Source organism: Arachis ipaensis, chromosome B5 (genome assembly GCF_059453495.1).
Source record: "Arachis ipaensis isolate K30076 ecotype BB chromosome B5, ASM5945349v1, whole genome shotgun sequence".
NCBI lineage: Eukaryota > Viridiplantae > Streptophyta > Magnoliopsida > Fabales > Fabaceae > Arachis > Arachis ipaensis.
Window position 1 is genome coordinate 20,226,143 of NC_142440.1, and position 71,546 is coordinate 20,297,688.

The 71,546-nt window shown below is 35.7% G+C and overlaps 5 protein-coding genes and 1 pseudogene across 11 annotated transcripts; 3 read left to right on the top strand and 3 right to left on the bottom strand.

The window, feature by feature from the left end:
* Positions 1-7,199: 7,199 nt before the first annotated feature.
* On the top strand, positions 7,200-12,421 carry LOC107643254 (sugar transport protein 13). The gene is made up of 5 exons (XM_016346848.3): positions 7,200-7,435; positions 8,905-9,230; positions 10,413-10,537; positions 11,037-11,328; positions 11,436-12,421. Exons 1-5 carry the CDS (start codon positions 7,300-7,302, stop codon positions 12,129-12,131), a joined length of 1,575 nt encoding a protein of 524 aa, XP_016202334.1. The 5' UTR covers positions 7,200-7,299; the 3' UTR covers positions 12,132-12,421.
* A 2,656-nt stretch (positions 12,422-15,077) lies between these two features.
* On the top strand, positions 15,078-16,304 carry LOC107643255 (mavicyanin). Its single transcript, XM_016346850.3, has 2 exons — positions 15,078-15,336; positions 15,419-16,304. Exons 1-2 carry the CDS (start codon positions 15,162-15,164, stop codon positions 15,820-15,822), a joined length of 579 nt encoding a protein of 192 aa, XP_016202336.1. The 5' UTR covers positions 15,078-15,161; the 3' UTR covers positions 15,823-16,304.
* Positions 16,305-16,770: 466 nt separating this feature from the next.
* CLC-D (chloride channel D) lies at positions 16,771-24,455 on the bottom strand. Of its 4 annotated transcripts, none has more exons than XM_088488468.1 (22): positions 23,860-24,455; positions 23,637-23,709; positions 22,642-22,863; positions 22,488-22,534; positions 22,301-22,399; positions 21,793-21,956; positions 21,547-21,687; positions 21,387-21,457; positions 21,208-21,287; positions 20,864-21,013; positions 20,119-20,178; positions 19,965-20,039; positions 19,595-19,746; positions 19,188-19,323; positions 18,988-19,119; positions 18,701-18,778; positions 18,558-18,613; positions 18,348-18,434; positions 18,106-18,262; positions 17,903-18,004; positions 17,774-17,815; positions 16,771-17,197 (listed from the first exon to the last, which is right to left on the bottom strand). In XM_088488468.1, the coding sequence occupies exons 1-22, from the start codon at positions 24,040-24,042 to the stop codon at positions 17,183-17,185; spliced, it is 2,322 nt and encodes a 773-aa protein (XP_088344594.1). In that variant the 5' UTR covers positions 24,043-24,455; the 3' UTR covers positions 16,771-17,182. The 4 variants fall into 4 exon arrangements, with proteins under 4 accessions (XP_088344594.1, XP_088344592.1, XP_016202337.1 ...); XM_088488466.1 differs by having other exon boundaries at positions 16,771-17,320; positions 23,860-24,428; XM_016346851.3 differs by having other exon boundaries at positions 17,769-17,815; positions 23,860-24,428.
* Positions 24,456-25,601: 1,146 nt separating this feature from the next.
* Positions 25,602-32,950, bottom strand: LOC107643257 (long chain acyl-CoA synthetase 6, peroxisomal). Of its 4 annotated transcripts, none has more exons than XM_088488619.1 (23): positions 32,353-32,950; positions 31,461-31,521; positions 31,278-31,355; positions 31,058-31,129; positions 30,868-30,949; positions 30,675-30,780; positions 30,503-30,579; positions 30,340-30,388; positions 30,180-30,262; positions 29,735-29,824; positions 29,524-29,603; positions 29,323-29,416; positions 28,755-28,843; positions 28,573-28,661; positions 28,200-28,329; positions 27,966-28,084; positions 27,675-27,798; positions 27,499-27,585; positions 27,162-27,265; positions 26,974-27,059; positions 26,357-26,443; positions 26,172-26,258; positions 25,602-26,062 (listed from the first exon to the last, which is right to left on the bottom strand). In XM_088488619.1, exons 1-23 carry the CDS (start codon positions 32,468-32,470, stop codon positions 25,967-25,969), a joined length of 2,088 nt encoding a protein of 695 aa, XP_088344745.1. In that variant the 5' UTR covers positions 32,471-32,950; the 3' UTR covers positions 25,602-25,966. The 4 variants fall into 4 exon arrangements, with proteins under 4 accessions (XP_088344745.1, XP_088344746.1, XP_088344748.1 ...); XM_088488620.1 differs by having other exon boundaries at positions 30,180-30,266; positions 30,344-30,388; positions 32,353-32,745; XM_088488622.1 differs by having other exon boundaries at positions 31,058-31,121; positions 32,353-32,739.
* A 5,631-nt stretch (positions 32,951-38,581) lies between these two features.
* LOC148563546 (uncharacterized) lies at positions 38,582-39,764 on the top strand. Its single transcript, XM_088486455.1, has 2 exons — positions 38,582-39,226; positions 39,321-39,764. The coding sequence occupies exons 1-2, from the start codon at positions 38,582-38,584 to the stop codon at positions 39,762-39,764; spliced, it is 1,089 nt and encodes a 362-aa protein (XP_088342581.1).
* Positions 39,765-45,060: 5,296 nt separating this feature from the next.
* Positions 45,061-52,106, bottom strand: LOC107640318 (uncharacterized; annotated as a pseudogene).
* Positions 52,107-71,546: the final 19,440 nt, after the last annotated feature.

Sequence of the window (71,546 nt, forward strand, 5' to 3'; positions counted from 1 at the left end):
GGCAAATTTAAAATAATCCAAACGAGCATGATCAGTGAGTATTATGACAAATTTATAGCTTATGCAAATTGTGTTTATATGCATGATTATGAAATATTGCTACTTCATCAATGGATTATAAATTTAGATTTACAGATAAATTTTTATATAAAAATGCAAAATCTCTTTTTAGCACTTTGTATTTGGCAAAATTTTATAAAAAAATATTTGCAGATCAAGCTTCAAATTCAAAAGAAAATTCAATGACAAATTCAACAACTACAAGAAGTCAAAAACTAACAAATTATGAATTAATTTTAACAAAATTATTTACAAAAAATTTAGATTTATTTCTAACAGAAAATGTGTAATAAAAAAATCCACAGAAATTCAAAATTTAAATTCATAAATCCAGTCAAAAATAGCTCTTACCATGGGATCTTTAGTAGCGGCATTTGGCGGTCGTGACATCGACAACGAAGCCAAAAGCAAGCTAAGGCCGAGACTCCCACGAAAGAAAAGGGAGAAGCATGTGGTGCTTCAATAGCAACTATCAGCGGTGGAGAACTCCAAATTTGTGTCTCCCTAATCGCGGCTAAGTCACCACCATTTATAGCGGCTGTCTTTCCTTGGATTGTCACGGAAAACAGAACAATGATGATATGTGCTTCAAATATTTGTGATATGAATAGTTCAAGTATTATTTAAAAGTTATTAGTTTATATTTTTAGAATGTTCAATTTAATTTGATGTATTTTGATTTTATTCATTTAATTACCAAGTTGGATTTTATATTTGTGGGCTTAGGGTTTCTTTATTTTAACCTAGTAAAAAATTATAAATACCTTTTAAATTATTGCAGTCGTCATATAGAGGAATTAGAGGAGTGTCAAAATACTTTTTGGTTTCGTGATGAAACTATGGTATGAACAAGCAGTGAGGTTGAGTGGGTTTCTCTCTTGTTACATCGGAGAATTAGGTAAAAAATTGAGTGAGTCCCTTCAGTTCAATTCCCAAATTATGGTGTGGACAAGTTAGGTTGAGGAGTCATTTCTTATTGGATCAAAAAATTGGATAAAAAATAAAGTAATTCTCTTTGTATTCAATTTTAAGCTTTTTTTTTTTCTATTTCAATTTTAATTCATGTCTTTTTGTTTATCTTCTTTTCTTCTTTATCATTTGATATCAGGTATTAAGTGAATCCTTATTAATCTATGTTTCTTCTTCTTGTGTCCTAAAAAAAAGTCAAATGTCTCTTGCGTTTTTTTTTTATATTCTTTTCTTCTTGTTAGTATTTTCTTATTATTTTGTTGTTCTGGTTGATTTTATATTTAGAAGAAAAATAAAAAAAGTATACGGTGCAAAAAAATAAAAAAAAAAGAAATTATCTTCTTTATATTTGTCCTTTTCATACACTATTTTTTTAATTATAAAATTCGAGGACGAATCTTTTTTGAAGAGGAGGAGAATGATACATGTTTCAAATGCTCGTGATATGAAAAGTTCAAGTATTATTTAGAAGTTATTAGTTTACAATTTTAAAATTTTCAATTTAATTGGATGTATTTTAATTTTGTCAATTTAATTACTAAATTGGACTTTATATTTATGGGATTAGGATTTCTTTATTTTAACCTAATAAGAGGTTATAAATACATCCTAAACTATTGTAGTCATCATATAGAGTAATTTAAATATTTGAAAAATTCTTTTTAGTTTCATGATGAAACCATGATATGCACAAGTGAGGTTGAGTGAATACCTCTCTTGTTGTATCACGGAATTGGATAGAAGATTGAGTGAGTCTCTTCGATTCAATTCCGAAATTATAGTGTGGGCAAGTTAGATTGAGGAGACTCTTTTCTTGTTGTATCAAGAAATTGGATAAAAAGTATAATGATTTTCTATTCAATTTCAACCTATCTTTTTTGTTTTCTATTTTTTATTTTTAAGTTCAATTCATCTTTTTCTATTTCAATTTTTATCTTCCTGTTTATCATTAGTTGTCATTTCGTATCATTTGGTATCAGATTTTAAGTATTAGATTAATATTTATTAATCTATATTTGTTCTTCTTGTGTCCCAAAAAAAGAGTTCTAGTATTTCTCATGTCCTTCTTTATGTTTTTGTCATCTTTGTCTTTTTTTTGTTTCATTATTATTTTTATCGTTCTTGTTGATTTCATTATTTTTGAAAAAAAATAAAAAAAGTATACAATGCAAAAAGAAAAGAAAAAGAAAAATAGAAATTATCTTTCTTGTATTTGTTCTTTTCATCTATTATTTTTTTCAACTACAAGATTCGAAGATGAATATTTTTTGAAGAGGAGAATGATGCATGCTTCAAATGTTCGTAATATGAAGAGTTCAAGTATTATTTGTTTATTTAGTTACTAAATTGAGTTTTATATTTGTGAGCTTATGATTTTGTTTGTTTTAAACTAATAAGAGGTTATATAAATACCTCCTAAACTATTATAGTCATCATATAAAGTAATTAGAGTAGTGTCAAAGTGTTTTTAGTTTCGTGATGAAACCATGGTGTTGACAAATGAGGTTGAATAAGTCTCTCTCTTGTTATATCAGAAAATTTGGTAGAAGAAGGTTAAGTGAGTTCCTTCGATTCAATTTCTAAATTATGGTGTAAACAAGTTAGGTTAAAGAGTCACTTTCTTGTTGTATCAAGAAATTGGATAAAAAGTAGAGTAATTCTCTTTGTATTCAATTTCAACCTATCTTTTTTTTTTTTTTCAATTTCAATTCATGTCTTAATTGATACGTGTATTAATTGTAATTAAGATTTAAAAAAATTTTCACAACCTAAAAGACAAAACTATTGTTAAAGAGAAGGTAATATAATAAGCAAACACAGACACAATGGCATTAAGGCTGCTCTAGAGGCAATTGATAGTGGTTGACTACCTTCCCATGCATATTAAGCATTCTGCATTCGTCATGTCGCGGCTAATTTTTCCCTCAGTTTTAAGGGACAGAATGTGAAAAGGCTACTTGTGAATGCTGCATATGCGAAGATAGAGGCAGAGTTTGACTATTGGTTTGATATTGTGGACCCAGTTCGCACCCTTATCACCAAACGGCTGGGTGGATAGCACATGATGTATGCACGTGCGTAAATGCGAATAGTGTCATCACTCGCATCGGCTGGCAGCATTCTAAACCTCTCATGAAACCATGTGCATTGGACTGTCATCTGCTTAACTTTATTTGGCGGCGGCAGCTCACCGAATAATTCTTGAAGCCACTCTCAAGCTAGTCTGTCATCTTTCATATATTGTTTGAAGTCAATGAGGTACCCACTAATAGCCTTCCTATCAACACGTAACTCCAGATGGTACACCACATCTTACAGCATGATAGTACACTCTCTGAATGGCATGTGAAACGTGTACATCTTCAGACAAACCAGAACCAACGATTGTTCATCCTAGCCAGGTGAACAAACCAATTCTTTTTAAATAAGGTATAATCTGTTCATACAGAGACATATTCTATTGTCTCTAAATACTGTACATATACCTACTTAGCTATAACATATTATAAAAATAACCACACCCTAATTAAATTCTAATACATACAAGACTGGAATATAAATTATTATTAAAAATATCCTAATTCGATGCAAAAATTATATAATTATAATGTAACTAATCTTTAAGTCGTGACAACAAAAAAATAATTAAAAAAAATCTAATTAATAAATAGTTAACTTACTTATCCAACTAATGTATAAAAACAATTTATCAACAAAATTTTATCTCAATAATTTAATAAAAAATAGTTCAATAAAAATAATTGATAAACAAATTTATGAAAATTATTTATCTAACTAGTACATTAAACCCTAATTCAATAAATTATGTATGAAAATAATTTAATCAAAGTACACATATACAGATGTGTGTTATCACTCCAATCTTTTAAATATACAAAAACTTCAATAAACATTACCTAATAAAAATGTTTACTTTCATCTATATATTTAAATAGCAAGAGCTTTTACAGTTAAAAGGAAAAAAAAAACTAATTTTTTTATTGATGTTTCTAACAATTCAGACAATACTATTGAGCCGATACAATTGATTATCGTCCGCCATGGTCTCACTTAAATATAATCTCAAATATGCCCAATTCTCTCCCAACCTCTTCCTCCCTCTCTCATACCAAATGAAACTCTCTCAAACTCAATGAGGGTGGTTCTACCAAATGAAAAATTTGCTCTTGGCTATCGTGATTTTATAGTCCATCTGCACATAAATTGCTACACCTCTCTAGCAGATTAGCTGGCACGTCGTTTATGCATAAACCACTACATTCTTTTAAGGTAGCGTTTGTTTTGAGATACTGAGACAGAGATTGGGAGACTGAAACTTAGTATCATGTTTGTTGGTTCAGAGACTGGTACTAAAATTTCTGTTTTTATTCCCAAAATTTAAGTATTTCAGTACCTCCAAAAAATAGGAACACAGGGGACTAAAATTTTTAGAGATGGAAACTGAAACTTTAATAACATTTTATATCTAAATTACCTTCATTTCAATTAATTAATTTCAATTTTACCCTTTGTATAAATTACATTAGAATTTCATTCTTATTTCAATTTCTGTCTCCCACTTTGCACCAAACAGAATACTAAAATTTATTTCAATCTCTGTCTTTTAGTCTCTGTCTCTCAATTTCAATCTTTTTGTTTCTATCTCTCCACCAAACACTACCTTAGCAATTTTTGGTCTTTACGCTCTCTATTGTAAATCGCACTACCCTCCTGTAGTTTACATAAAAATGCTAAATCGCTACCATCTATAACGATTTACATAAAAATACAAAAAAAAAAACACATACGTATAATAGTTTGATAAAGTTATAATTGTATAATTTCAAAATTCATTTGTTTTAGTTATGTAACTTCCCCTAACTTTTACGTACGAACTAGTATCAGTTCAATAAATTACTATCACTTATATAAATTATAATTGAGTTCTACTTCTGCGTAGGTAAGATTCACATGTTCACACCGATTTAATACTAATTAATTTATTCTGAGGTGATATACGTATGCTATAGCAACAGAACAGCACATATCATAGTGATATCATCGGTTTGTAATAAGAGTCAAACTTATTGAATTGAGAGTTTTATTCAAACATAACTTCCACGAAACCAATTTTTCAGTATACTTCCGGTATAAAGATTCAGTTTTAATTTCTTCGTTAGTTATTCAAAAATCGAAAACGACTATAATGATAATATATAGGTTTAATTAAACTATTAAATAAACTAAAAGCACAAATCATTAAAAAAGATATTTGTATGACTCGATAACTTTGTAATTTATTTATCTTTTATTACTCAATAATTAATTCGTCATAAATCTAACTCTATTAACTAAAACGAAAATATTTGGTAACCAAAGAAAATCAGCAAAAAACAACCATAATTTATCTTATTAGCATTTATTAATTGTTACGATAATTAATTAATGCTAAATAAGACAAATTTTGGCTATTTTTTTTGTCAACCTAGCAAAAATATTTGCTAACAAAAATTTTTTAACCAAAATCAACCAGAATTTTTCTTATTTAATATTTATTAATTGTTACAACAATTAATGAATATTAAACAAAACAAGTTTTAGTTATTTTTATTATTGATCAATAGATTATTACACACATAAAATAAAATAATTTTAATTTTATAATACACTTATAGAAATTGTAATACTATAAAAATGTTTCATTATGTTTAATTATTTTATTGTAGAAGTTTAATTATTTTAGTAGGTAATTAATTTGCTAAAAAATATAAATAATAAGTATAAACATACATAAATATTTGGTGATAATTTTTTTTTCTTACCTTTCATGTTTGGTTATATTTTTATTAGTTATTCTATACAATTTTTTTACCATTTTTTACTTTTTATTTATCCTGTATTTTTACTGTTTTTCAAGCCAATCAGTATATATTTGAATACTTTGCTTATTTAATTGCCCAAGATGCTCTAAGCTAACTAAATCTTTCAAATTTTGGTCGTTTCGGTCTAGGCTTTTAATAAATCATTATTTTGATTGTAAACACGAAACTAAAAACGGCTTAAGTCACGCAGAAAATTTCATATCAACTATTAAGATTTGGTAACCAACTTGAATTTGTTGAGTAGTCAGTTTAGGAATTTCCTTATATATGCCTATTAAGTTGGGAAATATCGTGAACAATAAAAAAAATTATTTAAACTTGGTTTGATAAAATTGTTTAAAGAAATACTTATATTTTTTAAAAACACAATTTTCCCTATACTTCCACTTTTCATTTTACATTTAATAAATAAAAAAATCAAGTACTTATACTTGTAGCTTTATTAAAAGATAGAAATACTTTTAAAAATATCTAAAATAGAGCTTTTCAAAATAGTTTGTACTTATTAAAATTAAAAAGTTCAATATAACTTTATACATTAATTAATATCTAAATTTAATTCTTACATTAATATTTATTATAGTATTTTTAAATGTTAAAAACTATTTTATCAAAAGCACTTTATTATTATTTGTATTTATTAAAAATTATTTTTAATTTAATTTATTAATTATAAATACTATAATTTTTTTAAAATTAACTTTTATAAACTATTTTTAAAAATAAAAATTTTACCAAACTAAATCTAAAACTAATAAAAAAACACATAAGCTATATCAATTTGGTGAATGATTTATCCATTTTAAAAGAAATATGTATTCGGGGTTCAATTCAATAGTACAGAATCTAAAATCTATTATGTGTTAGGTTTGTATGACAAGAGAAAAGAAACAAATAAAGAGAAAATAGTAACTAACTTTAGATAAACCATTAATTACCAAAAATAAAAGATAGCTTAAGATATTATATCTCAATTTGATTTATTAACAAATTGCAATAGGTAGTCAAAATAAAGTGGATTTTTTAACAAAAATAAAATAAAATAAAATACTGTTATAAATGACTCAGACGATTATCTCTTAAAAAGATTTTTGCCGAAAAAAATGAGATTTACCGCGTTTCGAAGCACTTGATACTGTTAATTTTGGCAATTGGCATTGACTTAGCTGCCGTCAAGAAAGATAAAATAAAAGAAGGAAGCCACGTGGGTCGATAAGAGAGGTTGCCATGGCCCACATGACTATAATACATATCCTCACCACTTCGCTTATAAATACATCTTCTCCTCCTTCACTTCACTCGCTCACATTTATTTTGTTTTCCATTTCCCTAATCTCTCTCTCATCATACAATCAAGTATTACTAGTTTTTGCTAGCTTCTTCAACCATGGCCGGTGGAGGTTTCACCACCAACGGCGGAGGCGCCGTCGACTTCGAGGCCAAGATCACTCCAATAGTCATCATCTCATGCATAATGGCTGCCACCGGAGGCCTTATGTTTGGATATGATGTCGGTGTTTCAGGTAATAATAACTGATCTCCCTCTCTCTCTCGCATACATCACATTCAACTCCTTTTTAAGTGTGTTCCAATCCTATATATACATAACATCTTAACCTCATTTGTTCAACCCATCTTACACGCACCTAATATTATATTTTCCTTCTCAATATATGTATGTGTATTAACTTTTTATGAACAATGTTATAGAACGAAAAGGAACCTTTCATAAACTTTACGTCTTGGTTTACGTGTCTTTCATCATATTTTTATGTGATGAATAAGGAACCGGAAAAACGTGTCTTAGTCGTTGCAAGTGGTTAAAATGCTATTCTCGATCTCGGATGAATTTACGCGCACAATTAGTGGCGTAATATCCTTCTTTCCAAGAAAACGTTTTTTTTTTTTTAAATATGTATGTGTTACTCGGAATCAAATAATTTTATAACGAAATAATATCGTTGATTATATCAATCAAAGATAAGGAGAATACGGTTTAACAGAGCTAGCTTATGAGATTTATGTATAAAAACCAATTTATAATATCATTTTAAATTTCTTCCAAAAACTAATAATTATTTGACCAAAAAGAGGTTGAACTGATTTTGTCATTTTGATTTATGTTGATGAGTAGTGATTAACATTTACATGTTAATATAAGGTAGCTATAAGTTCCCAAAATTTCTCAACTACCTAACCTCCGGATCACCAAACAATTTCGACAAGGATATTTTTGGAATTTCACTTCACTTGTCCTGTGGGCTGTGACCTGTGAGATCAAAACGGCTTACCTTGACCAAATTCACTTTCTAATTATAATGCCTCATATCTCCATTTTCTCTTGTGCTAATAACATGCCTGCCACTGTGCCACCTAAAAGTTTGGTTTGTTTGCTTTTGTACACATTTAATTTCCACAGTCAAACACAATTAAATTACTATGAATTCAATAATTGATGATACTTTATCATTGATTTAACTTTTGTATAATGTAACTTGTGTTTTAGAGCACATTAAATTAAATTATAAATTAAAAATCTTTTTATAAAAATTTTAAAATTTTAATATATTTATTTTATATTCATTAAAAATAATATTAAAAACTTTTTTATCATATATATATTTTTGAGAACATGTTAACTAAATCCTTACATAATTAATCAACCATATATTACTAATAATCATTGAGAGCAACTATATCAAATATTATTACATGTATATATAATTAGAATTTAATTTACATGTGTATCTGATTATTTTTATATTAATCAACAAATTTAAATTGGTCTAATATTACATAAATAAATAGTAAAAATTTAAATATTATCTTATAAATAGAATAAATTAATCTTTAATCTATTAAATTGAAAAATACTATAAAAATTTTTTTATATTAACAGTAGAAATAGTCCTTCAAACAAAACTTTTTATGCATGAAATTAAATTAGTATAATTAATATGGGATTCAAATTAATAAATAATGTAATGATCAGGTGGAGTGACGTCTATGCCCCCATTCTTGAAAAAATTCTTTCCGGCGGTATACAGAAGGACAGTGTTAGAGCAAGGGTTGGACAGTAATTACTGCAAATATGACAACCAGGGCCTACAGCTCTTCACCTCCTCCCTATACCTTGCTGGCCTCACCGCCACCTTCTTTGCCTCTTACACCACTCGTCAGTTGGGAAGAAGGCTCACCATGTTGATGGCTGGTTTCTTCTTCATCGCCGGCGTTGCCTTCAACGCCGCCGCTCAAAACCTTGCCATGCTCATCGTTGGCAGGCTCCTCCTTGGTTGCGGTGTTGGTTTTGCTAACCAGGTAATCTCATTTTATTATCATTGCTTGTTTATTTATTTCAAAAAGTAACATTGTTGACATTTAATTCCCACGATAACTACTCTTCACGTGATTTGCTACTCATTGGTTACTATGCATAGTTTTTATATATTCTTTCAAAATAGAAAATAATTAAACGATGAATCATTGCTGGTACGTATCTGTTTTGCTCAATAAGTGCCGTTCTATAATTTGCTGAAGGGAATTAATTAATTAATTTAGGTATTACTGTATATTGTTCGTTAGATGGTGCCTGATTAAGTGTCTGTATTACTGAAATGTCATCGTGCTTATTTAATTGCTTAAAACTTAATTAGTTGATGTCAGATTCCCGTGTCTCTGTCTACCAAAGGGACAAATAATAATTGATTTAGCACGAATTTTATTTTAATTTTGTGTTTCTACATGTAACGTATGCATAATATTATATACAAGGAACATAGACCAACGACGTATGAAAATTACAATGAATTTAAGAATTACAGCTAAAAGGGTAGTGTCATAGAGGGAACAAAGATGAATGTCCCCAAGAAAATATTGTATGTGGAATTTTATGTGATGCACGCAAGTGTATGTGTATAGTTTGAACTGGAATTTAATTACATGAGAGTAAAACTTAAAAGTCTTAATTATTCACTTGTTTATCCAACTCGAGTCCCCCAGTCCACCAAACTTGTTATGCATATATGCCACTTGGGGGGCCCCTTTCATTCTAATAGTTTATGGAAAAATTCCTACTTTATGATGATGAGTACTAGGTGTCCCTTTTGACAAAGAAATTAAAGACCCAACCCCAACTCAGTTTCTTTGAATCTACCACACTATATACATTTTTTTAAAGTAATTTTCTGTATTAGAATATTGAAAAGTCTTTAGCCTTTTGCTTTTGAACAGAGGCTTTATTATCAAGTGCATATGCAGTATCTTTTACGGTTTACAAATTCCTTTTCTATATTTTCTGCATCGTTGCGTCGTTTCTTGGACTTAAGTTTTGATTCCTTACGTATAAACAAAGAATAGAACTAAAGTACTTTGGTCTATATAATTACTACTAAAAATAAATAAATTAAAATCACTGGCCGTAAACTTAGAAGAATTGAATATCCCTCAATTGTATATCGGAGTGTGTTGACTGGTTTGTGTTTTGAATCTGATTGATGACAGGCGGTGCCAGTGTTTCTTTCTGAGATCGCACCTCCAAGAATTCGTGGAGCATTGAACATACTGTTTCAACTCAACGTTACGATTGGCATTCTCTTTGCTAACCTTGTCAACTATGGCACCAACAAGTAAGTGTTTACTCATGGCAATTGGCATAGTAATTTATAAGAAGTAAAACGAATTGAATGAGATGACGTATGTGTTATAGAAAACAACAACTCATCATAATATATAAGTCAGAAGAGTAGTCTAACTAGCTAGTTTAATTTCCAAAGTTTTGACATCATTCACGATAATGTTTTCATGAATAGTAGTACAAGTTAGCATAATGGTCCAAAAATGAAATTAAGGTATGGGTGATGGCGGTCAAAATTGCTGATTAGCGTATCTAAGAGATAATGTTGAAATCTAAATAGTTGTCATGCCTTGACTTGTGAGTTGTGATCTCCCTCCCAAACTCTACCACATGCCTTCACTCTCTAGTACGCGACATGTATCAACTTTTTTTTTTGGAATTCATTAAACAGGCCCACCCCAGAACTTACTTTTCATGTAAAAAAAAGGGCCCAATGTGGAGGCCCATAGATTCTTAACATATTGATATTGATCGGAATGAGTGACACGCAGGATCAAAGGGGGATGGGGATGGAGGCTGTCTCTTGGACTGGCGGGGATCCCAGCACTTCTGCTGACGGTGGGGGCCATACTGGTGGTGGACACTCCCAACAGCCTCATCGAGCGTGGGCGGTTGGATGACGGAAAAGCCGTGCTGAGAAAGATTCGCGGCACCGACAACATTGAAGCTGAGTTCTTGGAGCTGTGTGAGGCCAGCCGTATTGCGAAGCAGGTGAAGCACCCCTTCCGCAACCTCCTCAAGCGCAAAAACCGCCCCCAGATCGTGATTTCCATTGCCCTCCAGGTCATTTCTCATTCCTCATTCACATTGCAATTGAACCACTTCCTAACTAACTAACTAACTAACTAACTTATGCATGCCTTGTATGTGTTTGTGAAATTGTCCAACAGATATTCCAGCAATTCACAGGCATCAACGCCATCATGTTTTATGCACCAGTGCTCTTCAACACCCTGGGATTCAAGAATGATGCCTCCCTCTACTCTGCTGTCATCACTGGCGCCGTCAATGTGCTCTCCACCATTGTCTCCATCTACTCCGTGGACAAAATCGGCCGCCGAATGCTCCTCCTTGAGGCTGGTGTTCAGATGTTCCTCTCCCAGGTGGTGATAGCTATCATCCTCGGATTCAAGGTGAAGGACCACTCCGATGACCTCTCAAAGGGGTTTGCCATCTTTGTGGTTGTGATGGTGTGCACCTTCGTGTCCTCCTTTGCGTGGTCGTGGGGTCCTCTTGGATGGCTGATCCCCAGCGAGACCTTCCCATTGGAGACTCGCTCGGCCGGCCAGAGCGTCACGGTTTGCGTCAACTTGCTCTTCACCTTTGTCATTGCGCAGGCCTTCCTCTCTATGCTCTGCCACTTCAAGTTCGGCATCTTCTTGTTCTTCTCCGGCTGGGTCTTGATCATGTCCTGCTTCGTCTTCCTGCTTGTGCCCGAGACAAAGGGCGTCCCCATTGAAGAGATGACCAACAGAGTGTGGAAGCAGCATTGGTTCTGGAAGAGGTTCATAGACGATGATGACTATGTTAAGGATGATAAAATAGCAGCAGCCAATAATGGCTTTGATCCCGCTTCCCAGTTGTAAGACATGACTCTTATCATTTCATTCGGTAGGCCTTTTAGAGTGAATGGTTCCCATTCCTACGAAAGTATATATTAGTTCTCTTCTCTTTTCTTTTCTTTTCTTTTCTTTATGCCTGCAGGGCTGCAACATTGTAGTGAACACAGTCATAAGCCATTATCCTCTTTTGCAAGCTATATTATTTATTTAAACATATATGCCAAATTTTCCTCTTACCACCTTCCCACACTTTGTTTTTTTAGAAAAAAAATATTGTAAATTGTTTCCTAAAGTAAATTGATTTCCTGCTTAAATTATGTTGTGAATGGAGGTCACTACTCACCACATCTTTGTGATTATGATGGAATGAATAGCTTCTTATAATACTTTGTATCTACGCCAATGAATGTTGCTGCTCCCTTGCATTTTTGGACATAAAGATATACCAACACATGGATGGATATGATGCGTAGTGGATGCCACTGGATGGATGATGTATAAATCAAAGCAAGTGATATATATGCTCAATTCTCTTCTCATGCGCAAAATCAATGTGATCACCAAATGGAAACAATATATGGTGGTTACCATTTTATGATAACACTCACCAATCAATTGCTTTGATTTGATACAAAAGAATAAGTTAAGATTTATATATAAAAATGGTCATCATTGGCTTCGTTAAGCATTTTTCAATGAGGAGTTGTTGCTCAGCTCGGAAACCATTTCCATTTTCCTCACTTTCCTTTCCTTTCAAGTTTCAACCTTACAACTCAACTTGCTGGCCAGTGGCTACCAAGGACCAACACCATCAATGCTGCTAGTGAGGATAGAGGGGAGATAAATCAATTAATTAATACATCAATAATATTTCATTAAAAATGTTCTATGACCATCAGAATTTATTATTTTTTATTATTTTTTTTAGCTATTAATTCAATTTTTTTAGTTTATTAAATCAACAATATACTTTTAGCCTACATTTTTAAATCACATTTTTAACAATGATAATAATTAACTGATGGTAAAAAACAATAACTTTTGATGATTTTCTAACATTTCTCTTATACTAACCTATCTTTCACAAATATGCTTTCCTCAGTATTTGTCAAAATAGGCCTAAATTTATGAGCCAGCTTTTATATTCCGCTTTACTGAATTATATTATTTATTTTGGTACATTGGATTTATTATCTACATAATAATATGATAAGATTTTGATTAGAACATAGTATCTATAGTAACACAGAATTTATTAAACAAAAATGAAAAAATTGTCTTCGACCGAATATCGCCATCCAACTGGAACTCACTAAAGACAGAATTAAAGCTACGTTTATTTATAAGACATTGAAATATAAATATAAAGACATAAAATTGTGTGTAATAAATAAGATATAAATATAAATATTATGTTTTAAGATATTAAATTAATATATTTTATGCTTTTAAAAAAGACAGAAAGACAATTAGACAGAAATATAACTTAATTTTATTATTATTATTATTATCAAATTTTTTAATTATATTTTTTATTATTTTATTTTTATTTTAAATTTTGTATAAAAAATAAAAATAAATTAAATTTATATTGTTTATTTTATTTTATATTCAGTTTATCATTAAATAAAATATAAAAAATATTTATTTTTGTGTTTTTATCTTTTATGTTCAATTTTTAATATTTTATCTTTTTTTAAGTGACCTATTATATTAGGTGATGATTCACGTACAAATTCAAAAGGTGTAGAAATATTGAGTAAATACTAAACACAAAAAAAGACAAAAAAAAAAAAAAAAGCAAAAAGAACTAACATTTTTATTCTCTTTTTCTATATCTCTATGCTTTTTGAATCTGTACATGATTCACCTCTTTTTCTAATGTATAAATATAAAAAGTATGATCTCATCAAACCAAATAATTGCAAAAAGAATGCGGGACCACCAATTTTATTGGCCTTTTCATTCATGATGTTACAGCTAAAGATGTTCTTGTTGTTGGTGAAACCTGGCTTTAACTGTGGATTATATATGTTGGTCTATTATGAAGGGAAATTATCATCATTATTATTATTAGATCAGAAGATGATACTAGCTCGCTTGATAAAAATAAACAAAAGATAAACTTACAACAAAAAATAATAAGATAATATAAGTTAGAAATTTTCAGAAAAGTTTTAAATAGTCTAAATGCGGTTATCTTTATTCAATTTGTCGTATCACTATTCGCTTCTCTAAATTGGTTGTTGTTACACAAAATTACAAAGGTCAAATTTAATGGTAATCTAACTTTATTAGGGTATCAATTTTTTTTTAGAATTATTATTATTCGTTACATATGTAAAAGGAATTCCTTTTATAGCTAATCTTTTGATAATATAATCATAAATCTTTTCCTCCTAAAATAATCCCTCATGTACGAATGATAGTTGTTAATGGAACATTCTTATCAATTTTATTAGAAAATATTTAATAACAAAAAATTAATTAAAAATAACTAAAATTTATTTTATTTGATATTTATTAATTATTATTTTTATTTAGTACTTATTCATTATTACTAAAAATTAATAAATATTAAATAAAACAAATTTTGTTTAACATTATCGAACCGAATTTATTTATGTAACCTCCTTATCTGAATTGAATTTATCATTATTTCAATCATAAAGTTCTTACTTATTCGATATATCTTAATTTAAGAATATATATTTTTTCGTCTTCCAGAAAATAATAACAAGAAAAAGAGAATTATTTTCTAAAATTTATATAAGATGTAAAAGATTAAAAAAATATGATTCACTAGTATTTCTTAAATAAAAAGAAAACAATACGAAGTTTATGAAAAAGGATATAGTAGATAAACTATTTACATTTAAAATAGAAAGATATATAAGATAAGATAAAAACAAAATTGAAATTGAAATATATTATTAAGGTGGGTAGTAAAAAGAGTATATAAAGGCGAGAGAGGAGAGAAGAGAGGAGTGGACATTATACACAATTAAACACACATATCACAGGAAATTAAGTGATCAGCGTGGTGCAAATTCAATGGCGATGATGATGGAGAGAGTTATAGTTTTGTTAATAGTGATGTCAGGTTTGCAGAGCGCATCACATGGAGCAGTGTATAAGGTTGGAGACTCAGCAGGATGGACTATCATTGGCAACGTTGATTACAATTCCTGGGCTTCTCCCAAGACCTTCCATGTCGGTGACACTATCAGTAAGTCTGTGTTTCCATCTTCCATGCATAGTGGATACTGCTGCCACTTTTTCATTTAACTTTGGTTTGTTTTTGTGTACAGTATTTGAATACAATGAGGAGTTCCACAACGTGATGAGGGTGACGCACGCAATGTACAGAACATGCAACACGTCAGCTCCATTGGAGAGCTATGCAAGCGGGAATGATTCCATCAACATTACAAAACACGGACACCACTTCTTCATCTGCGGAGTCCCTGGCCACTGCCAAGCTGGACAGAAGGTTGACATCAATGTCCACAGGCCTAATAATGTCACACAAGAAGCCGCATCACAGGCACCGGCACCGGCACCGGCACCGTCATCATCTTCGGCATTCGCGTATTCAGTTCCAGTTGCACCGGCACCTGCTCCAAGCAAAGCAGCACCCTCAACGACAAAAACAGGACTTGTTCCTTTCTTGGTTTCAGCCCTCCTACTCATTGCTGGATATACTACCGCTTAGCTTCTTTTGCGTTTCCTTAGTATGCATGCAACTCATCAAGCCAAGCCTCCTTGTTTTCTTATGTTTTTTTGTTCACTAATTTGTTTTTTAAAAAAATTATACTGAAAATTTATTACTAAATTAGTCATTATGCGAATATTTTATTTACGTTTTGGTATACATCTAAAATATTTGTTATTAACCAGTCAAGTGTCTTTTTAGTTATTGTTGGAGTTCGTCTCTGGGGTCTATTTTAATCATTTGGTTGGGGTTTTCCTGTGGGAACAAGTTTTCTTCCTTTCTCAAAGCTCATTATGATTATGCATAGCTTAGAACTTAGGCAACCTTGTAAACCTTCTCAATCACATCTACTTTTTCTTCTTTTGTTTTTTTTCTTTTTCATTTACAAGATCATAGATTTGGATGAGTATATGAGACTAGCTTGAAATAACTATATACATATCTTATATTTAAAATGGAATTCTCTTTAGTCTTTACTCTAATGCGTATCATCCGTCCAAATTTTAGTACGTCTATATTCGCAAGACAATGACGACTATTAGCCTAGCTTTTGGGATTTTGGTACAAGGCTACAAAGTACAAACAATTATGGCTAATGACGATGGAACGCCACAAAAGGTGGCGGGGCTCAGTAACATAGGCGAGCATGCTATGCAGATGATAGTTGAATATTTATTGTAGTAAGTTATGATTTGTGTCTCACAACACTTGGAAGTGACAATAATTTAGAATGATGGCATAAAATGTAGTACTTTTCTTTGAAGTTCACTTTAAAGGTTTAAGGTTTCAACACCCATCAAAAACTAAAATTACACAAAAGCTATTTATTTCATGCATCTCCACTCATTCCTGAACACACTCAAATCCCAGGTCTCAAAGCTCGAAGCGCGCTTGGAATACAAATGCCTTTAGAACGATAGAAAAAAGAAAAATAAATGAGGGGGAATAGAAAATAAAAGTGATTCATTAAAATTGGCAAAACCTCTACTTAAAATAATGGAAGATATTCCACATATTCTAATGGACCATGCTAAACCAGCTAACATTTTAACTATTTTTTGGTACTGGTAAAGAGAACCCGAAAAACTAGCAAGTATACACTAACCCCTCATTATCAGCATCAATTTTAACAAATCTAACGAATACTCTAACCGGTTTCCCTAGTTCATAATATACACAATTCTGGGTTATCTAATCTATTTGAAGAAGAAAAAATACAATAAATAATGATCTTCCCGGAAAATTGGTGGCAGAAAGGACCAATCTGCGCAGAAGAGACAATCTTGATTATTCTGAACCAACAAGAAGACCATTGAGCAAAGGGCGCTCCACATCTGAATTCCTTGTCGTCGGTCTTTTATTATGATGCCGATTTCTGTGAGGAGAAAATCATGAAGAGACAATCTACTTAACTGAATTTATTGGAGTAAGTATGTAAATCCTTGCAAGATAGATAAGCAATTTGCTTTGCTAAGGCACCACGTTGGAACAGATTGTACTGCAGAGATGAAAAATGACACCAGAGGATGAAAATGCACAATGAAGTTCTTCATCTATCTAAACTCTAAATCATCCAATAATGGATCTACAACTGGATAAACTGTGTAAGCCGAGCAGCACAAAGCTCATCGTAATTAACTCGACCTAAAAACTATTTATGCTCAAATGGGAACACTCAAAGCAATAATCACCAAGTGTCGGAATTATGGTAGTCAGACAAGTTGCATTGCAGTGCAAACCTTGACAGACAGATAGCAACTTAAATATTAGACCAAAAGTTTGCCAAGAGCCAGCAATACTTTTATGGCACCGTGGCATTCAACTACAAAGAAAAACTCAAACTGCTTTTAGAGTATAAAGGAATATGGCTACTCAAAATATTATATTTAAATTTATTAAAAAGATGAATAGAGTGCCAAATGAGTAAGGAGTAAAGCATCAGAGACCTTACACTAGTTGACTGAAGCTCTAATGTATTCACATTTTCCGTGTCCTGCACAGTTTCAAAGTAACAAGCCTAATAATAAATAACAGGAGGTCCAAAAGATGTTAAATTTAACAGTTATTAAAAAAAGATTACCTCAATCATCAAATCTTTTCTGGTTATCAAACCAAGCACACGAGATGGTCGAGGAACAACAAACAAATGTCTCAAACCAAGTTGGCGGAAAAGATTGTACACCTGTGTCATAAGCAGGAGATCATAATTATCTGACAACAAAAAAGGATAACAGAAAATAAAAAATGAAAAAAAAAATCTTTTAAGGATTTTAAACTGCACACCTTTGTCAAAGACATGTCTTCAGGGACAATGTATGGTGAGGGATTCAAAAATGGAGCAAGATCTATGTACATTTCCAAGTCATCTGGACTTAGATGTATATCGTCGATACATATCCCCTTACTAGAAACAGGCTTAGCAAATTCATGAGAATCATGCCTGGAAGTTAGAGAGTCAACAATTATCATCATTATAGAATACAGATGAAAAAGCCCAAATATAAAAATACCTCATCAAGCCTTACCTTATTGACCTGTCCCCACCTCTGGGATCAGAGAGTAAAGGGCTATGCTGGAAATCAACCTTTGACTGAAGGATTACCAACAAATGACTAGACAGAAGACAGGGACATAGAAGCTTAGTTTCCAAGTGAATTCAAGCTTTCCCTGGAGTCACCCAGAGAGACATCAAAGTATAAGAAAACTTCAGAAAACTATATTGTGTACACGCTCACCTCCGAAGTACTAATCCAATAACAAGTGATTCTCCACTTCTTGTGTGATCAATGACCTGGGCATAATTTTAAGTATAACTACAACTATGAAAATGCAAGGAATATTTATCAATAGAAGGGATAGATATAAGAGATATACATACTGGAAAACCATTGTGTTTGTTGCTCCGTAGAATGGAAACTACGTCTGAAACCTTAACTACCCGAGGTAACGAGATCACCTTCAATAGACAGATTTACAGAGTCAAAAGCCAAAGTATCAAAAGAATAAGGCATGTGAAACATATAGTTTAACCAGTGGTAGCATCAATTTTAGCAAGTTACACATCACAAGAATGACACACCAAAAAACAAATAATAAACAAAAAACAATACTTGGACAACTAATAAAGGACATGCAATTTGTTAAATAATTTGAAAGTTCACTCACCCTTCCACTTCCACAGGCCTCCTTTGCTGTCATGTTCCGCATCTCATATTTAGGCCTTGATTCCAGTAATGGAATGCCCCTTAATCTTGCCTGCTCTTCATATAGACCCTCATTAAAAGCATCACCCACAGCCTGTAAGGGAAGAACTTAGTGCATTTTGAAGTGACTTTCTTTTTACAGGAAAGTCCTGATCTGCATACCTTCGATATAAGAAGAACAAGCATAATAAGGGGCAAAAGTTTCAGGTTATTTGTTATTTCAACCATAATGACACAAAGAGACACTGTCATCCGCATTGAACCACCAAGAAAAGACGCAGCTCCCAGCAAAGCATACCTGAACATAAGAAAGTATCATATGAACATTACAGGGGAAATGGGGATTCCACATATAGAAAAAGAAAATCATTCAGTATAGTAGGGATTAGAAAGCTTTGCTCTTTTGATATTTTTTGTTTCTTGTCCTCAATGGTCTTAGTATTATCCTTCTCTTTTAATAATAATAATCCCTTTTATCAAGAAACAAAAGGCTTCAAAAAATATAACTATGGAAGAAGTATATATCTTTTTGACCATGACTTTAAAGGAATGTCAAGAAAGACACTCACGTTCCCTCTTCAATGTTGAGCTTTTTGTAATATTTTACAACAAACATGCCAACAAGACGTCCATAAGTTGATCCTATCATTATACCAGGGACAAATTGACCGGCTGGCACAGCAGTACCAAACGTCAACACTGCTAAACTATAAAACATAACCTGCCACATACAGAGAAAATAATTGGTATATAATCAAGTGCATCAAGTGGCAACTCTATTCAATATTGGTGCATGAAGATAAATCAACAAGAATTCCTATCAACCATATAGGGCCACATACATGTATCCAAGAACTCTATTGAATCAAAAAATAGAAAATAACTCAATATAAAGGCTAATGCATTTAAAGTCCAACCCAGTAAGCAAGAGTGCAATACCAAAAAGGTTAACAGACTTTGGGAACTGTACTCATGTATTGTTTTCGCACTGAACAAATTCCTGATGGCATCATCCTGAAGCAATAGAGAAGTAACTTAATATAATATAACAATAAATGAAAAAGCAAATTATGATTCCCAGTTCATTCAAAACCTGTGTATTGAAGAAAATAGTCGCAAGATCATTATACTCCTTGTCACTGCTACAAAAGAACTGCCAAAAAAAGGGCATAAATTAAATGGAATCTCCAAAAGTAATTAAGTCCAGGAGTACAACCTATATTATCTTTAGAACGGAACTAAATTAAGAAGAACGTCAGATTTCAAAATGGAGGTAAAACGAGCCAGAATAGAGATTCCTGCATAGACCCAAGTTTTAAAGCCTTATTTTAGTCGCACACACAGTGGTTCCCACTTAAGATAATCTGGTCATTCATGAGTCTTATCAACTTTTATGTGTATCCAAAAATGACATTAAGCTTGTGTCAAGAAAAAAAGATGACATTAAGCTTGTACCTATATAAGAATCTCTTGAGGAGTGAAGGCCTTTGGAAAAAGCAATGAAAACAGTATATTTCTCAAAAACATTCTGTTTAGACTGTATAGGACAACTGTAACCTTAATTTCTTATATTCCATCTAATAAAAACAGTATATTTCTCAAAAGAATACCAAATCAGGCAAACATTTTCACAATTGAAACAAAAACAAGGTGCTTCATTGTTGAATTCATCCGACCCCCTTGTTTCAACTGTCATTAAGTAGTATTAAAGTATGAAAACACAAAAATAAAAATAAAGATCAAGCTGAAACCAAAAAATAAAAATAAAAATAAATAAAAAATGAGAAAATTGAGTAAGACTAACAATGATGAACATCATATAAATTCAACTGTCTTACATTTACATAATTCCCATACATTCCAGGAGGACGTGGGCATTCAATACCAGAAGTAGGATCAGATTCCGGGCATGGACTACATTCTCTTAGAAGTGGCAAGCAAAATGAAATAATTGACGTTAAAAGGGAGACAAGGCATGCTTCAATAATCTGCAGTGCAGGAGAAGGAAGGAGCAAACAAAAATAAGAAGACAAGTGAGAAGATAAAGGTACCACTAGCATGATAAACAACAAAATATCAATAATAATCACTTTCTTTCCTCAGTACAGTTCTTCCATTCTTTTGTTGTCCTTACTACAAGGAAGCAGATACAGACAAATCAATTGTATAAAAAACAACATACCTTGACTCGGCTCCCTTTTTTGTGAAGGTGGTTTCGACGCCAACTAGAAATATAAAGTGTAAGCTGGTTAAATAAAGCTCCTGCAAATTATTGACAATAAGTTAACAGGTGTACCAAAACCAACCAAATGTAAAAATTCATGATACATTGAAGTGCAAAACAAAGGTGAAAACTCCTACCTAGTAGGCCTCCAATAACCCCAATAATAGCCATTGGCAATAGCTCTGCAAAGGAATAATCCTCTTGACCACTAAAAATAAAACCAGTCAAGGGAAGAGGACAAAAATAAAACCTTAATGCTCAACTGGCAGTGAAAAAGGAGAAAGCACAGATCTTTACTCTGATATATCCCATATTATGAATCCGCCAGACCCAAAATGTCCGCAATTTCCATTCTTACACCATCCCATTGCAGTTCGCACTACAACAGCAACAATAGCAGAAGTGAAGAAGACACGCCACATAAGTTGACTCCTCCACCTTCAAGAGCATAGGAAAAAAATCAAAACAAAAATATATATGATGAATGATTTACCACATTTCCCCTTCTAATGAAAAAGAGCCATGTCACTAAGAATTCCTTACCAAGATGTTACCTCTTCCAATGCAAACAATACACCACCAACAGGAGCTCTAAATGCAGCAGCAACTCCTGCTGCACACCCACAGGTTACCAGATCTCGTCGATCTCGATCACTTCTGAATACTTGAAACCATCTTGAATTTATATGATACTTAGTGGAACCACCCTACTCAAGACATGACACCAACAGATTATATCAGTTTCTTCCATATAAAATACATATTCAGTGAAAATCAACTAGTCTTAAAAAAGTAATGCACAGAAGCACAGAGGATAATTCAGGTAATATAATGTGCAAGTGTTGATAAATTATAAAGCAAGGTTCATTTAAATGGTCAGTTAAAATACAATGGACACTTTATGTGGTGTTGCCACCACATTTTAGCCTCTTTATTTAAGGGAAACAAAGCATTGAAAGGACATACTGAAAGATCTAACACATACTATGCGCATATTGTACTTTTAACATACCATTTAGATACTACCATATACTGAGTAGTACATACTTACTTGTCCAAGCAAAGAAGCAATACAAGCACCAGTATGGACAAGAGGACCCTCTTTACCTAAAGCAAGGCCTCCTCCCACTGATCCAATGCTGCCAAATATCTGAACATAAGAAGAATCCTTGCATTTAATAAACAGCTATGTATTTCTAAAACTTAAAAAAGCAAAATAATCAATGCAGCCCTCTGACCTTTCCAATCAAAGTTCTCAGAAGAAGAATCCCATGAATATCAACCCCTGAACATTATTCAGCATCCACACTATCAGCATATGAAGGATTTTTGCGCAAGCTGGACAAAATTTCAACGCAATAACCCCAGAAACAGTTGAAAAGTCTAACTCACCATTTAAGTAACCCTTGATTTCAGGAATACCAGATCCAGCAGCAGCTGGTGCAAACTGTGTGACAATATATACAGAGGAAAACACCAAAACCAAGTTTATCAGGGCATATAGGAGAAAGCCAGCAATGTATGACTTCTGAATTATACTAAATGTCAACGAGAATTTCCAGCCAGCAAAATTTTCAACAGACAAGTTGATGAAAACAGCAGCAAGACCAGTGCCTGCAAGCAATAAAATGGGAAGACATTTTTTTGTCAAGAAACAAACTTCAGAAAAAGAGCTATGAGATTAGCATTAGAAACACATGGGGCATGACTCAAAGTAAATGGGTTTGGTTAAACTGAAAATTTAGCCTTGAATCTGTATCAAAGTAAACAATTGCAACTGAATAAAATGAACAAGAGACAGGGGAACTAGCACCATTAAATAATTTGAGCAAGGATAGAATCGTATTGAAAGTATTACATGGTCTCCTATGGTGGAGTCATTTTCACATACTTCAATTTATTTTATTTAGGCCTTACCTTGTTAACACTTTAATCAATAGATTTGAACCACCTTTAAAAAAGAAGTTCTATTGAGTTCAAATAATCTAAAAGCTCAAAGATTCATGCCCGTGCCTTATCCCTACCCCAACCTCTCAGTGAATAACAATTTCATGCAATTACTTCAAATGCTGGCTTGCGTATCATGGAAAGACACTACATAATAGAAGGAAATTAAATTATCGAAATATTAGTTGTGAAGCCTCAAAAGAACCAACAGATCCAACATGAAGTGATCAAGAACTGGAAATTTAGCCAGTCTCCCCGCCACTCCATATCCTACCCATGAAATAATAATTTTCTGAGCATGGGATAACTATAATCACAAAATTAATTCCGCTACCTATAGCACCCCAAAAAAAAGGGACCTTCCCTAAAAGAAACAAAAATTTGCCATTTCCGGTAACTAGGTAAAGCGAAGCACTATGCATTATTCAAGAGAGAAGTACCAATGCCAATGAGCAAGGCGAAAAGCCATTTCACCACCAGCAAATAACTCACGTACAGCTTCCCTCTGCGCGCCTACAAATCTCGAAGCACAGCCCAACATCATCCCATTATAATTTGAGCAACAATAATTAAACCAAACTAAAACAAAAGTAAAATAAAATTCAGAATCCACATGGAAAATTATTCTTATCATTAAAAAAGATAATATATTTAAAAAAAAACCTGTTCTTCTCGATAAGCAAAATTTTCTATGACTTCATAGTCAAGGCTCTCAACGCTGCTTCCATCGCTTTTCCTCACAAGCCCAACGGCGTCGTCGACGAACTGTGATTCTTCGGAGTTTGGGATCCGCGACCAAGCGTGCCTCACCGTTTCGACGCCGTTTTGAAAATGATTGGACAGCATCGTCGATTGGAATTCGGAAGCGAAACCCTTTTCCTTTTGTCCCCCTCAGTCTGAAAAACCTACAATCTCAAAACCTGAATGGCATAAGCCCGCAAGTTCGAGATTCAATCGCATCAGAAGAACCTTCCTCGCACGGATCAGCTTGGCTTCAAAACTCCGCAGCAATTGCGAATCAAATCAATGCAGGGAACCGCACCAGCACAGTGTGGTATAATCTAAAACGACTCTCTCTTCCCTTTGCTGTTGCGTCGTTTTCGCGTTTCGATGATGCTCTGTTTACTGTGCAACGCGAAATCATTCCCCTACCAACGTTGTTCGCAAGCAAATCGATTTAGAGGCAAAGTCGCAAAGAGGAAAAAGGTGTAGACATAGTTTATAATAGGCGCAAGCCTACGTTATGGATTTTCCAACTTGTTGGCTTCATCCGAATCAGACACAAAAGTCAGTTAGATCAACGGATAGATCTTGATCGCTGTTGAGGTAGCTGTAGGGTGACGGTGTAGGGGATCATGACTTGCAAGTCATGTGAGATCTTACGTGGACTTACCTGCCGAAAACAACACGAGCTGGGGAACTAATCTCAAGTCCACTAGCTATTGAAAAATTAAAAAAATCCTTTTTTTAATCAACTTATTAATATTCATTAATTAAATTGCTTTTTACTATTAATATTTTGGTTGGCTAATAGAGGTGACACGTTACAGTTGAACTTTTTAGTTTTTGGTGGACATGAGGAATTTAAGGCTGCGATCTTGTGCACAAACAATTTTATGATCTTTTTCGTTTAAGGGCGTGGTAAGTTGAAGTCACATCCTGAATAACAACTTGAAAATAAGAGTGGTTCCAAGGTAATTTTAACAGAAGTAGTCAATGGTTTTAGAGTGAGCAAGGCGCTTGAATTAAGAACAATTCAAGCTACGTCTACCTCTTTTATAATAATCATATCTTCTTAATAGACAAACGGATTCTCTTTATTTGTTGATTAAAAGAATTCAAATACATAATTAACTAATAACAACTATATTTTTGATCGAGTAGTCAATTTACTTGTCAATCCTATCTTATACAATTTAAATTTGGGACAAATTAATTTTTAGACTATCAAACTAAGAAATACTGTAGACAACAAAAAGAATATATCTTTATGCAAGTGTTAAGCATATTTGATGTATAAATAACATTTTTCTAAACCAAGAATAGCCATTTTGTGATGCATCTTAATTATAACTGGCCAGCTGGCCCACACAAGCCAAAAATGTTCGAACCCCGGCATTTCAGGACTTAATTATAACTGGCCAGCTGGCCCACACAAGCCAAAAATGTTCGAACCCCGGCATTTCAGGACCAAGTTTCATTCGCCTAGCTCAGTGGACCTATTTCTACTCGATTATGGAACCAAAGGTCAAAGGTATTATTAGCCTATTAGTACTAGGAAAACTTGAGTTCACTCTCACTGGCTATTACTTATTAGTATTTCTCGGGCATTCTCAAATCTAAACTGTCGCTATGGAATCAAATGAAATGAATAGTGATGACTGATGAGGAATCGCCGCAAAAAATAAAAATAACGCATCTTAATATCTTATTGTAAAAAATAATAATGCCGAAAGAACAGTAAGTAAATACATCAACAATTGAGCCTTATTCCATTTGTATATTCCACTAGATGGATAGAGTGAATACTATGAATGTTCATTTATCAAAAGAAAAGGACAAAAAGAAACCTATGAATGTTCATCTGATTTAGGCATTATTATTTGAGACGATACCAGTACAGAAGTATCCTTGGGATCTTTCTTATAAGATGCGTCTAAAATGTCATCCTCCAAGATAGGATATTTTTATGAGGGTAATGCTTGAGGAAGCTTCTGATGAGGGCCACTTGATGATGCGTCTTCTTTTGTCTACTATAGGGCCTTCAGCATCACAATGTCTTCTGATTAGGATCAGTTTTTGAGAGCTCACTGTACATATCAGATATTGCTTTTGCAAAGTACTCCTTCGCTTGAGGTCTCTTAATCTGAGAAAATTCAGAGGCAAATTAGTTAGGCATCATTTATTGTCACAAACATAATGTTTGAAGCTTGCTGAAATGACAATCAGGAAATCTCAGAGACTTCAACACTTGCCTTGAATGTAGGAGTCAGCAGATCGTTCTCCATTGTGAATGGTTCAGGCACCAAAGTCACAGCTTTTACAAATTCAAAACCTCTAAGCTGAAAGGCATCAAATTAAGATAGTAATATTTAATATTATTAACAATGGGGTGTAATGAACAAGTAACGTAACCTTAACAAAACATTTAGTAACATACTTGAGCTTCTTGTCCGACAGCATCCATGTCCGCCAAGACAGCAGCCCTCGCTCTTGGATCATTACAAAGTTGTGATATATCATTATACTGCAACCAAGCCAATAAAACCACGTTATCATAAGATATTGCATTTTAAAATCAGCATGCAGTGATACAAAAATGAAAAGGAACTATAGTAAATTTCATAGAAGGATCCTTGCTTCTTGTTTTCAAAACAACACACGCTGGCAACATAGCATTAACTACCATTTTTTCAGAAAAATAAGGCCTCCCTATACAAGGATAGGCACTGGCATAATAACCATCCCAAATTTTAAACCTTAGAAAAGTATAGTTAGTTGCATGGTTTTGAGAGAAGGTTTTATCTGCTACGTATGATATCTGCGAAAGAAAATATCCATCCATCTCATAAGATTCAATTCTCAAACTGAATAACTGTGCTTGGTCTCCCTACTATAACATTAACAGCTTGCTCAAATAGAGGACAAGAACACAGTCACTCAGCTAGCATGATTCATGAATTGTGAAAAATTGCACAATGCATGCAAAACAGGGTTATCAATTCCTCTTCAAAGTTCAGATATCGAAAGTTCGTTTTCTAGGAAAAATTGAAGTACCGTGATGCCTTCCGAAGCAGCCCATGCTTTCAATACATCAGGATCCACCGCGACAACAGCTACCAAAGAAGAGTTTAGGCTATCACCTACAAAAGGAAAAGGAAGCATCATGAAGGAAAGGAGAAAATAAGACAGCAAAAGAGGACTACGCATGTGTGCTTGTCGAATTTGTATGACAATTCCCCTACCATATACAAAGCACTGAGCAACAAACTTGCATTTGACATATACGTTTTCAATCTTCTCTGGTGCAATGTACTCGCCTTGTGCCAACTTAAAGATATTCTTCTTCCTACACAGAAATGCAAGGTTTTGATTTGCATGGTTAACAAAATTAACAAATGTAAATCAAGAAAGAGTTGCCAATTTTACATGATAGGACATATTGGACAAAAACTGAAGATAGCATGTTTGCACCAAGATTATTACTGAAGCCTACTTATAGAACAGAGGATACTTGTGCCAAGGAATTTAACAGGTCAGCACATAAATTTACCCATTATGCCTGGAATGATAATACCTCACCTATCAATAATTTTGAGACGACCTCCAGGTAACCATGTCCCAATATCTCCAGTATGGAGCCACCCCTCTTCATCAATGACTTCCCTCCTGATCAATTTGATCCAATATGAGGTATCTTTCAGATAGAATAAATAAAATTTGACTCATAAGAACCACAGAACAGGAAAGGGAGTTACGTCTGAGCTTCATCTTTGTAATAACCTTGAAAAATAATTGGACCCCTAACACAAATTTCACCACGTGGATAGGGCTGATCATCAGATGTATAGTTCATTTCTGGCACATCCACGAGTTTTACCTCTGAAACAAAAAGAACAAACTCTTAGTACTTGGCATGGCACTTCAAGCAACAGCCAACATAAACTTAATATTTATGAACTAGATGACTTCAATTTTTATTCTTTTGAACTGGCAGTGGGAAGGGAGCGGTGCTCAAATCCCAATCATGAAACTCATCATTTACTCACCACAGGCTGGATTGGGAGATCCAACATGACCACCAAGGTTGTCGCCTTCATCAATGCAGCTTATAACACAAGAAGTCTCAGTCATTCCATATCCTTCAGTCACCCGACCACCAAAGCAACTGTGAAGTAGTTGTGAAAGACCATTGGACTAGGAATTTTTTTAAAATGATAAAATAAAAGAAATGAAGGATAATCCTCTGTAGCAATGCATACCGATTTTATACAAGAACTTACATCTTTAGAAACTCCATGATATCAGGTGATAAAGGTGAGGCACCTGATACCATAAGGCGAACTCGTCCTCCAAGCTTTGCCTTTATCTTGTTGAAAACTAATCTGTCCCACATTGGAGAAGGGTTCTTACCTGAAACAGATGGAATTTGAAAGTAAGGTTTTTTCCCCACCTCTCGGTAGAACAAAAACAGCTACACAAATAAATACCCATAAGACATCTGCTTCCAGGGGTTCAGTTTGAGAGAGGGATGAATTATTAAGATCAATCTTAAGAACATGATGGGAATCAATTACGTAATATAATAAACACATGAGGAACAATAACTATATAAATGCATACTGTACAAAATAAGGTTTACATAATGAACTTTACCATTCAATAATGCTTGCCTTTTAGCATTATATGCAGCATTAAATAGCCTTTCCCTCAGAACACCAGATGTTTTAACAGCATTAAGAATACTACAGCAAAACCGTACAAGTGAATATCATTAAGTCACATCGAATACACCAAAAGCCTGTTAACAGTTTAAAAACTACAGTTTGATACTCTACCCAGCATATATTCTATTATACAACCGAGGGACACTGCAGAAGATAGTAGGCCTGAGAGCAGCTAGATCATCCATTAGTTTCAAATTATCCTGCATGATACAAATACGTGAGTCAGGTAATGAGCGGAAAAGAAAAAAAGAAAGTTGGCTAATCTCTCTCTCTCTCTCTCTCTCTCTCTCTCTCTTTAAAAGTAATAAATAAAGAAAAATCTAGCATCTACCGAAACCATAGGACCTTCGGTTTACAAATATCAAATAGTTACATTATAGTGTAGACAAAACAAACAATCCTCACCGCACCAAGAGGAGTCAACTACTTGGAAAAATTAATGTCACTGGCCTTTCAAGATTCAAAAACCAAACTTTTTAGTAAGATGGTAGAACCATTTAGAACAATATCTTTCTTTTTTCAGGTTTCATGGATCTTCTACCCATTTCAGTTGAACTCAAAAGAGTGTTATTCATGCAAAATTCATTTAGAACGGCATAACATCTCACTAAGTGTAGTGTGAATAAGTCGGTAAAACATAAGCAAAATGAAAGGAAGGGAATTTGTTCAAGATTCATACCCCCTGGTAGAATCCCACTGCAATGCCAAAATGCACTATCATGACTTGGTTTGTCCGCTCATAAATGTGTGCTAAAGGGAGATATGATATATAACTGAAAATCAAAAGGAATCCAGAGCAAGAACATTTAGAATATTTTATGAGCCAAAATATGACAATAACTACTGTACAATATGAGGTAGGCATTCAAAATGAACTCACACATCAGAAGGGCCAAATTTTTCATCCATAGTGGTCCCAGCAACATTTGCAATGAAGTTTGCATGGGTCAAGACAGCCCCCTGAAGAGAATCCGTTTAGCAGAAAGATAAATGAAGAATGTTCTATAAAGTGACCACTACCGAGGAAAGCATTTCATGCACACAACATCTACCATAAACAAAAAATAGTAATTTGGCAAGAACCTACTCACCTTTGGGGTTCCAGTTGTACCACTTGTATAGCAAATAGTTGCAACATCATCAGGTTTTGGTGGGCTAAAGGGCTGAAGATTACTGCTTCCCTACATCCAAGGCAGAAAAAGGCAAGTGGTAACAAGTACTTAGCAATGAAATCATAAATGATGCTTGTTGCATAAATAAATTATAAATCATTAGCAACTACAGATGGTGGTAAGAAACTACAATCACCATGTTAGTGCAAAGAAAAAATAGTAAAAAGAAATATTTTGTGTTTCTTTTATAAAATAAAAAATAATAAAAAGAAAAGGATTATGTGGTGGGTAGGTAAATTAAAAGAGAGAAAGCAAGACAGAACATAAGTGACACTTCCTAATTACTCCATAGAAGCAAATAGTAGACTACGAAGTATTAACTCTAGATAATCATATTCTTGGACCCAAAAAAAAAAAAAGTTACCTGATTTAGTAGATTTGAATATGTTACAACCTGAACTCCAGTTGATGATGGAAGTGATGGAATATGACCATCAATGCCTCCAACTACCTGCATAATAATTGAGCATCATGGATAAACAATGCAGATTTAATTTAACAGAAAAATTAATCGTATATAATACCTACCACAATTAGTCGTACACTTGGAATCTCTGACAAGAAGCTCAGCAACTGCAAGGTGGGGTGACAAATACTTAAGTTTCACAAGAGAACTTATGGTAAAATACAATTGACAAGCACAGCAAAAAACACATACTTTACTAAGTTGAAGGTCACAATACATACCGAATTTAATGTTTGAGACACACAAAATATTACTTGCACAGCAGCATGATTAACAATATACCTGACAGCATCAGGACCTATCGAGCAAAAAATTCATTGCTGTTATATATGAAGATTAATCCAAGGTCATTATGAAAGAAATAATGCTGCCTAATAGATAGAATCAACAAACCAAGAGTATCATATAAAGGCACTGATATGTATGAATATGCAGCGCAAGCATGGTCAACAATGAGCCACTCCGGTCTATTAATAAAGTATATGCCAACGCAAGCTCCCTGGAAATGCACGTACCAGTGGTTAGGTAATAATATATGCCAAGTATTGAAATAAATAATTGTTCATGACTATATTATAGAATTAACCTTTGGAATTCCATAATAAATCAAACCAGAGCCTATAGCTGACCGTGCAGTACCTGCTTCTCCAAAAGTCATCCACTTGTACCTTGACAGTGGAATAAGAGTGGAAATGATGAGAAGTTCATAAATAAGTTTTATTATAAAAGAAAAGAAGGACAAGAAAGCATAATGGATAAATAATTGAGCTGCTTACTCCCCAACTGTTCCATCAACACGGTTTCGGGTTCCCAGATACTTATAGTCTCGAAAAGTGTCAACTGAACGCCTATGATTGAACATTTCGATAAAATATAAATCAATGTCTTAGGCATACAAAAACATATTCCCCTTAAAGTATTGTCCATTAGTAGCACTCATCCAGCAAATGGAGTTGAAATTGAAATTTGCAGAGGAAAAAAAAGAGTAATTCTCACACGAAATTATCATGCAGTGTACCAATTTCAGGATGATCAGGGAATCTGCTCACTAGCTTGAGAGGAGAACGTGAGGATCTGCACCCCATATAGAAAACAAAAGAAAAGAGAATAAAAAGAATCTGAATAATGGTTCAGAACGATTTAGATTAAAGTAGACCAAGTGCATTGGAAGGGATATACCTATACACATTCCACTTTCCTGTCCGCAATTTCTCTGGTAATACAACACTGTACCCCTGTTCTGCTCCCAAGTAAAGATTAGAACTAGTAACATTAACAATATGGTTGACAAAGAACATAGAAGCATAGCAAGATAGTATAATAACAATAACAAGCCATGCAAATGAAAGACTAATTTGAAGAAATGGATATAAAAGTTTCATAGTTCTGACAAAAGCCCTACAAATATCAGTATTATTAATGTAATCCACTTTCAGTAACATGATCAAAGCAACAATGATCATATAATTAGTCAGCTCTGCCCTGTCTCAAGTCATAGTTCATACAATTAATAAGTGACAGCAAGTGGTTAGCAATTCGAGTATTGGCTCCTGTGATTGTCACCAATAGAAGGTAAATGGATCCAAATAAAGTTCAGAAGAAACATAGACGGAGAAAAATGTGCAATACTATTCATTATCTTCTTTGACTATTTGGTTCATTAACAACACCAAGCAGGAAATTCAGATTCAAAATCATAAATAAGCTATAATACAGAGGTACACCAGAATTCCAAACAGAATTCAGAACTCTACCAATTTCTAGTATCACTAAACAGTGAATTGTCATTTCACCGAAAATATTTCTGGAAAGAAAGAAAAAAAAATCCCACTGAAGCCAGCAAGACCAAGTCAACAACACACTGAATTGCCCATATTCTCAGTGTATTCAATGAAGAAGCGCAAATCATATTCATCAATAAAGGGGAAATAAATGATAAAAAATAATTCAGAGCTGGATCTCCCATTTATAGTTTTGCACTACCCTTGGCCGCAACTAATTTTCCACTGCAACAATCATCACAAAGAGAAACTCATAGAGAAAGACAGAGAGAGCGAGAGAAGGGTTGTACCAGAGAAGAACTCTCCGGCGGTGGGGTTCTGTCGGAGGTGGGCGGTGGGAGAATCCGCGGCGGAGACTAGGTGACCATGGATGGCTTTGAGACGACGTTGAGCAGGAGCTGAATCCATTAACGCGAAAGCTTAAACTCAGAGCTTACACACAAAGGAAAAGAGAACGACTCTATTTTTTTTTTCTTTTTCTTTTTCTTTTTTTTTTTTTCCTTCTTCTTCTTCTGGCGTTTTTTTTCCCTCAGGAAAGTGAATAAAAATTATATAATGGAAAAGAAAATGATAGAAATGTAAGGAGCGTGGCACGCAAAGCGAGGATTCTGATGATCCCGATTTTTTTTTTTTTTTGGAATAATGATCCGGATATGGTTAAGATGATGATTGCGTCCTATTTCGAACATGCATTTTCACATTATTTTTTTATTAATACTTTATTATTAGGTGGATTGGATTGATGAATAATATGTCGTCAGTCACTTTCCCGTGACAATTAATACGAATTATAAGCTCTTGAACTTTTCTAATTTCTAAAAGCCTAGAAAGATATTCCTTCCTTTTTGCTAAGTAATTTTTAATTCTTGCATAGCTCTTTTTCATATTGGATGAGGAGACGATCAACACACTATTATTATTTAATTTATTTTTTTCTCTTTTTGTTAATGTCTGCGTCCGTGACTGTGACATTTTGTATTGATCGGAAACGAGATAAAATGGTCATGGTTAAAGCTAATTCCAAAGTCTTAAAATATCTGCCGGCAATGGCATATGCAGAAAAAATACAAGTAAACATGTCTCCGTCCTTCTTGTCATGGCGTGAGTTGCCTCACAGACACGAGATTGCTTCATGGGATCCGGAAACACTTTCATGTTGTGCATTAAATACTTCAGTAGATGGCCTATGTTTCTGGTACCACTTCCTTTGATTTCCAAATCATTCATCATTCTTCATGCTTTATATTAATATAAGTAATAAAACTTGAAATAGACAAAAGGATTAAAAAAAAATAGTGTTGGTTGGAATGTCTTTAAGTTGATAGAAAATAACAATTTTTTGAATGAAAAAAAAAATATTTTTTTGTTATTTTTTAACGTATTTAATAAATTTTTAATAATAAAAAATTAAAAATAAAAAAATTTAAAAAAAACACATTTTTTAAAAAATTACCATTTACACCTTTTTTAAAAAGATTTTTTTTAAAAAAATTCACATAATAAATAAATAAATAAATTATTTTTATATTATTATATTCAAATATAATTGATATATAAAAAAAAAATTTTGTATAAAATATCCAAATATAAAATTAATTTTACTTTTTTTTTAAATTATTTTAAAAAATATTATTTGAAAAAAAATTCTTATTAAAAGTTCATGGAAACAAACTCAAAGAATAATTTAATTGTGAATATTCTTTATATTGAAATATAGAAAACAATGCTATTTATATATACAAAATTGACTATGAATACAAAAGGGCTAAAATTCTAAAACAATTAAATCTTCTAGGTGATTCCATTAGTTATCAAAAAGTGAGTCAGTATAACTAATTTTGTTTTTAGCAGAAATATAAAAAGATTTAACAAAGAAATTTATTCTATTTGTTGGGCTAAATTTATTTGTGTATAGACAGTTGTGATTTTTCTTTGGTATTGTCATAGGTACAAAAAGAAAGATAGTTTAATATGTTCCTATAAGTTGGAGGGTAAAAAATGTTAAGAACATTGAGTTTGGAAAGATTGAGGTGAAAAGGTTGAAGAGATAAAGGCTTGATAAATATGTCTGCTAACTATCCAAAAAAATTTTTATCACTCCAACTTGAACTTTTTGGCGAACTAAATGATCAACTTCTAGGTATTTAGTCCGTTCATGAAAAATTGGATTAACCGAGATGTGAATAACGCTTTGATTATCACAATACAAAATTGGTGGACGAATGAGAGATATATGCAGAATATGTACCATTGAAGCTCACAAGTTGTACTAGCAAGAGTATGATATTCGATTTCGATGAATGATCGGACAATAATGATTTGTTTTTTAGTTTTTTAAGAAATCAAAGAATTACCCAAAAAAACAATAACCAGCCAATGATCTTCGAGTATCAGGACATCTTATCCAATCGGACTCACTAAATCCAAGGATTTGAATTTCAGATTCTTTTGGGAAGAAAATTCCTTTGCCAAGGATATTTCTTAACACACGCTTGGCAGTTTTAGGATGAGATTTAATAAGAGATACCATAAATTGTCTTAATTGTTGAGTGGCATACATGATGTTTGGTCCTGTAGTGGTGATAGAGATAAGCCGTCCAACCAAATGATGATAAACAAAAGGATCATATAGCAAGAGACTATTGTCTTGATATATTTTGTGGCACTAATGCACTATCTATGAGAACAAAGATAGGTTTGGCACCTAATAAATCATAATCTTCTAAAAGATCAAGATAATATTTTCTCTCAAATAAACAAATCCCTTTTACCGATTGAGCAACTTCAATATCCAAAAAATATTTCAACAGATCCAAGTATTTAATGCGAAAGTGTTAGTGTAGAATAAGACTTAATGGCAATAAATTCAAAAATAAAATTACCAGTAAACAATATCATCAATATAAACTAGAAGAATATAGATTTCAGCACCAGTTAATTTACAAATAAGTTATAATCATATAAGGTCTGTTGATATTCATGAGATAGCAAAAGATTAGAAAGTTTGTCATACTATATACGACTTGATTGTCGTAAACCGTACAATGACGTCAATAACTTTCAACATCAATTTAGTCAAGGAGATATAATCCTGGATGGTAAAGTCATGTAAACTTTTTCAAAAAGATCCTTATGTAAGAAAGCATTATTGACATCTAACTGATATAGGCCAATGCTTTAAAGATGCCAAAGCCAAAACCAATCTAATGGTGGAAGATTTAATAGCAGGAGAGAACCTTTTCAAAAAAAGCAACATCTTCAATTTGGGTAATTTCTTAGCCACAAGACGTGCATTATACCAATCAACTAAACCATCAATCTTGTGTTTGATGTGATATACTCTTTTATAGCCAACTGCTTAACACCTGCAATACACCAGATTTTGTTCAATTCAAGAGTATCTAACTCATTTTTCATAGCTTTGTACCAATTAGAGTGGGTATTGATGTCTTTAAAAGATTGTGGCTCAATATCAGACTGTATAGATAAAAGAGACTAATTATGTGTAGGTGAAAGAGAAAAAAAAGACATGAATGAAAATAAAGGATATTGATACTTTGAGAAAGAGGAATTTGCGTAGGTGAGAGAGGAATCGAACAAATAATCAAAGAGATATATTGGAGATAAGCAAACTCATTCAGAATAACGATGATAATTTGGGAAATGAGTAAATAAAACCTCAAATGATATTTTGAAATTAATTACAGAAGAAGAAATCCGATTAAGCAAATAAACAGCATGATTAACAATATAAGACCAAAATAAAAAAGATAAATTAGATTGAAACATAAAAACAAGGGCTATATTTAAAGTATGTCGGTGCTTGTGTTCGACTCCACCATTTTGTTGTGGGTTTCAACACAACTGCATTGATGAAATTATGTCTTTGGAAGAGTAAAAATCATGTAAAAGAAATTCTAGTCCATTTTATGAATAATTGCATTTAATTTTAGAGTTAATTGTCTTTCAACTAAGTTGATAAAATTCTTTTCATGATTTTGTACTTCTCCTTTTTATTTTAATAAAAGGGATAAGTACTTTTTTCGTCCCTAACCTTTTTTTGTTATTAAAATCATCCTCAATTTTTACAAACACATTAAAATCGTCCTTCCCCCAATTATGAAAATTTCTGGACACATTTGTCCCTGAGGTCTATAACGCTTCGTTTTTCATTCCCGCGAAAGTCATTTACTATCTCATTTGCCATTACACACATTCGAAGGTGATGTTTCATGTTCAATAATGCCCTAGCTGTGGTGTGTCTTCATCGGAGGAGTATCTGAACTGCATTTGGAGGTCGCTAGCTACGGTGAGGAAGGAGGTCGGTCCGGCATTGTCATCGACATTGAGGTATGTATGCAGCATTTGTGTAATAATAGTATTGCGAGGGTTTGATTTGGTTTTTCTTGTGTCTTTAAGAAATGGGAAGCTTTACTCTGACTGTTTACCATGGGGGTCGATTTGGTTATGAGGAAGGGTCGTTGTGGTATTTAGGGGGAGAAAAGACAGTTATAGAAGATGTTGATAGTGATTGCTAGTATTTATTTTAGGCATATGCGGAGCTGAGGTAGTTCAGATACACCAGAGAGAACATTTCAGCTCTGTGGTATAAGGATCCAGCTAGTCAATAGTTAGAGAAGGCCCTGAAATTATTTGCTACGGATAAAGATGCACTTAAGATGTGCAGAATAGTGAACTTGAGGGGTCATGTTGAGGTGTTTGTGGTGCATGTGATTGAGGATGTAGAAGAATTTCCTGAAGCTGGGTTTATTGATGTTGGAGGCCAAACAGAGCAGAATCCGGGTAATGAGTTGGTGGTTTATGAGGGTGAAAAAGTTCAAGAGATGGAAAATGATGATGTACAACAAGGCAATGAAGGAGATAAGTTAGATACAGATGTGGGAGCTGAAAATGAACGGGTTGAGACAAATAGCGATGATGACAGCGATGATGAGGAGTTTATTCTGTCTGATCCTGAGGGTGATAGTGCAGACGGCATTCATTTTACAGATAGTGATGAGGAATATGATGATGAGAGTGGATTTGAGGAAGATACAAGTGCCAAGGGTAGTAAGAGGGTTGATAAAGGCAAAGGGGTTATGAATGGCGATTTTAGTGATGGGGAAGGCTTTAATAGCGATGAAGTGGACTTGGAGTATGAGGTTGGTGTTGGTTCAGATGATGAGGAAGGACAAGGGGAAGATAAGAATGAGGCAAGGAGTTATCCAATTCATAAGGATTGTAAAGACATGAATAGTTACAAGTGGGACGTGGGAACAGTTTTTGCTTCAAGAGAGGAATTTAAGGATATTGTGACATCGTATGCAGTACAAACGAGAAGGGGACTCAGGTATGCGAAGCTTGATTTGGTTAGAGTGAGGGCTGTTTGTCAGCCTGGTTGTCCTTTCTGGTTATATGCTACTAAGATGAAAGAGGAAGCAACTTGGCAGCTTCGATCCATGAACCTTAAGCATACTTGTGGCCAGTCTCATAGGGTTGGGATAATGCATACTTCGTGGCTGAGTAGGGCTTTTAAGAAGAAGGTGGAACATAATCCAAGGGTTAAGATCAAGGAATTGGTGAACAAGGCACAAAGAAAGTGGAATCTGACAGTTACAACTTCAATGGCAGCTAGGTCAAGGCAAGCGGCGTTGGATGACATACAGGGAGAGTATACGAAGCAGTACAAGAGGATTGGTGATTACTGCTATGAGTTGCTCCGTTCTAATCCAGGATCCTCAGTGACTCTGAAGGTACAGATGTCCCTGACTTTGAGCATGAGCAACAACACTCATCTTTGAACAACTATTGCATATTTCAAAGACTTTATGTATGCCTAGATGCTTGCAAAAAAAGCTTTCTGCAATGTAAGAAGTTCATTGGGTTAGATGGCTGCTTTCTGAAAACACCTCAAGGGGGGCAGCTGTTGACTGCTATAGGTTGGGACCCGAATGATCAAATGCTCCCGATTGCCTATGCCGTTGTGGAGTCAGAAACGTAAGATAGCTGGACTTGATTCCTGAAGCTGCTAATTGATGATTTTGGGTCTGAGACAATTGGCAGGGCAACCTTCATGTCTGATCAGCAAAAGGTAAATGATTTTGTGTGAAATTGAAATACATTCCTCATTTAACATACTTATGCATACTCAACAGTATGAGATTATAACTTAATATTAGCTTCCTCATTTAACTTAATATGAACTTAATATTATGCATACTTACCTCCTTTTGGTAGGGGTTACTGCCAACTTTTGATGAGGTGATCCCAGTTGTAGATCACAGGTTTTGCGTTCGGCATCTCTACAGCAACTTCAGAAAAAAGTTCTCTGGACTGCAATTGAAGCAACTGATGTGGAGATGTGCTAAAGCTACACACTGGAAGGATTGGGAGAGAGAAATGGCAGTGGTCCGAGGGGTAAATGTAGAGGCTCACAAGCATCTCAACTCTATTCCTCCTAGATTCTGGAGCAGGTCCAGGTTTAACTTCCATTCCAAATGTGATACTCTTGTAAATAATATGTGTGAAAGCTTTAATGGGGCAATATTAGAGTCTAGGGAGAAGCCCATCATTACTATGCTAGAAGAAATTAGGGTGTACCTTATGAGTAGATGGGCTGTTAATAAAGAAGGAATTAAAAAGTTCAATGGAACAATTTTACCTCGAATTAGGAAAAAGATAGAGAGAAGAGGAAGGGCAGCCAGTGAGTGGAGGCCTTACTGGTCTGCTGCACAAACTTATGAGGTTGTCAATGGGTTGAGCAAATATGCTATTGATTTGTCTCTTCGTGAGTGTTCATGTAGGAAATGGCAGCTAAGTGGAATTCCTTGCACACATACAATCAGTTGTATAAACTTCAAGGGTCTTGAATTGGATTCGTATGTGGATGACTGCTACAAGAGAGATGCCTACGTCAAGTGTTATGAATCCGTAATCAACCTTCTCAATGGCCCAGATCTGTGGGAGCACACTAACTTCGATGATGTCATGCCACCACCTTATTGGAATCCTAGCCACAGACCAGTAAAGAAAAGGAAAAGAGGACCTAATGAATCAGAGGATAGATGCCAGACACACTTGTCTAGGAGGGGACAGATACAGAGGTGTTCAAAGTGTGGTGCAGCAGGTCACAAGAGAGGAAGGTGCAACAATCCACCCCTCCCTGTAAGCTCAGTTCTTTTAATGACTGTTAGGGTTTATTGCAATGTTTTCCATATGTATATTAGGGCTTATCTGTCTCTTTCTTGGTGTATTGCAGGCCCAACCACCTAAACAAACTGCTGCCAAGATAGATACTAGAGGAAGGAAGAGGTCAATTTTGAAACCTACTATGCAATCTGCTACCAGAGGGAGGAAGAGGTCCAAAGCACAAGGAAATTCATCATCACAGCCCCAACCAGCCACCAGCTCAACCCCCATAACCAGGTCCAAGTCATCCCATTCCCAGCTCATCCCCAAGCCCATAACACATGCAACTAGGCCCAATACAATACCAACAGCTACTCCCCAACGAAGGCCCAACATGAAGCCCATCAGAAGCTCAACCCAACCACCACCAGCTACCAAGGAGAAGGGTGCATCCAGCTCAAGCCAACCAATTATGAACAAGGTCTCCTTCACTCACAACATTGCACTACATGTTTCTCCAAGGAAATTGAGGCTGATAGCAAAACTGCCTCCAAGGGAATGGGGAAAACTTTAACAATGTTTACTAACTATTTAAGATGTTAGCTTGTTAATGTAGATCCAGTTTGATCATACTGTATGGTTGTGAGATTTCATTTTGATTGGAAATTATTACATACTCTTTATGCCTAAGGTTGTGTAAAAGTGAACAGAATTACTGCTGTTTTGATATAAGTCCAAGTGTCATCTGGTTTCATGAATGCTTTAAGACTATTACCCTTGGCTTGTTAATGAATGAAGTCACATGGTTATGTGTTGGTTTATCTGTTTCTACTTTCATTCTGATGTTGTGCAAGTACTCTATACTACATGTTATGCATTAGTAAAACAGACACAAATATTCAGTCATATTTCATCTCAACCATTTCCACTTTCATTGCCAATTTCTTGTGAAATTACAGACACAACACCATCACTTACATACACATATACTCACCTACAAGAACCAATTTCAATACCAAATAACTATCCAGCCACAGTAGTAATTTTTTAATTACATAAAGTAGACTTCAATGCCTAAGTACAAACTAACTAAAAGTGCCCTATTTTCTACCAAACTTTCATCAACCCAGTTTTAGAGGCCCCAAACATGGTAAACCCTGGTTGTGGTTCAACAAAACTTGCAGCCAGCAACATAAACAACCAACCTTGCCAACCAAGCAGAACACTGCAGCAACCTTCAACTTCCACTCAGATGCCTTCACGTCTGCCTTCAGGGCTACAACTTTCCTCTTCAACCTTGCAACATGCGGATCTTTGCTTCCAGCTTCTGGGTCTGCCCAACAAAAAAACTGACATTCATCATTAACCTACATGAGCCCACCATACTCAGTGCTCAGAAACAAAACTTTGCGATCAGCTGAGAACAATAAAATATGAACTCACCTCATAGTAGACGCAGCCCCAAAATCGGCGACCTGGGTTTTCTTTGGTTCCCAAAACTCGCAACACTGGTCTCTCTCCATGCCCACAAAGAATCCCCCTCTTCTGCTCAGACCCCCTGCTCCGAGACGACCTTGAGCTCTTCGACGCCATTGCTGCACTCGAACCCTAACCCTAGCAGACGCTTTGTGCTTCTCGTTTGGGGGTGAGGTTTTTAATTAACAATAAAACTTAATTTTCTATACCATTATGTGGTTCAACTACCGGTAACAACTCCAGGGGCAAATGTGTCCAAAAATTTTCGTAATTGGGGGAAGGACAATTTTAATGTGTTTGTAAAGATTAAGGATGATTTTAATAACAAAAAAAGGTTAGGGACGAAATTGATTTTGACCCTAGACCTTGGGGACGAAAAAAGTACTTATCCCTTAATAAAACAACCCAAGTAAAACGACTAAAATCATCGGCTATAGTAAAAAAATATTTATGATTATGAATAGAATTTTGCCGAAACAGTCTCCATATGACCATATATCAAAATATAATAGATCAACATTAGCACTTGCTTTGGTAAAACTTTGAGAGAAAGAAAGTTTTATTTTCTTAGAAAAATGACAAATATGACAAGTTTCATCATGATGCATAAAAATAAAAAAAATTATCTATGTGTAAATAATTGACCATTTGTCCACAAAAATAACTCAAACGAAAGTGTCATAAGTTGGAGGATGTAATCGGTGAATTTGTTTGGATTGTATGAATAGAGTGCAAAATTGATGGATTATAAATAAAGGTGTTTTCAAGAACATATAATCACTCCCTCTTTCTACCCAAATCAATCGTTCTCGAATAAGGATTAAGGAGAAAAAAATTGCACGAAACCTTTATATGAAGCAGTAACTTAAGTGTTATTTGGTAAGTGAACAATGATAGGGGAGATTTTGTAATAAAATAAACCAAGATAAATCTGATGCAATATGGTCTGTGGTACCAGAATCAATAATCAAAGAATTTAAGAAAATGTTTCGATTGATAAAATTATTTAAGATAGAAAATGTGTTTAAAGAACAAAGGTAATGAATACTTGAATTTGACAAAAATCCATTTTGATTAGATGGCCTATTATCTTTGGAAAAAGATAGAGTAATTTTATCTCTACATTATGATAAGTGAGACTCGGCCTTTTTTAGAAATGTTATGAAAGTTTATTATTGGGTTGATGAAAGATCCAAAACTGGGTTTGAAGTGAACTGCTAGATTGTCATTTCTTCTTGAACTAGGGCTGGAGTAGCAACTGAAGAATCAGTGATGATGACCACATTTGCATAAAATGAAACATAGTCATGAAACCTTAGACGGCCGAGAGGACGCGGGTGCCCCAACGGTTACTGTGTTTCGAATAGCATACTTCAACTGTGTGGCTACCGCGACCGCAATATGTGCAGAGCTTCAAAGGACCACCGTGACCCACGCCAGAAAAGAATATGCTGCGACTGCGTCCGCGACCTTATGGAGGACGCCGTGCATCAATGACGAAAGAGATGGAGTGAAGATCATCGAGAATATCGCACGACAGCCTATAGCTGTCATTCGTGTTGGATGACTAAGTCGAAGACTTAGGTTACCAGGGATAAGGGGTCGAGAAGAAGCACTTGAGATCAAACCACCGAGAACAATTTATCCAATCCCTTGAAAAATCAGATTATGAAATCCTGTTATCTGTGAGATGCTACTAAACAGGGACAAACTGGTAGAGGGCAAGAATTGATAAGTTTCTCCTAGAGAAACTTCAGATATGTATAAAATTTAGTAACGAACAAATTATCCTGCTTGAGTATATAAACTTCTTCTTGCAACTCAACAATGCGAAGAAGATCGCTATGAGCAAAACGTTCTTTTAAGTCTGTCCAAACAGAGGAGTTAATGGCAAAACAGATGACACTTCAAATAATAAAGAGGGACAGAGAATGAAATATCCAAAACAAAATCATGTTGTTGCAACGTTTCTAGACTGAAAAAAGAGGATCATCAGGAATAGAAGATGAGATAGAACCGATAAAAAATACATGTTTATTCTTAGAAATAATAGCTATAATGAATGCTCTACTCTATGAATATTAATTACTTCCTATTAAAATAGAGGTAATAAAAACTGAAGTAGGATTTTTAATAGGATAAATATAGTAGAAATTGGTGGGATCCTGAACTAAATTGAAAAGCTAATCATCCATCGTTGGAGAAAAAGGTGAGGAAATAAAATTGACGATTTAAATTGGCTGTTTTATCCACGAGTAGAATTCTAATACTATAATAAAACTATAAATTGATAAGAAGATTAAGACAAAGAATAATTTAATTGTGTATATTTTTTATACTAAAATATAGAAATATATAAAATAATAAAATCTTCTAGGTGATTCCATTAAGGTATTAACTGTTAAAAGGTAAGTCAGTATAACTAATTTTGTTTTAGAAAAAAGAGTAAACTACAATTTCTACCCATAAAAGTTGAAAACGCAGATATATCTATCCATAGAAGATGAAAATTACCATTTGCACTCATAAAAAATGGCTTTTGCAAGCAAAATTATCCAAATCGTAACAAATTAAATAAAATTCTTAAACTACCCTTCTCTCCACCACTACTACCATCGTCTCCTCTCTCTCTCTCTCTCTCTCTCTCTCTCTCTCTCTCTCACTCAATGTTCTCAGGGACCCAATCCCAACATTGACCATATCACCGCTCAGTACCACCGCCTCGCCCTCCTCCTCAACCGCACCCTAGACCCTTCGCCGCACACTCCCCCATCGGTGTCAGTCGCGACTCAACAGCACCAGCACCACCATCACCAGCATAATCATCTAATGCAAGCTCAGCCTCTAGATCTAAGGATGCTGTGAGCAGCATGAGCAATCCGTTGGGATGGGTAAACCGTCACTACCGTTAACCTCATCATCCTCCCCATCTTCCATCACCGTCAAGCTTAACTGTCTGGCCTCAGAATTCAACACCCTAACGGAATCCATAGAGCACCTGAAGAGGCTTCTACATTACGCATCTTTGCTTCCACCATTCGATGATTTGGATCGAGTTTCAGAGAATCGAATTGGGTTTTCTCTGCACACACACTCAAAGGCTGCAACTTTTTCAAGGGTTGACCGGAAAATGGTGTCTGGGAATGACCCAGTTGAGTCCTTCTTCAATTCTATTTAGGTTGTGAAGGAATTATTGTCCCCTTTGGAAGTGGGTATTCAAAAAGCTGTAAAAGATCTTGAGCACTGCTTCCTATCAAGACACAAGAATAAGGGCACGAAAGGTGTTTGTTTGATTGCCTAGGTGAAACAAGATATTGAATTTCATATATGTGATGTGAAGAAGAAGAGAGGGTTGTCAAGGAAAGTTCCCTTGAAAGCTTTCTTGAGTATTTTTTCATAGAACTCGGTGAGTGGTAATGGGAATGCGAATGTGAATGGTGATGAAGTGGATAAGAAGGGTGATGGGTCTTCTTCTTGTAATAATTACTTGAAGTTTGTAGTGACTTGGTCTTTGCTGGTTAATGGTTTTCTTCATGCTCTCCCATCTCCTTTCAAAGCTGGTAAGGGAGGAGGCAACGGAGTTGGAGTTTTGGAAGAGGTGGAAGGTGAGGGGAAAACGGAGTCTGCGGTTAAGATCGGAGTCCAAGAGGTGAAGAGAGGAGGAATGGTGGTGATGGTGGTGGTGGTGATGGTAATAATGACAGCAGTGATAACGGTAGTTGGGGAGGAGAGTGGTGGCAGAATTTAGAATTAGAGTAGCTGAGAACATTGAGAGAGAGAGAGAGAGGGGGGAGGGGGGAAAGACGATGGTAGTAGTGGTGGAAAGAAGGGTAGTGATACGGAATATAACCTAGGATAAGATGGAAAATCAAAGAAAGGGACTCTTCTACCTCAATTTGATTTCCTGATGCAACAGTTAAGGGAATAACTCTACTTCACATCTTCACACCCAAATTTCTCAAAGAAACTCAAAGAAATTCTCATTCATAAAAATTAAAGAAAAAAAAGTGGCTACTAGGTTTTAGAGGGTTTTTATACCTCTTGAGTTTAAAACCCTAACTCATAAGTTCACTAGAATAAAAAAATATGGGCCAAATCATAATTGGGCCTAAAACAAACAAAACAACAAAAATAAAATAAACATAAAATAAATTCTAAGAAGGTGATGTCTTTTTCATTCATCTTGACTAATGAGAGTCTTCAATGCATCTTGTAAATAGTAAGATGTTTGACTTTTGATAATCATTAATCATTGTCTTGCCCAATTCTTGATGCATCTCCTGAACAAATGATTTAGCCATGTTTGCAAAACTTTCTTTTATTCTCTTAGTTGTTGCTCTTGTAATTGGACCAATTGGCATATGATAGTTCTTAGTTTGTCCCACAGGCTCATATCATCCCTCCCCCCCCCCCGAAAAAGATTCGAGGGCATCCAAATCAGAAAGAGATAGGTTAGAGACATTAAAAGTAGTTGATACATTATACTCACATGGAAGGTCAATCTTGTAAGCATTGTTATTGATCCTTTCGAGCATCTGAAATAGACCATCACTTCTATGGGCTAACTTGGATTTTCTTTGAGTAGAAAACCTCTCATTTCTCAAATGATCCCATATCTAGTCACCAGGTTCAAAGACAAGTTCTCTTCGACCTTTATTCACCCGTTGAGCTGTCAATTTATTTTTCTTTTCAAGCAACTCACGTGCTTTCAAGTGCATATCTTTAACTTTTTCAACTTTACCTTCTGCATCCAAACTAACAAGATCACTCAAAGGCAAAGGTAATAAGTCCAAAATAGTTAAAGGATTAAAACCATACACAAGTTCAAAAGGAGAAAAACCAGTAGAAGAATGAATGGTTCTATTATAAGAAAACTCAATAAAAGGTAAATAATCTTCCCAGGTTTTCAAATTCTTATCAACAACAGTACGTAATAAGGTTCCTAATGTTCTATTTACTACTTCAGTTTGACCATCAGTTTGAGGATGACAAGTAGTAGAGTATAATAATTTTGTGCCTAATTTACCGCATAAAACTTTCCAAAAATGACTCAAAAATTTTACATCACGTTCAGAAACAATAGTTTGGGGAACACCATGCAAGCGGACAACCTCTCTAAAGAACAGATCAGCAATATTTGTTGCATCATTAGTTTTATGGCATGCAATAAAATGAGCCATTTTACTAAATCTGTCTACCACAACAAAAATGTTATCTCTACCTTTTTTAGTTAGAGGCAAACCAAGAACAAAATCCATAGAAATATCAACCCACGGATGCATAGGAACAGGTAAAGGGGCATACAAACCATGTGGTAAAGACTTAGATTTAGCTTGTTTACATGCAATACACTTAGCACAAAATTTTTCAACATCTCTATGCATGCGTGGCTAGTAAAAATGTTCAGATAAGACATCCAATGTCTTATGCATACCAAAATGACCCATCAAACCCCATTATGTGATTCAAGAACAAGTCCCTTATAGAACAAGCAGGCACACAAATTCTATTACCACGAAACAGAAAACCTTCATGTCTATAAAATTTGTTAAATGCACTATGTTCACAAGAGGCATAAATAGCAAAAAAGTGAGAATCAGTTGCATACAACTCCTTTAAAAACTTAAATCCTAACAACTTAGAAGTAAGTGTAGTAATTCAAGCATACCTCTGAGATAAAGCATCAACAACGACATTCTCTTTACCTTGTTTAAAGGCAATCACATATAGAAATGTTTCAATAAATTTCACCCATTTAGCATGTCTTTTATCAAGCTTACCTTGTCCTTTTAAGTGCTTCAAAGATTCATGATCCGCGTGAATCACAAACTCCTTAGGTAAGAGGTAGTGTTGCCAAACCTCCAAAGCCCGAACCAAAGCATATAATTCTTTGTCATATGTTGAATATTTATGCTGAGCTAAATTCAACTTTTCACTGAAGAAGGCAATGACTCGTTTTTCCTGCATCAAAATAACACATATACCAATCCCAAAAACATCACATTCAATCTCAAAGATTTTATCAAAGTTAGGTAAAACAAGAATAGGAGCATAACACAAACAGTCTTTTAGGTATGAAATGTAATTTCTTGTTCCTTTTCCCATTTAAATCCAACATCCTTTTTGATAACCTCTGTGAGAGGTGCAGCAATGGTAGAAAATTTTTTTATAAATCTCTTGTAAAACCCAGCTAACCCATGAAAACTTCTTACATCAAAAGCATTCTTAGGCATGGGCCATTCATGAATAGCCTTTACCTTTTCCTCATCAACCTCAATTCCACTCGCACTCATAACAAAACCAAGAAATATAACTCGATCAATACAAAAAGTGCACTTTTTAAGATTGGCATATAATTTTTCTTTTCGAAGCACTCCCAAAACAGCTGAAACATGTGACAAGTGGTTATTCAAACAAGTACTATAAATGAGAATATCATCGAAATAAACAACAACAAATTTACCCAAAAATTCTCGCAAAACATTGTTCATTAGACACATAAAAGTATTAGGTACATTAGTTAGTCCAAAAGGCATTACTAACCACTCATATAACCCATATTTTGTTTTAAATACAGTCTTCCATTCATCCCCTGGTTTCATTCTAATTTGATGATACCCACTTTTCAAATCAATTTTACTGAATATGCATGCACCATATAACTCATTAAGCATGTCATCTAACCTAGGGAATGGATAACAATACTTTACCGTAATCTTATTGACTGCACGACAATCCACACACATTCGCCAAGTACCATCCTTCTTTGGAACAAACAAAACTGGTATAACACATGGACTCATACTCTTCCTGATGTGACCTTTGGCTAATAACTCCTCCACTTGCCTTTGAAACTCCTTTGTCCCTTCAGGATTACTCCTATAGGCTGGTTTATTAGGAATGCTAGCACTAGAAATAAAATCAATTTGGTACTCAATCCCTCGTATTGGAGGCAAACCATGTGGCACGTCAGTAGGAAAGACATTGGCAAATTCCTGCAACAAAGAGACAAAGATGTTTGGCAAATTTGGGTTAAGGTCAGTGTCAGAGAATAAAGTATCCCTAAATCGAACCATAAACAAAGCTTTCTTGCCTATTAAAGCACTCTTTAAATCTCTCTCTTTTGCAAAGAAACACAATTTGCTCTCAACTTTCTCAATTTTCTTTGTATTTGTACTACTCTCATGACATGTACTCTTTTCTTTCTTTTCACTCACCTTTGGGCCTTTTGCTAAATTCTTTTCTCTCATAGCCTCTTTTCTCTCAGATTTTTCTGTGATTTCACATCCCATGTTCCCCTTAGTATCCTGTTGAAGCTTCAACTGGTCAAGGTAAACCTCTTTAGGTGATAAAAGAGCAAGAGTGATCTTACAACCATTAAAATTAAAGGAGAACCGATTCGTGTGACCATCATGAAATGCTCGACGGTCGAACTGCCAAGGTCTCCCCAATAATAAATGACAAGCTTGCATTGGCACCACATCACACAATGCCTCATCAACATACTTCCCAACAGAGAATGCAATTGTCACCTGTTTGTCAACCTTGATCTCTCCACTATCATTCAACCACTGCAACATATATGTTTAGGATGTCGAACACATGTCAAACCCAATTTCTCCACCATAAGTGTACTAGCCACATTAGTCTAACTCCCGCCATCAATAATCAGACTACACACCCTTCCATCCACCAAGCATCTAGTGTGAAAAAGATTCTGCCGTTGCTCTAGGTTATCTTCTTTCACTTGCAAATTCAAAGCACGTCTAACAACAAGAGATTCATCATAGACTTCATACTCAATATCACCATCAGAACAATCCTCCAAAAGTGACATACTATTATGATCAGAATCAACACCATGATCAGAATCAGAGACAATATCATCTCCTTTAATAACCATCAATCTTCTGTTTGGGAAATCACTAGCATAATGACCCATACCATGACATTTGAAGCATTTAATATCTCGATGCCTAGAAGTGGCAGAAGAAGAGTTAGAATTACCTTTCTTCTTTGTAGCATCAAACAATGTATTAGGTTTAGCACCCTTAGTCGTTGTTGTGTTAGTGCTACAAGACTCCCATTTTAGATTAGCATGAGACAATCCTCTTGGTGCTCTTCTTTGTTGTTGTCTCTCCACCTTCATTGTCATACTGACTAAATCCTCCATCTTCATATAATGATGTAACTCCACCATATCAGCAATCGCTCTATTCAAACCACCTACAAATCATGCCATAGTAACCTCAGTGTCCTTTTCTATGTTGGAAGTGATCATAAGCATCTCTATTTCCTTATGGTAGTCTTCAACGGACTTGGAGCCTTGAATCAGCCGATATAACCTCTGATGCACTTCCCTGTAGTAATACGAAAGCACAAATCTTTTCTTCATGAGGCGCTTTATGAGATCCCAAGACTCTATAGGGTGATCATCATTCTGCCGTCTTGTCTTCACTAGTTCATCCCACCAAAGCAAGGCATAGTCAGAGAATGCAGCTGCTGCCAAATGAACCTTCTTTGCCTCAGAGTAATTATGATAAGCAAAAATTCTTTCTACCTTACGTTCCCACTCCAAATAAACTTCAGGATCATTCTTCCTTTGAATGGTGGTATTTGCATCTTGATGGCATTGATGTTGCTATCTTCACTTTTATGTCGAGGTGTTATAACCCCATCAGAGTCATCATCAGAAGGTACATGATTCTGACACCAATTTTGGAAAGGTCCTTGTTTAGTATTCTTGGACAGTGTCTGTGTCACCTCTTGCCTCCATGTTTCCAACTCAGTCAAGCGATTAGTTAAGTGTTGAATGTCCCTTTGCATAAACTCCATGTCAACTAAAGTATCTTCGGAATGAGCTGCCATAACAATGATCCTGTAACAAAAATGTTATAGAAAGGACCTCACAATCACTCTCTCATGTGTTTCACTCAAGGATGGACACTCGTATTTATTTTCAAAATTAGCTTTTACTCTCTATTAAACTTACCAGTCTTACTTTTTACCACTCTTGAATCTCTTTAACTGTTGTACTTTAGAAATCAAATAAAAATAAAAGATAGAGAAAACTCGATGCAACGATAAGAGAAAAAGATGGAAAGAAAAAAAAAGATGAGAAAAAAAGGGACAAAGACATAGAAGACAAAAAGATAAGAATAATAAAAAAATAAAAATAATAAGAATAAGAATAATAATAATAACTTATTTAATGATTTTTTTTAATAAGAAAAATAAGAACACAATGATTTTTTCTGTGTTTTTTTTTTTTACTTTGCTTAAGTACCACTTTGTAAACTTCAAAGTGCGTACTCTTCCTCTTTTTTTGGTACTCAAGATGTGTTGGCAAAAAAAATTACTAATAATAAGAAGAAACTTCAAGGTGTGTACTCTTTAAGTTCAAGTATTGGATTAATTCTTATTAATCTATATCTGTTCTTCTTTTATTTTAAAAAAAGAGTCCAGTATCTGTCGTGTCTTTCTTTAAGTTTTCTTATGTTCTTGTTTTCCATTTGCGTTTCATTATTGTTAATTTTATTGTTTAACAAAAATTAAAAAAAAAAGCATACAGTGCAAAAAAAAGAAAAGAGAAAAATATACAAAAAAAATATCTTCCTTGTAATTATTGTCCTTTTCATATACTATTTTTCTACCTACAAGATTCAAGGACGAATCTTTTTTTGAAGAGGAGGAGAATGATACATGCTTCAAATGTTTGTGATATGAAGAGTTCAAGTATTATTTAAAAGATATTAGCTTACATATTTAGAATGTTTTAATTTAATGTATTTTGATTTTGTTTATTTAATTACTAGATTGGGCCTTATGTTTGTGGCCTTAAGATTTTCTATATTTTAACCTAATACGAGGTTATAAATACCTCATAAACTAGGGTAGTAGCGGTATAGAATGATTTAGAGGTTTGAAAACCCCTTTTTTGGTTTCGTGATGAAACGATGGTGTGGACAATTGAGGTTGAGGAGTCCCTCTCTTGTTGCATCAAAAAATTGAGTAAAAGGTTGAGGAGTCCCTTCGATTCAATTCTCAAACTATGGCGTTGACAAGTTAGGTTAAGGAGCCCCTTTCTTGTTGTGTCAAGAAATTGGGTAGAAAGTAGAGTGATTCTCTTTGTACTCAATTTCAATCTATCCTATTTGTTTCTATTTCAATTTCAATATATCTTTCTTTTTTTCAGTTTGAATCATTATCTTCTTGTTTATCATTTTATTTCTCTATCAGGTAGTTTAAAAATTTTATTTATTTTTTTAGGGTTTGGATAATTTTACTTGCAAAAACTATTTTTTATGAGTACAAATGGTACTTTTTGTCTTCTATAGATAAATATATTAGCATTTTTAACTTTTATTGGTAAAAATAGTAGTTTATTCTAAAAAAATATAAAAAAATATGACAAAGAAATTTATTCTATTTGTTGAACAAAAATTATTTGTGTATGAACTTCTATGATTTTTCTTGAGTGTTATGATAGATAAAAAGAGAAAATAGTTTAATAATAAATTTGTAGATTTGCTATTTGATAGTTAGTTCTCCAAAAAAAAAAAAACAATTTAGTACTTTAACATATATTATTGTCATACTTGCCATTTGCTAAGGTGATTGCTATGTTGCTTAAAAGTATTTACCTAACTTACAAAAAAAAAAATTAAAAGTTAATATTTAATTTTAAAAATATAAAAGTAAATAATTATTAAATATTCAAAATTTTCCATAAAAAATAAGTTAGACAAAAATTAGGTACCAAATTATAGACACCATAGAATTCACCATTCGCTGATGCCTAACATCAAAGAAATAAAAAAGAGGTTTAATATTTTATTTATAATAAAACACCAATTACAGCTCCTCCGTACAAGAAACTTTATCAAAACATGACAAAATTTGATGGATTGAACAATTTTCAATATTAGGTACTATATAACACACTCACATATTTATTAGATTTTTTTTATTGTAACCTGTGGAATTCGAACCCGAAATCTCTAGATAGAGAGGGAGAGACTATGTCATTTGAGTTATAATTTATTGGTGGGGCGCATTTTTTTTTGGTAATAAAAGGGGACCTAGGCCCAAGGAAAGAAAAACATTAGCTACAGTCTTGAATTACATTAAGAGTACAGGGGAGTACAATCTCCTAAACATCTTCTTGTAATAGCATTTCTAAATTTTTGTGAGCTATGTCTAGGAACCTAAGTCCTAAATCACTATCTAAACTTCTCCTTGCCAACCAGTTAGCACTTCTATTGGCTTCTCTGTAAATATGGTAGAACCTTAACTCTCACCGTCTTTGTTTCATTCTAACAATTTCTCTTATTCTCTCATCATGGATCTGATTAATTCCTCTTTCTTTGGTGATAGACCTGAGAACTTCTTCTGCATCATTTTCCACAATGACTCGGCGCATACCCATATCCCAAGCCATCCGCAACCCATGGAGAATCTCAAACGGATTTGGATCCTCTAAATTTTGAATTTTACTTTAGAGGATAAAGTATGGTCTCTCACCATTTATTTTATAGGTGGGACCAAGAGAAAATATGAAAGAGAAACTATTTAAATGTGAGAGATCACACTTTATCCTCTAAAGTAAAAATTCAAAACTTAGAGGATCCAAATTCATCCCAAGCATCTCTGCTTGTTCTGCACTGCAATAACCTGTGTTAGCTTCAAATCCACCAATCCACTCTCCCAAGTAAGTGCGCAACACACCTCCACATCATGTTCTTTGTGTTTGGTTGTTAGATGCTCCGTCTGTATTAAGTTTGACCCACCCTTGCGATGGTAGTTTTCAATTTATCTGTATTTTTTTTGGTAAAGGAAGGGGGGATGATAAACCACTATTTTATGGTTTATATTGTGCTTAATTGTATGGTTTTATCAATTCTTTACCCACTTATTCATATGATTGGCATGTATTTATATTTCCTTCCTAAAATTATTACATGATTGAATATTTGCTTCCTAAAGACTTTTAATTATGTATTTTAATTCTCCTTCATTCCATTAGATGCCGTGATCTGTGTGTTAAGTGTTTCAGGCTTTATAGGGCATGAATGACTTGGAGATTGGAAAGGAAGCTTGCAAAAATGGAAGGAACACAAGAAATTGAGGAGATGACCAGCGAGAAGTGACGCGGATGCATGGCTCACGCGACCGCGCGACATAGAGGAAATCGCAGTGACGCGGACGCATGGCTCATGCGACCGCGCGGATTGGAACTGCACAAGTGACGCGGAGGCGTAGACAACGCGCACGCGTGGCAAGGCAAAACGCCGAATGACGCATCCACATGAATGACACGATCGCGTGACATGCGCGATCTACAGAATCTGCAGAATTCGCTGGGGGCGATTTTAGGCCATGTTTTAACCCAATTTTCAGCCCAGAAAAGCAGACTAGAGCCAAGGAACATGCAGAAACAAAAACAACAATTCATTACAGACAATTCTCAGTTTTAGATCTAGTTTTACTCCTCCTCTAGGTTTTCTCTCTACACATTCATAGTTCTTAGGATTTTATTTTGATTGCTTTTCGCATTGGGATATTGAGAAGAGTTATTACCTCAGCAAGACTTCGTCATTCTAGTTTGTTTTCTTTACCTATCTCTTACTCTTCCATGTCCTTTGTTAATTTAGAATTATTATTGAATTATTTTTAGAGTTTATTAATACCTGAACTATCTTTATTTTTAATTGATCCATTTGATTATTATTTATCATGTCTTTCTATATTTTCCTTTCCTATGTTATGAATTCTATATTCACAATGAGCGAGTAGTTCCATAACTTGGATGGGAGTTGATTAAAAGGAAGACCTTGAGTTGGAATGCTTAAAAGAAAAATTGTAATTGGGTTTATTATTGGTTTGCCCTCTAGTCACTGACACCAATCCTTTTCAATTGAGCGGATTGGGACTTGTGAATAGAAATAGCTTTCCAACTTGTTTGACTTTTCCTTACCTAGTAAGGGATAACTAAAGAGAACAACCCTCAATTATCAATTGATCTTGAGAGTACTCCAACAAGAATAGGGCTTCCAACTAATCTACTCCCAGCCAAGGCTTTTATTTAAAATTACACAAATTTTCTAATTTAATTTCCTGTTATTCAACTCAAACCATTTTTGAAAACATCTGATTAATAAAATAGCACACCTTTCTGCAACTCGTTGGGAGACGACCTGGGACTCATACTCCCATTATTTTAATTTAAATTTTGTGACAACCTTCTAAATTGATAAGCGGATTTCTGGTTGGTTAAGAACTGTACTTGCAACGTATCTCTTATATTAATTTCTTAATTCACCAATTTCCGCCACGTCAATTTTTGGCGCTGTTGCCGGGGAGTTGCAATAGAGTGCTAAAGTTATTAATTGGAATTTATTTATTTGTATTTTATTTTATTTTGCTACTATGAGCTGCATGTTTCTGTCGTTAGATGAAACGTTCACTTCCTAATCCAAGCTTGCCAGTATTCGATCCTGAGATTGAAAGAACTATTTCACGAATAAGGCAAGCTCGGCGTCGGTTAGTCCTCTCTGAGGGCGGATCTGAAACGTCACTTGAGGAAGAAACAGGCTCCCTTTCTGCTGATTCGGTTGATTTACGTGCAGGTGACATGGCAGCACCTAGGAGAATTACTATCCAGGAGGCTGGAGCCCCTGATTTTTCAATGCAACCGTTTCAAGCGCATCACCCAACGGTGGCTACAGACTTTGAAATAGAAACAGCACTGGTCAATTTGATGCCCAAGTTTCATGGCTTACCTGCTCAAGAGCCTATCAAGCACCTTAGAGACTTCCAAGCAGCCTGTTCTACTGTCAGGCATGATGGTGCAGATGAAACTTCAATTTTGTTAAAAGCCTTCCCATTCTCTCTTGAGGGAAAGGCGAGAGAGTGGTACTACACTCAACCCGCAGCAACTGTATCCGACTGGGATACACTTAGAAGAGAATTTTTGAAAAAATTCTTTCCAGCTGAAGTTACTGATAAACTGAGGAAAGACATCTCCATGATTGTTCAGGATGAATCGGAGACTATCTATGAATACTGGGAGCGCTTCAACAACCTTCTGGAAGTATGCCCCCACCATATGATTGACAAGATAGTGTTGCTCGGCTACGTCACTCAGGGTATGAGGCCCCAAGATAAGACCACATTGGAAAGTGTTAGCAATGGGTCTATGAAAAAGTACAAGACCACTGATGAGGCATGGCAATTGATCAGCGACTTAGCTGAATCTACTCGGAATCACAGGCAGAAACAAGGCCGTTCAAAAGCTGTTGCAGAAATATCCTCTAGCAGAGAGACTGCTGCTCTAACTCAGAGTATTTGTGAAATGACCAACTTACTGAAGTAGATGCAATTGAATCAACAACAAAGTCAGCAAGCTCAACCTTCTCCACCACAGCAAAGCCAACAGTTAGTCCCACAGAGAGTTTGCAGAATCTGTGCTGATTATAGCCATTATACTGATGAATGTTCGCAGCTCCAGCAGGAAGATAACACCGTGGCAGGCACTCATAACTTCTATGACCGCCCCAACCAAGGGCACAATCAAGGTGGCAGTTACAGCCATGGATGGCAGGACAATTCTAACCAGAATTGGAGAGATAATTTTAACCAGAATTAGAGGGACAACAATAACAGAGGAGGCAGAGATAATCAGAAAAATCAGAGGTGGAATAATAACAACAACAGGCAGCAGAACCAGAACCAGCCATATAGAGCACCTCACCTGAGGCAATCCCAAGACCACTGTATAACCAATAGCAGACCTCTCAGATCACTTACCCCTCTTCATCTGCTAATGATGAGTTACTACAATCTATTGATCGGAGGCAACAGGCCATGGAAAATAACCTTAATTTTACTCTAAATGGTCTGAACTCTACCTTGCAAGCTCTTATCTCACAGATTGGATCAATGAATAACTCAAATAACCAGCCTTTGAGCTCTAGTGGAATCCCCTCTCAACCATTACCCAAGCCAAAGGGTGGCATCAATGCCATCACCCTAAGGTCTGGAACCACACTGCAGGAGAGGAATCAGGACGAGCCAAACCCACCAGAACACGCCTCAGCTGAAGAGGTGGTGGAGGTAGAAGATGTTGAAGAGGAAGAGGACATACAGGACATGGTTGATGAAGAAGAAGTTCAACCACGGGAAGAAGCACCAGAGGATGCTGACACTGCAGAAGACACCATTCCCATTCCATTTCCATTTCTATAACTTGCAAGGAAGCCCAGGAAGCAGCTGGAACCTGATTTCAAAATGGTAGAAATATTCAAAAAGGTTGAGGTAACTGTTCCCCTTTTTTATGTTATTCAACAGGTACCTAAATATGCAAAGTTTTTAAAAGATTTATGTATACATAAAGACAAAATTAATGAATTAGAAACTATTCCTTTAGGTAGTTCTATATCTGCTTTAATGGGAGGTATACATGAAAAGTGTAGTGATCCAGGTCCATGTATGATTAATTGTATTATTGGTGGTGTGATATTTTCTGACTGCATGTGTGATTTAGGAGCATGTGTTAGTATAATGCCTTTGTCTATAAATGATAATTTGAGGCTCCCTCTCTTAAAAAGGTCGGCAACTCGTTTTGTGTTAGCAGATAAAAGCATTATTACAGTGGCTGGAGTTGCTGAAGATGTATTAGTGGGCATTAAAGGGCTCACCTTTCCCATTGATTTTTATATCTTGGAGATGCCCCAAAATGACTCAGAAAAGCCATCATCAATCCTACTCGGAAGACCATTCCTGAAGACCTCAAAGTTCAAATTGGATGCTTTTTCAGGAACATACTCTTTTGAAATAGATGGCCGAGTAGTAATCTTCAATCTGAATGGAGCTATGAAGCATCCTCCGGAGGATCATTCTATCCTCCAGTGTGACATCATAGATGAAACCGTGGCTGAAGTTCACCAGGAGGAATTTGAAGAGAGGTATATAGGACAAGGTCCAAGTGTGGGGACATTCTCAGAGGACAATGAAAGTGCTTTACCACTGTTACCAGCTCCAGACACCCCAGAGCCTGACCATGAGCAGAAGTTAGAATTGAAACCCCTCTCTCCACACCTCAAATATGCTTACCTTGAAGACAAGCAGAAGTTTCCAGTTATCATTGCAAGGGAACTCACTTCTCAACAAGAAGAGCAGTTACTTAGTGTACTGAGGAGGCACAAGAAGGCAATTGGTTGGAGTTTGGCAGACATAGTAGGCATCAACCCTCAAATTTGTGAGCACAGAATATTTTTAGAAGAGGGAGCAATGCCTGTCCGTCAACCCCAGAGAAGACTGAACCCCACTATCTTAGAGGTTATCAAAAAGGAAGTGACCAGACTACTGGAGGCAGATATCGTCTACCCCATCTTAGACAGTGAATGGGTAAGCCCAGTACAAGTGGTGCCCAAGAAGTCTGGAGTTACTACAGTGAAGAATGAGCATGGAGAGCTCATGGCAACCAGAGTTCAGAACGCCTGGAGGGTCTGCATTGACTACAGAAGCCTAAACCAGGCCACTGGTAAGGATCACTATCCTCTTCCATTCATTGATCAAATGCTGGATCGCCTGTCAGGTAAATCACATTATTATTTTTTAGATGGTTACACAGGCTATTTCCAGATTCATATAGCTCCTGAAGATCAGAAAAAGACCACTTTTACATGTCCTTTTGGGACTTATGCTTACAAGAGAATGCCCTTTGGCTTATGCAATACACCAGCTACTTTCCAAAGGTGTATGATGAGTCTTTTCTCTGATCTTATTGAGGACTGTATGGAGGTTTTTATGGATGATTTTAGTGTATATGGTGATTCCTTCAATCTTTGCTTGGATAGTTTATCTAGAGTGTTAGATAGATGTGTCAGTACAAACCTTATATTGAATTTTGAAAAATGTCACTTTATGGTTAAACAAGGGATTATACTAGGACATGTTGTGTCTAATACTGGAATTTCTGTAGATCCAGCAAAGGTGGATGTTATTTCTAGTTTACCTTACCCCTCTTCTGTGAGGGAAGTCCGTTCGTTCCTTGGCCATGCAGGTTTTTACAGGAGATTCATTAAGGACTTCAGTAAGGTAGCTCTTCCCTTATCCAGACTACTGCAGAAAGATATTGAGTTCGAGTTCAGTGAGGATTGCAAACAAGTATTTGATAAGCTGAAGACCGCCCTGACTCAAGCTCCAATTGTAAGAGGACCAGACTGGAGCCAGCCATTTGAAATAATGTGCGATGCTTCTAACCATGCAGTAGGTGCAGCACTGGCTCAGCGTGAAGGTAAGGACCCCTTTGTAATTGCTTATGCGTCTAAAACTTTAGATGCCGCTCAGTCTAATTATACTACTACTGAGAAAGAGCTTCTTGCTATTATTTTTGCTCTGGATAAATTCCGAGCCTATTTACTTGGTACGAAAGTAGTAGTGTACTCAGACCACGCAGCTCTAAAGTATCTATTAGCTAAAAAGGAATCCAAACCAAGGCTTATACGTTGGATACTGCTACTACAAGAATTTGACTTAGAAATTAAGGATAGGAGTGGTAACCAGAATCTAGTGGCAGACCACTTAAGTCACCTTGAGCACATTAAGCATGACTCCACTCCTATAGCTGATAATTTTCCATTTGATAACCTACAAGCAGTATCTGAGGTAGTCCCTCAGTATGCACCTGTAGCTAATTATCTAGTTAGCCGCACTTTTCCTCCAAACTTTACTAAGCATCAAAGAGACAAGCTGAAAAGCGAGTCTAAATATTATATATGGGATGACCCATATTTATGGAGATGTGGCGCTGACCAGGTAATTAGACGGTGTGTGCCTCAATCAGAATTCCAGTCCATTTTAGAGGCCTGCCACTCATCTGAGAGTGGAGGACATTTTGGCCCTCAAAGAACAGCTAGAAAAATCCTAGACTGTGGATTCTGGTGGCCTACTCTTTTTAGAGACGCTGCTGAATTTTGTAAATCTTGTTTCCCATGCCAAAAATTTGGTAATATATCCAAGAGGGATGAGATGCCTCAAAAAATTATGCTTTTCTGTGAAGTTTTTGATGTTTGGGGCATTGACTTCATGGGTCCATTTCCAAATTATAATGGTTACTTTTATATATTGTTAGCTGTAGATTACGTTTCCAAATGGGTGGAAGCAATTTCTACCTACACTGATGATGCTAACACTGTTGTTTCCTTTGTTAGAAACCACATTATTTGTCGCTTTGGATCCCCACGAGCAATCGTGAGCGATCAAGGCACCCATTTTTGTAACAGGAGACTAGCAGGATTACTGAAGAAGCATGGGATAATTCATAAAGTTGCAACGGCCTACCATCCTCAGACTAATGGGCAAGCCGAGGTGTCAAACAGAGAGATAAAGCGTATATTACAAAAGATAGTCAAACCTCATAGGAGAGACTGGAGCACCAGCTACAAGATGCACTTTGGGCATACAGAACAGCATACAAGACACCCATTGGGATGAGTCCTTTCCGCTTAGTTTATGGAAAAGCCTGTCATCTCCCAATTGAAGTAGAGCACAAAGCCTTTTGGGCAGTAAAAGAGTGCAACATGGGATTTGAAACAGCCAGAGCTGAAAGGAAATTGCAACTGCAAGAATTAGAAAGACTTTGCCTGGAAGCTTATGAGAACTCAAGGTTGTACAAGGAAAAGATGAAGGCTGTACATGATCAGCACATCAAGAGGAAAGAGTTCCAACCTGGGGACTTAGTCCTCCTTTACAAATCTAGACTGAGGCTCATGCCAGGCAAGTTGAGATCAAGATGGGAAGGTCCATATAGAGTAGAGAAGGCCGAGCCGTACGGAGTTTTTCACCTAAGTCATCCTTCAAGCTCTGAACTCATCAAAGTTAATGGACATCATTTGAAGCTCTACCATGGCGAGAAGATGAAGAAAAACAAGGAGCTCGAGATCTTCCTCTTGGAAGATCCACACATAGCCGAAGACTGAGCTAATGGAGCGTCCAACTTACGGACGTTAAAGCAAAGTGCTAGGTGGGAGACAACCCACCATGGTATGATCGTTCTTTTCTTTATTCTTAGTTTTCTTTTCCAATAACTCTTTTCCTTATTCGCACATTTAGCTTGCATCTGCATTTGCATAATTTTATTAAAAAACAAATTTCACGCGACGCGACCGCATCAATGACGCGTCCGCGTCGCAGGTGGCCCAGAAAGAATAAGAGAGCGAACAGAGAGTCACGCAGGAGCATGGCTGGAGGCGTGCCTTTGGCACAAATCACCCCACGCGACCGCGTCGCTGACGCGTCCGCGTCATGTGGGAACATTGGCCTCCCACGCGACCGCGTCACCCACACGGCCGCGTGACCTGGTAATCGACGTGAAAAGGGTGCATAGTCGAAAGTTATGCTAGAGTGGTGCTGGACTAGCGCTAGACGCACAGCCCTTACCACGCGAACGCGTGCCCCACGCGTCCGCGTCATATCCCAATATTGGCCACTCACGCGGTCGCGTGACCCACGCGATCGCGTCACCCAAAATTTGGCAAAATTAAGATTTTGAACAGAGAGTTGTGCGAGAGCGAGGCTGCCCTCGCGCCAGTAGCATAAACTGTGTCACGCGACCGCGTCAATCCAAATAAGCGCAATTCGCGCGAACGCGTCACCCACGCGTCCGCGTCGCTTGCGCCGCACAGCTTACCCTAAATTACCAAAATATCTTATCTTTCTTTTCCCCAAATTCTATTTTCTCTTTTCCTTTCTTATTTCTTCCTTCTTCCTTCTTCCTTCTTTCTCACTTTCTACTTTCTCTCTTACTATCATTAACAAGGTTTTTCTTTTCTTCTTCTTTCCTCACTTTTCTATTATCTTTCTTAATTTATGTTTTCTTCTTTTCTTTTCTTTTTACTTGCATTATCCATGTTTTCCTTTTTTCTTTTTCTTTTTCTTTTAATTGGTGTTAGATATTTAGTAGAGTCATTATTATTCCTTATGATTTGCTTGTGGATCGTTAAGAACTTGTTTGGCAATTATATATTAATTTTAAAGGGTTGCTTGCATGTTCCGTTTATTATTTTCCATAACTTACTCACCATGCATGCTATGTGTTTGTAAAAACGCCCGTATGGCATTGTGCACTATTTTTGAATCTCTTTTATTCTATTACTCTAAATGCCCGCTTTTCACAAAATCTTTTTTATTATTTTATTAATTTAACATAATTGTTATTACAAACAGGTTGTTAGTTTGAACTCTGTGGTAATTTAACATGGACATTGAACGCTTGATCTATGCTACTCATGCCTTTACCTGCATGCCAATAAACACCTTGCATTTAATTGTCATCATATGCACTGGCTAATTTCCATTTATGATTTTTCACATGTAGTCATGATCATGTGTTAACTTCATTCATCTTTAATGCGCATTGATTACCACCCATACCATCCTCTTCCTTGCTCTGTCCCTTTGAATTCATGTTACTTTCTTTTTCCCTTTTCTGGATGGCCACCAAGAAAGGAAAAGAGAAAGCTACTCCCAAACCACCAGCAAGAAGAGGAACAAAAAGAGCATTAGTAGCAGAGCCTTCTTCAACTGCAGTCAAACCCTCAACAAAAAGAATTAAGAGAATTATAAAGGTTGATGAAAAAGAAAAAGCCTTCCCAGCAAAGGACACTGCGCGATTTCCCAATCGCTACTGTGAGCAGATGTTCCCTATCCTGGCAGGACGGAGCTACAACAATGAATACCTTCTTATCCTCCCGCCCAATATTGCTACCTTTGTTGAGCCGCAAATTGAACGAAGACAATGGGGTTTTCTCCAGAGACAGCCAAGGCAGGTTAATCTTTCTTGGGTAGTTGAGTTCTACTCTAATTTCCACCTGCCAACCTTGCAGTCTGTCTATGTACATCAAAAGCAAATCCCCATTACAGAAGAGGCCATTCAATGAGCTCTAGATCTTCCCCCTGCTCCAGAAGGATTAGACGCCTTTCAAGAAGCCGCACTCAAGCGCCAGATGTACCAATTTGACTGGGACACCGTTCTCAGAGTTATCACACTACCTGGCAGCAGATGGATCTACGGATACCACCGTTCCCGTCCTAAGGGAATATCGGCTTCAGCATTTACCTTGGAGGCTCGCGTATGGGCACAGATCATGTCCCATTACGTCTTTCCGAGCACTCACGAGTCCTCCTTCACTGCAGACATGGCCGTTCTACTATGGTGCATCCTTATAGACCAGCCTCTGAACCTACCGAGACACATCCGGAACGCCATGAGACACGTACAGATTGCGGACAACTTACCTTTTTTCGCCTTGGTCTCAGATCTCGTCTCAGCAGCCGGAGTCTCCTACAGAGCTGGGGACACCAAAGCCATGCTTTCACGGAATGATCAATACGTCCCTAACGGGAAATATATTAGACTCCCAGCAGTCACTACTAGCCAGCCTACAGAACCGGCTGAGGACACCCCTCCATCAGCACCACAAGCACCTACAACAAACTAACTGCTCCATCAGATACTTGAAAAGTTGGATCGGCAGGAACAAAAAGCAAAGCTAAGAGAGCGCCGTAACAAGCGCCGATTCACATACCTTAAGGAGCTGATTATGAGAAAATTCAAGGACTCAGACACCCCGGACTCCACTTTCTTTACCAGCACAGGGAGCCATGACGGTCCCGACTGTGGAGATACTGCTACCAGCCCACCCTTGTTCCTGACAGATGGCACCGAGGACGGTGCAAAGCCTTAAGTGTGGGGAGGTCGGTCAGTACCTAACTTCTGGAGGTAATTTCTCATCCCTAACACCAATAAATTAGGATATTTAGTTAGTTTTTCTTTTGTAGAATAGGATAAATTGCATAGTAATAGATTAGTTGCATGCATGTTCTACTTGATTGAAAAGACAATAAGTTTCTTCTAAGACCCTATCTTTAGAACAAAATTTCACTAATTTTAATCAAAACTTTTATGTTAAAATTGCTTGAAGTTGTATTTGGAACATGATTTTTGAGCTAAAGAACACACAACCTGTGAGATTTGAGCCCAAATGCATGGTTACATTATTTAACCATAATCATTTTATTCTTGTGTGTTTGCTTCTTTATGATTGTAATCTACATTTTGTTTCATCCTATATGTCCAATGTTTAATATATTTATATGTTTGCATATGATTGAGGCTATTACTTGTTTAAACTCACTTATCCAAATTAAGCCTACCCTTTCAATTACCTTTGTTAACCACTTTGAGCCTTTAAATCCCATTTGTTCTGTATTTTACCACATTACTAGCCTTAAGCGAAAAAACAATTACATATCCCAATTGAATCTTTGGTTAGCTTAAGATAGAATTGTGTGTGTTAATTAAGTATGGGAAATTGTGGGAACAAAAGATAATAAGGGAATGTGTCATAATAATATAATGGGAATTTGGGTACCTACTCATGTGAAACTATAAGAATTAAAAATCTATGTGCATTGATTAGCTATGTTTATTTTTAGTTTATGTTGAAAAAAAAATCCAAAAATATTCAATAAATAATTAAGGGGACAAAATTACCCCAATGCTAAGTTAAGAATTCAAAGATCAACGCATGTATGATAAAATCAAAATAAAAGTTGATACATGAGTATGGAATGTGAAAGAGAAATTTTGGGTAGCTAGGTGTGAATCTTAAGTTATATAGAATATATATATGTTGGGTTGAAGCTTGGGTTAATTAAAGATTTAATTTATAAGCTTACTTAGCCATATATGTATCCTTACCCTTACCTTGGCCCCATTACAACCTTGAAAAGACCCCATGATGTTTGCATTAATATATTAAATATTGTTGATTGGTTAGGTGAAGAACAAAAATTAGAGAGCATGATTAGAGAAGGATAGAGTGATTGCCCTATACACTAGAGAGATTAGAGTGTACATACATCATCAGTGAGGGTTCAATGCTTAAAATTCTATGTTCCCTGCTTTCATGAGCTACCTTCTTGCATTTTTATCTGTTCTTACTGTATAAGAATTGAATTAGTGGAGTTTGATTTGTAATTGTCTTGAAGAACCTATTTACTTTTGATCAAGTAGACCAGAATCATATAGTTGCATTCATATATATAAGTTGCACTGCATTACATGAGTTTTACATGTTCCTACTCATTTATTTTATCTCCTTCAACTAAGCATGAGGACATGCTAACGTTTAAGTGTGGAGAGGTTGATAAACCACTATTTTATGGTTTATATTGTACTTAATTGTATGGTTTTATCAATTCTTTACCCACTTATTCATATGATTGGCATGCATTTATATTTCCTTCCTAAAATTATTACATGATTGAATATTTGCTTCCTAAAGACTTTTAATTTTGTATTTTAATTCTCCTTCATTCCATTAGATGCCGTGATCTGTGTGTTAAGTGTTTCAGGCTTTATAGGGCATGAATGACTTGGAGATTGGAAAGGAAGTTTGCAAAAATGGAAGGAACACAAGAAATTAAGGAGATGACCAGCGAGAAGTGACGCGGACGCATGGCTCATACGACCGCGCGACATAGAGGAAATCGCAGTGACGCGGACGCATGGCTCACGCGACCGCGCGGATTGGAACTGCACAAGTGACGCGGAGGCGTGGACGACGCACATGTGTGGCAAGACAAAACGCCGAATGACGCGTCCACATGAATGACGCGATTGCGTGACATGCACGATCTGCAGAATCTGCAGAATTCGCTGGGGGCAATTTTGGTCCCTGTTTTGACCCAATTTTCGGCCTAGAAAAGCAGACTAGAGCCAAGGAACATGCAGAAACGAAAATAACAATTCATTACAGACAATTCTCAGTTTTAGATCTAGTTTTACTCCTCCTCTAGGTTTTCTCTCTACACATTCATAGTTCTTAGGATTTTATTTTGATTGCTTTTCGCATTGGGATATTGAGAAGAGTTATTACCTCAGCAAGACTTCGTCATTCTAGTTTGTTTTCTTTACTTGTCTCTTACTCTTCCATGTCCTTTGTTTATTTAGAATTATTATTGAATTATTTTTAGAGTTTATTAATACAAGAACTATCTTTATTTTTAATTGATCCCTTTGATTATTATTTATCATGTCTTTCTATATTTCCCTTTCCTATGTTATGAATTCTATATTCACAATGAGCGAGTAGTTCCATAACTTGGATGGGAGTTGATTGAAAGGAAGACCTTGAGTTGGAATGCTAAAAAGAAAAATTGTAATTGGGTTTATTGTTGGTTTGCCCTCTAGTCACTGACACCAATCCTTTTCAATTGAGCGGATTGGGACTTGTGAATAGAAATAGCTTTCCAACTTGTTTGACTTTCCTTTACCTAGTAAGGGATAACTAAACAGAACAACCCTCAATTATCAATTAATCTTGAGAGTACTCCAACAAGAATAGGGCTTCCAACTAATCTACTCCCAGCCAAGGCTTTTATTTAAAAGTACACAATTTCTAATTTAATTTCCTGTTATTCAACTCAAACCATTTTTGAAAACATCTGATTAATAAAATAGCACACCTTTCTGCAACTCGTTGGGAGACGACCTGGGACTCATACTCCCAGTATTTTAATTTAAATTTTGTGACAACCTTCTAAATTGATAAGCGGATTTCTGGTTGGTTAAGAACTGTACTTGCAACGTATCTCTTATATTAATTTCTTAACTCACCAATTTCCGCCACGTCAGGGGCTTAACAGCCCCAAAAGAAAAAAAATTATAATTCATAGACAGAACGGGATAGGATAGCCCCTGTGAAATCATCAGCCAGAATTTTTTTAAGTTCTATGAGTGGGTTGTCAATAAAATGGTATCCTAACTCCTTGCTAGTGCTCCTTTTTGCAATCCAATCTGCCACTCTATTTTCTTCTCTTAGAATATGTTTAATAGTCACTTGCCACTGTTTGTTTATCCACACAAATATGCTTCTGAGGATAGGATTAATATGCTCTTGATTATACTTCTCCCTTTTTAGTACTTCGAATACTGATCTAGAATCAGTTTCAATTTCTATTTTCTTAAAACCCAAATCCCAAGCAGTTTTTAAGCCGTGATGTACACCCCAAAGTTCTGCTTGGTAAGCTGTACAGTGCCCCAGATTAACTGTGAAACCCGCAACCCATCTCCCATCGCTATTCCTCAATGCTCCTCCACATCCCGCTATTCCTGGGTTCCCAGTGAGCTTCCATCTGTGTTGATTTTGATCCATCCCTCTGTTGGTGGTGTCCAAGAGATGTGCCTCTCAATTCTATTTTTTCTTAGCTTGACCAAATTCTCCTTTTTAAAAGCTTGGGAGATTTCAGAGACATATAAGTGAATTACTCTTTCTGCGTCGTTAGGTCTTCTGAAGGGAAAGTTGAAAATTTCTTTGTTTCGCCACCGCCACATCCACCAGCAAGTCACCATGAAGATGGTAATCTAGTTTTTATTGGGGTTGCTGCTCAGATTGGATGTAAGGCTCCATCTCAACCATGCATCAAAGGGAGCTCTGAAAAAATTTTGAAGCTGTCTTGGGTTTATTAATCGAGTCCATATGCATGAAGCGACTGGGCAATCTCTAAGAACATGAATTATATTTTCTGTCACTCATTCGCATCGATGGCAGCTGTAACAGGTTCCCAGCAATCTTCTTCTTCTAGTCGATGTCATTAGCCTGGAATGGGAGGTAAGCCACATAAAAATTTTGATTTTTTGAGGTCCTTTCCATCCCCATATTATTTCCCATGTGTGATCTTGAGTGATTGTATGTTGCGCCAACATGTTATATGTGCTTGTGATTGAGAATTCTCCTGAATTTGTAAGGTTCCACATGATTTTGTCCTCTCCCAATTCTTCCAAAGGGAGCATGATTGCTGTAATTTTTTTTATAATTTCCTCTGATAAATGACTTTGTAGCCATTGAAAATTCCATTCACCCATTCCATTAGAGATTTCTAAAACTGTTATTTTTTGCTGGTCTTCATTTATAGGACTGAGGTTGTAATTCATTAAAGTATTAATTCCCTTAACCCAATTATCCTTCCAAACTCTATCCGATCTTTCATTCCCTATAGCATAGGAAATATTTTGATAGAAGATGTCCCCTATTTTTGCAAGGCTTCTCCAAAGAGCGGAATCTGCTTTTTTACTGCTGATGTTTTGTTTGAGGTTAAGCCCCCTGCCATATTTACTAATGAGAACTCTAGCCTAGAGAGCTTCTTGCTCTGTAACAATTCTCCACAGGATCTTAACCAGAAACGCTTCATTCATCTTTGATAGATCTCTGAACCCCAATCCTCCAAGCCTCTTTGGTTGACAAATGAGTTTCCAGCTAACAGCATGAATCTTCCTATTGTCTGTGTTCTCTCCCTATATGAATTTTCTTTGAATCTTTTCCACCTCTTGACAGATTCCTTTAGGGATTTGAGTATGCATCATGTCAAAATTTAGTGTAGGGCTAATGACTGAGTGGGCTACGGTAATTCTTCCCGCAAGGGAGAGACAATTTGTTTTCCATCCTCCTAGTTTCACTTTAATTCTATCAATGGTTCCCTGAAATTTTTTTTTCTTTTTCTAGTGTTGCTCAACATGGCTCCCAAGTACCTTCCTAGATGGGGCATTTCCTTGAAAATGCTACTGCTGAGGATTCTGCCCCTTTCATTCTGATCCACGTTCTTAGAGAAAATAATTGATATTTTTTCAGCATTTATCTTCAGACCTGATACTTCACCAAATCTATTAAGGATTTTCATAATTTTTGCCATTTGGTCCTCCTTAGCTTCTGCAATCAGCAGTAAGTCATCAGCGAAAAGGAGGTGAGATATGATGGGCCCATCTTTACCTACTTTCATAGGAATCCAGTTTTTTCTCATCATTTCTTCTTCTATTATCTGTGAGAGCTTGTCCATAGTGATCACAAACAGATAAGGTGATAAAGGATCTCCTTGTCTTATCCCTCTAGAGGGTTCAAAAGCTTCCGTTTTGCTACCATTCCAAATGATTTTTTATGTTACTGTGCTTACACACGCCATTACAATTTGGCGAAAATTGTTGCTCACTCCAAATTCCTCCAGACAAGCATTGATGAAATTCCAATTTAGGCGATCATAAGTCTTTTCAAAATCAATTTTTATTGCCATAAATTTTTTTCTCCCTTTCATTTTCTTCATGTCAAGCATCATTTTCTTTGCAATTATAATGTTATCATGTATGATTCTTCCTGGCACGAAACTGGACTAATTAGGGGCTATCTGATCAGCTAGCGCTGGTTTGAGTATAGCAACTAAGATTTTGGAAACACATTTATAAATGACATTGCATAAGGCTATGGGCCGAAATTGGGTTATAAATTCTGGTTGCTTGGTCTTAGGTATAAGGGCAATGAGGGTTTGGTTTGATTCTTTGATTGCTTGGGGTTCGGTCCAGATGTGGTTGATGAAATTGCACAAAGATTGTTGGATAAGACTCCTTGAGAAAGTAGGCAGGAAAACCATCTTCACCTGGGGCTTTGAGAAATCCGATGTCAAAAAGGGCTTTTTTTTATTTCCTCTTGGGAAGGTGGGTTTATAAATAGGTCTTTGTGTTGTTTCGACAAGGTTGGGTATGTGAGGGAGGTGTCCAACTTCTGGTTATGTCTCACTTTCTCTTTGTACAGTTTCTTAAAAAAGCTTATGGCCATGTCTTGCAACTCTTCTTGACTTTCACACCAACAACCTTCATTATTCCTTAGCTTTAGGATTTTATTTTTGCATCTTCTAATAGCAGTTTTGGTATGGTAGAAACGTGTATTTTGATTTCCTTCTACAATCCAAAGCTGCCTAGATTTTTGCATCCAAAACAATTCTTCTTGATCAAGAATGGTGTTCAACTCCTCAGACAGCCTTTTCTCTAGGTCTTCCAGCCATGGATTTCTCCCATAAGAGGGAGCCCTCTGAATTCCATTTAATCTACTCATAATCTTTCTTTTTCTTTTGAATATGTTTTCAAAGATTTTTGAATTCCACCCTTTTAACTTCGTGGCAAGCTCTTCTAAAGCTGCAGGGAGGGGTCTTTCTTTTTGCCAAGCACCTGTCACAAATTCGTTAAAATTAGGGTGAGTCTTCCACATAATCTCAAAACGAAAAGACTTATCCCTGGTCTCTGGTATTGAAGGATTTAAGATTGCCAAGAGAGGGTGATGGTCAGAATTTACTCTAGGTAGGACTTCTACCCAAGCATTCATGAATTCTTTTCTCCATTCTACATTGGCAAGTCCTCTATCAAGTCTTTTAAACACTCTATCCATGCCTTCACGTTGTCCTCCTTTCCAGTATACTTAGACCCCACATAGCCTAGGTCCATGAGCTTACAATTGTTAATTCTTTCTCTAAATCTTCGACATATATGTTGATCAATTTCTGCACCACCCTTTTTTCCCCTTCTTCCGCAATTTCATTAAAATCACCAATACTCATCCAGGCATCTGTTGTATTATCTACTATACTCTTCAAATTCTTTCTTGGGGACTTGCGTAAATAGCAGTGAGATACCAGATTTTGTTATTTTGATTCTTGACTTCCATATGCACATATTGATGATGCGACTCTAGAATGTTAATAGTAATAGAGGGATTGTCCCAAAGCACCCATATCCCACCAACAAAATCATTATCCTCCTCTAGAAAAGCAAAATTATAATTTAGAGCTTTAATAACCTCTTTGGCTCTCTCCCCACTGCATTTTGTTTCATATAAAAGAGTGATATCTGGCCTTGATTGTCTCTTAAGCTCTTTAAGGGTGCGAATTGTGGCTTGATTCGCAACCCCTCTAATATTCCAGGCTAAAATAATCATCTTAAATAAGATAAAATAAAGACCATGGTAACTGACCAGATCAAAAGCAAAACCAACTTTGCATATTCTCCTCTGCAGGAAGGACTGTTGCGCCTTTCTCCACTTCTACTTTCATCATTTTCTCATATTGTGCCATGGCTTCCACCATCTCACTAGTCTGTACTGAGTCAAAAGTAGAAGTTATATGATGAGGTGGGTCTTCCAAGTTTGATTCTTCAATTTCAGTGGCTGGAATTTCCATTGAAAGAGGGGGGCTGGGTTGGCTCTGCTCCATCCAGTTCTCTTGATGGTGTTGTGACTGGTCTATTTCTAACATATGAATATCACTTGGATGGGATGGGTCTGGGCTAGTTAGGTTCAGGGTTTGGTCTGTGTTGATTCTTGGGGCGTTTGTCTGAGTTATATTGTGTTCTTGGACAAGGATTTCAGAATGGGTATTCTTATTTTGGGCCGTGTTGTTGTTGACTGGTGTAGGAATTGGGTTATTAGAAACAGTTGTGTTGGCATTTGGTTGTGGGTTCATGTTTTGGTCCTTGTTTTGGGCTTTATGGTTTGGGTTGGTTGAGTTAGAGAATGTGGCTTTATGTGCTATTTTTTTGCTGTTGTGGCCATTTGTTTTCTGATTTGTTCTATTTGTAGGTTCTGGTCCCTCCTTGCGCCTCTCCTAAGATATTTCTCTTTCATTCATTAACCTTCCAGCATTGTCCTCACAGACAGCCTCTGCTCCCACGTTCTCTGACACCTCATTCTCCAGCACTGCAAAGCGAGATTTGTTTTCACTAACGGTATTTTTATTCTCTTTTTCTTTTACATTTCCTCCACTGCTGCTGCCCTCCCCTCCTTTTGTGCTTTTTCTGCCACATGTATTTCTTTGAACCAACATCTAAGGACCGTAAGTTTCTACTAGTCCTTCCATGACTTTTTGTCCCTGTTTTCTGTGTTATTTTCTATTTTGCCCTTTCCTTCAACTTCTGAATTTGCCTGTTGAGCTTCTTCTTGGTTTTTTTATGTTGCATTGTTCATCTGTTATTTTTCTGTACAGCTCGATTTATCATGTCTAAATCTGCCACATAGGAAGCAAACTTGATGGAGCCCTTCGTATTCTACTAAATGATTGTTCCCATTGATTTGGAATTGAGAGACTAAGGGTTTTGTAAGATCAACTTCCACACAAACCCTAGCCAATTTTTCCCTAGCCACCTCAGCTGTGTTTGTGTCCACTTTTAAGGTTCTCCCTACAATGTTGCCAATTTTTTCCAGTACGACTTTGTTGTAGTATTCTATAGCAAGCCCGGGGAGTCTAATCCAAGCAGCTGTGCTGTCAATGATTGTCTCAGTAGGATTGAAATCTGGTTTTCATAGTCGTATTGTTAGGTAGTGATCTAAGATTTTCCATAGACCTTCTATGAGGGCAAAATCTAGGTCTTCAGAGTTGTAAAATTTTACTAAAAAAAATATATTTCCCAAATCAATAACATCTATACTCCCATTCTTTTTCCACATTACCTCTAGTCTTCTTTTGAGAGCAACTAGAGAAAATTTTCTTCCCAGTAGCCTGACAATCAAGGTCTCCCACCAGTTCTTTCTGAGTTCTCTTTTCGCTCCTTCTCCTATGACGATGTTGTATATACCGTTGGGCAGTTTCTTCACTGTTATCTTTGAATATTCCTCGTCTTCATTCTCTGAGGATTCTACTTTCTTGTTGGCTTGTATGTCCTCATTCCTTCCTTCTCCCTTACTTTTTCTATTTCTGACTTTGTCCACAAAGAAAGGTGGTGATCTTGTTTCTCCTCTATCTTCATCCATCTGAGTTTTCTTTTCTGGTTTTGGTTCTGTTCTACAGTCCCCTCTCTCTACCTCTTCTTCTACCATCCAATCTTCTAAGCGAGGGGTGAGTCAAGTGTCCCCTATAAACTCTCCCCCTCCCGCTTTTTTCACTTTCTTCATGCTGCGATGGATTAGCTCTCCCTCTTCTCTCATCTTAGTTCTAGGATCGTGAGCTCGAGAGGCTCCTCCTCTCATGTAGCCACCTCTCATGTTGTTTCGATCAAAATTTC

What these genes read in the sequence shown, in the direction of transcription:
- CLC-D (XM_016346851.3), bottom strand. Translation starts at nt 24,042, where the DNA reads ATGCTGTCCAATCATTTTCAAAACGGCGTCGAAACGGTGAGGCACGCT. An exon ending in TTGCTTCTTTGCTTGGACAA is followed by an intron (nt 21,957 to 22,300) that starts GTAAGTATGTAC and finishes TGTCTTGAGTAG; the next exon opens with GGTGGTTCCACTAAGTATCA. An exon ending in CTATTTTCTTCAATACACAG is followed by an intron (nt 20,040 to 20,118) that starts GTTTTGAATGAA and finishes CTATTGCTTCAG; the next exon opens with GATGATGCCATCAGGAATTT.
- LOC107643255 (XM_016346850.3), top strand. Translation starts at nt 15,162, where the DNA reads ATGGCGATGATGATGGAGAGAGTTATAGTTTTGTTAATAGTGATGTCA. An exon ending in CCATGTCGGTGACACTATCA is followed by an intron (nt 15,337 to 15,418) that starts GTAAGTCTGTGT and finishes TTTTGTGTACAG; the next exon opens with TATTTGAATACAATGAGGAG.
- LOC107643254 (XM_016346848.3), top strand. Translation starts at nt 7,300, where the DNA reads ATGGCCGGTGGAGGTTTCACCACCAACGGCGGAGGCGCCGTCGACTTC. An exon ending in GTCAACTATGGCACCAACAA is followed by an intron (nt 10,538 to 11,036) that starts GTAAGTGTTTAC and finishes AGTGACACGCAG; the next exon opens with GATCAAAGGGGGATGGGGAT. An exon ending in TGATTTCCATTGCCCTCCAG is followed by an intron (nt 11,329 to 11,435) that starts GTCATTTCTCAT and finishes ATTGTCCAACAG; the next exon opens with ATATTCCAGCAATTCACAGG.
- LOC148563546 (XM_088486455.1), top strand. Translation starts at nt 38,582, where the DNA reads ATGTGTGAAAGCTTTAATGGGGCAATATTAGAGTCTAGGGAGAAGCCC. An exon ending in GCAACAATCCACCCCTCCCT is followed by an intron (nt 39,227 to 39,320) that starts GTAAGCTCAGTT and finishes GGTGTATTGCAG; the next exon opens with GCCCAACCACCTAAACAAAC.
- LOC107643257 (XM_088488619.1), bottom strand. Translation starts at nt 32,470, where the DNA reads ATGGATTCAGCTCCTGCTCAACGTCGTCTCAAAGCCATCCATGGTCAC. An exon ending in GTTGATGGAACAGTTGGGGA is followed by an intron (nt 30,950 to 31,057) that starts GTAAGCAGCTCA and finishes TCCACTGTCAAG; the next exon opens with GTACAAGTGGATGACTTTTG. An exon ending in AAGGCAAGCATTATTGAATG is followed by an intron (nt 28,330 to 28,572) that starts GTAAAGTTCATT and finishes CATCTGTTTCAG; the next exon opens with GTAAGAACCCTTCTCCAATG.